The 67,516-nt window shown below is 36.6% G+C and overlaps 1 protein-coding gene and 1 long non-coding RNA gene across 3 annotated transcripts; one reads left to right on the forward strand and one right to left on the reverse strand.

The window, feature by feature from the left end:
* Nucleotides 1-6,049: 6,049 nt before the first annotated feature.
* Nucleotides 6,050-10,107, reverse strand: LOC121430393 (transcription factor Sox-21-B-like). The gene has a single exon (XM_041627679.1). It carries the CDS (start codon nt 9,751-9,753, stop codon nt 8,950-8,952), a length of 804 nt encoding a protein of 267 aa, XP_041483613.1. The 5' UTR covers nt 9,754-10,107; the 3' UTR covers nt 6,050-8,949.
* Nucleotides 10,108-20,865: 10,758 nt separating this feature from the next.
* On the forward strand, nt 20,866-60,265 carry LOC121430341. 2 transcript variants are annotated; one of them, XR_005972020.1, is made up of 5 exons: nt 20,866-20,968; nt 45,673-45,759; nt 56,594-56,862; nt 57,881-58,036; nt 59,558-60,265. It is a non-coding gene; the product is annotated as an uncharacterized LOC121430341 (long non-coding RNA). The 2 variants fall into 2 exon arrangements; XR_005972019.1 differs by lacking the exon at nt 20,866-20,968 and adding an exon at nt 38,570-38,803.
* Nucleotides 60,266-67,516: the final 7,251 nt, after the last annotated feature.

The following is a 67,516-nucleotide window of genomic DNA, read 5'->3' on the forward strand; positions in this document are numbered from 1 at the left end:
TCAAACTCTCGCGCTAATTGACTCGGAGTCGGGCTTAAGAGTTTAAAAAAAACGAGATATTCGCCATTCATGATCACGAAGACATTCTTTTGTTTGTCTCACAAACGTATCATTGAGTCGAAAAAAATGAAAAGAGAATGGGGGAAATTATGGTGTAATAGGATATAAGATAGATTCGCTATACGGCAACATAAAGAGAGAGGGGGAAGTACTCGCAGCGAAGATATTTAGCAGGAAAACAGCGAGTGGCATTCCACAGAGAAATGTACACAACCACAATCAAAACGCGTCTTGCAATATTACAGCGATGACCTTCCTAAAAATATAAAAAAATTTTCATGATACGAAAGTGAATATTTCATAAGTGATGTGTTGTCGATCTTCATGATGGTTTTGACATTGGGTTATTCTGTTTTGAATGGAAACGAAAGACAAAATATGATGATAATTCTTCAATCATTGTCCATTATTGTACGTTTAACAAACAGTAAATTATCATGTGCCGTTGACGAAACACTATTAACATTATTTTCGTTTACATCGCGCGTTGTTAGACACGGTAATTTATTCCACCTAAGAATACCATTATTGGATGCTAATGACTTATCAATACAACGTCCCTGTAAAAAAAAACAAATATTTATATTTTATGAGTTCTTTTCCACGTTATGATCCTTTGTATTTAGCTTTGGGTTTCAACTATGACAACAATGAGCAGTAATAATTGGAATATTAATCAGAGCAATATCGCAGGCAATTACACTTTAGTGTAAAGCATAATGACCTCGCTTATAAAAGATTTAAAACTAAATAAACATGTGCAATATCGGCAAAAATAAAAAATGTTTGAACTCACAGAGGTAGCAGTCAGTGGGCATAATTTCAATATCAATCAAATGGATTATTCGAATAAAGGCATATACAATTTAAGGTTTCTTTGGTGTTTTCTTCTTAAATTTTGATTTAACGTTGCACGACTGAAAACAAACAGGTTGCAATTTGATTGTATCGATATTTTGTTATTCCCGTTGCACTTCCTCATGTTAAATTCATATCTTTTCATTTTAACGTGAGTGTTGCTCCATGCTTACTTTCATTTATGATATTCTGTATTTGTATTGAATTGACTACATTAACCCTATATCTAGACGATGGATAAGTTTGTACAACAAAAGTTTGTCCATAATTGATTTTATATTTCTCCCAATCGATGTTTTAACTTTCATTATTTTATATTTCGTGACTTCATTTTTCAAAATACATTTCATGATTCAGGTAGCCCTCCCTCCTGGCTGCTATTGCTTCAAGCAGTTTTGCGCTTGTGAAAGCTGGCCCCTGTATTTTACTCAACCTACGTACTATACACTCTAAAAAAGTATTGGGTAAAAATGCCTCTTGAGGAGGACTATGTGTCCAACCAACATTGTGCATTTCTTTGGGAAATTTGTATTTATCCATGGTGATGAAAGTTTTGCCCTTTCCAAAGTAATTGCTGCTTATTTTTTTAATCTCACTGGACAATATGCTTCCCGCATTGGGTAAAATACTGTCCAAAATTGATTGGACACATAATTATCCTAGTGTAGGTTAAAATTATACCTAATATTTTTACAGTGCATGTGCATCATAATAGAGTAAATTATCAGTCTTTGTCAGCATTTCTTATCTCTCCGCAAGTCACATGAAACAAGTATTAATTCATGATTATGTTTGTTATTATGTGAACATGTTAACTTATCATCAATTGTCAATAAAATGTAAATTGTAAAAAAAAATCGCAGTCCATGCATGAGTATTATTTTTCTTTGACCAATCTGAATCGATTATATTTTGGAGGGGCACATAATTTAAAATAAAGATTAAACAAAAACACTTGCCAATTTGCCAAATAATGGCATAGTTGTAGTCATTTTGGCTAGAATTTAGTTGACAAAACGATAATCTCTTCCCTCAATGTTAATCTGATTAATCAGACGGATCAACTTCGACTATCCCCTTGACGAGCTAGACGATAACATGAAAAACATTATAAAGGGCCTTTGACACAAAACGGTTTATCTAAGTTGGTTTGACTCTAAAGCTCTTCGCTTAAAACCGTTTTCAACGAGTCCCCTGCATGACATCCTACAACTCGACCCCCGCCCCTGAATATAACAGAGTAAATAGATATATCATATGCCCATTACAGAAATATAGATAAAACCCTTTTTTTGGTATATCGTTACAAGTGTAGTTTTATGTTGGATATGCAAACAAACATTAGGCGAAGCAATCAATTGAACTTTAAATAGACCTAAACATATTTGAAATGAATTTCGAAGGTTTAAAGGAGATGGGTTATAATCATGGACATCAAAAGCATCATCATCATCACCATCATCCAACATCATCAACATCATCATCACTATCATCGTCATCATCATCATCATCGTCATCATCGTCATCATCATCGTCATCATCATCATCATTATCACAACTATCATCGTCAGCGTCATTTTAATCTCCTTTACATCCACCACAGCGCTATCACCATCACTAAGACCATCACATCATCATCATCATCATCATCATCTTCATCATCATCATCTTTGTAATCATCAAACATTAACACACCAGTCATCCCATACATCCTACTGTAGCTTCCCGGTATAACATCGAAAGAAGAATGTGAAGGAAGTGGATAATTTTTTTCATCCAATCCTGGGACATTCGAACATTTTCCAACTATATAATGATTTAGAAATAGGATGAAAATAGATTGTAGATCATCAGTGAACACCATTTTTTAAGGATTATTATTTTTTGGGGGGGTTACTTGGAACGAGGAAGCCAATGAAGTTACAAGCCTTGAACGATTCTTGGATCCAAACCAAACAATATTCTAAAATATGTGCATTTTCGACTCGGGCAGAGCCCTTGTGAACTTTGAGCGGTCATAAGATTATCCCAGATAACGACTTTACAAAATGCAAACAAACTTGTAATTTCGAATTTGGAACGCTTATCTCAATTTTTACAATACCCGTTTTCTGATAGCATTATAATAAAGTAAACAGTTAACAGCAGCGGAAATACCTCTTCGATTATGGCGTGCACTTTACATGTTTTGTGTATGTTGGCATTCATAAAAAATATGTATTCTTTGTGCTTCAATAAATATTACCCCGTCTGGAAATCCATGGGGTTAAAAATCGTTTAGGACGCTACTGTGATGAAGTAAAACGTCACAGGGGCAATTTGGTGAAGACTAGCACGTTACAAAATTCAACCTAATTAACTCCGTTGCAGAAGATACAAACTGAACTGCTTATCTTTTGGATAAAACGCCATATATTGCTTAACACAACTTGAACTTTTAACGAGGTTTTGAGCCCCGTTCCGAATCGGTGTTCAGAAGTGCTCGACAAATTGCGTTTGAATCAACTGTTTATATTTGCAAATTGAATGAAATGTATTTGCTATTAGTGGGCTGAATGGGGGACCGCATGGTAAATTAATTGCATCCCGCGCGATTTAACAAGCCAAATAGAGTATGGAAAGATTTCTGAGTGATGTGTGCACAATGACTTGTTCAAACCCCAAAGAATGAAAAAAAACACCTTTCATTTAAAAAAGAGGCCGTTTAACAAGTTACTTTAAAATATCGTTATAGACCAAGTCTAAAACAAACTCCGCACACTACATATCGTCTACTTAGCATTAAATATTTTTCTTTTGTTAGAATTATTATTCTCTGTATGGTTACAGTTCTCTGCGTCGACGCAAAGTGTGTATATATATCTTTATCTATCTATCTATCTATCTATCTATCCGTCCGTCCGTCCGTCCATCCATCCATCCATCCACCCACCCACCCATCCATATCTATCTATCTATCTATCTGTCTATCTACCTATCTATCCGTCCGTCCGTCCATCCATCCATCCACCCACCCACCCACCCACCCACCCACCAACCCATCCATCCATCTCTATCTATCTATCTATCTATATATCTATCTACATACTATAGGTGTTATAATGAATAATAACAACGGAAATGACAGAAACTCAAAGAATACTAAATATTCGCCCGGAATATTCGCTTTATTAGCAACATATCGGTGTAATAAAACATACTCTGTAATAAATAAGTGAAAACGTTATCGCTTTAAAGATTTAATTGAAGGTCAAATTTAGGGCGAATAGCTTATTTATCTTAATTCATATTTATTATTTTATTTGACTAAAGGGGATAAAAAAATTGTCGTGAATGTGGAATGAATGTCTTCATTCTAAAATATTGTTTTGCTCTTTTCATTCTTAATTCATTTTTATCTGTGCAAAATGTAAAATTGCAATATACTGACAAGCACAGAATACAAGCTAACATAAAATCATGACAAACTAGTATTAGAAAGCTGTTATTTTAAAGTTAGTTTATGTGTTTTATAGTGAAAAAATAAGAAACATAATTGGAGCGGTTTTATGGAATTCCATCTTTATATACAAGCTCTGTAAATCACATGGAAGGCTTATAATCATTTATACCATGTCAACCGAGTAGCCGGCAAACCAAGCAATCAAAGAAACAATCATTCAATCAATCAATCTTTATCAATCAATCCATCCATCAATCCATCAATCAATCAATCAATCAATCAATCAATTAATCAATCAATAAATCAATCAATACCGAAATCGAATCTTTCGATGGATATTCAGATTTCCATCGAATTCCGGTGGCATCAAAATTAATGAATTCAAAGTTTGAATAAAAGCAAGCACTTTGTTTTTATAGCTTTTAAATCTACTCATATTGACTAGTTATGCAAATTTTGACTATGTTAATGTGCCCCGGTAATAGTCATATCCGGTTTTTGATAGACAGGACAGTGGGGATAATTCATTCCAACTAAATAAAATTCATTATATTTTTTAGCAAAAAAAAGATACAAAACTGGATTATATATCTTTCGTTGTTTTTTCCCGTTTTTTGTGTTACAAAATAAAGGTCAGGACGTAGGCTTATATTTTACCGTAACGGCCGGGGGCGTCGAGAAAAAGGTTAAAGCAGTATAAGATCAAGATCCAACAGTCTTTAGTGTAAGATCATAACTTTCAATCGGTTAATAATACTAGTAGTGCATCCACATTCAAGAATTGGCGCCCACAATCACCAAATCAAACACACATCGTACATCCGACCCCCATGCAATTTTGATTTACATTTTTCGATTTAATTATTTTTTCGTACATTCATTCATTTATTTTTATATTTTTTTTATTTATTCATTTTCCAACACATGGGCTGGATAGCCCTCTTCAGCCTAACGGTTGTTCTTCTGAGGGGTCCACAATATTGTGTTCTAAGCACCGGGACAGTTTGATGCTCTCCCTCTATTTCCCTATACTTGATTCAAATATTAATTTCAATTATTACCATTAATATTACGTCTAAAGTACATTGGCTGGAAAGAACAGTTTCACATTATGAGTTCACAGTGTGGACTATTTAAAAATGTGATTCGCACTGTTGAATTGCTGAAATTTAACAGTGTGATCATATCTCCATGGTGTGATAATAATGTCATACTGTGGACACTTTAACAAGGTAGGTGTTCACATTTTGGTATAATGTGTAACAATGTTTAACAATCATTTCACACGGTTCCACATTGTGAACACATTTACTGTGGGAGATGCTTTTTTCCAGCTGGATATCAAAGGCTTAATTAAACGTAGCCTAATATCTAGTCTTCTCCCCTGTTTAACCCATATAGCAAACTTTTCTCTTTAATGAATCAAGTCGTAAATTATGGAGCAATTGTCGGTGTATAAATATGTTGCACCAATGAAAATTTCAATTTGTAAAGCGCCAAACATTGCTACCACAACGATCCTTAATCATGCACATTATTGTAAGACAGTCACGCACAATCACAATCCACGCGTAATCACAGTAATCTGACAAAACGCACACAATAATTATTCATCGATAATAAACAAGCAAAGATAGCAGGAATGACAGTGAAATGTGCAATAAACGAGCGAGAACACCTTGGCATATATCTGTTTTCCGTGTTTTAATCACCATTCAAAAAAATGACAAAAGAACTGCATACAATGTATTTATCGCGACGATCATTGAGACCTCACTACAAATTCCTAACATTTTCGCTTTTCGGATATGACAATGGTTTTTCGCCAATCGCGTAACTTGTTGTATTACCTTTTTTTTAAAGAAACCTCATACGTACTGAATGACCCTTTCTTATTTCTATTCAACTCAGAGAACAATGCCTTGAAAAATAAAAAGAGAGGAATAACAAAACCCAAGATGGATTTCTAAAGATGCTCCACCGATCTGTTTGTTGCAGGCAAAGCCCCCAAAACATAATAGTTACATGACGAAAAATAGATAATGTGCGTAGTAGTTACTTTGCAGTATAAAATAATTACCTTCAAAATGCAAAATTAACCTTATGATTTTCCAACTGATTTTCTTGAAGAAAAACAGGAAATTGAATAATTTCAGCATTAATAAATTAGACTGTAAATTGCAAAGATACATCAATGAAATGATTCGCCCTCTTCCAGACCAGCTATATTAATAGACAGGCCATGGGGATTAGTTACAAAATACTGAGTAAAACTGCGTCAAACATTGACGTGTCAAAATCTAGAAATAATTTTGTTAGGATTAAAAGAATATAATGCTCTTCACCTCATTAAAATGTTCTGAAACATTTTAAGTTAACGTCAAAGTATATTATAGCAAAAACGTCGATCCATATAAACTATTCTTTTTTTTTACAAAGACTTTACAATCTGTACACTTTCCCCGACAACGAGTACCATGAGTAATAAGCTCTCAGGAATTAACTAACCTCGAAGAAGCTGGTTAAGTGATGAACCTTTACCAACTGTTGATTAATCCACGGGTACTATTCACTCTCAGAACTTTGACCTATAAGTTGGTTAAAATATAAACCTACCAAGGAGGCCAATTGGTCAAAACAAAAATGTATGCAAAACAAATGTTGACATTACTTTAAAGCAGTTGGTATGTTCACATTTTAAACAACTTATTTTGATGGATAAACATATACTCTGGAAGTGTATACCGCATCTCTAGATGATATACTTATCTCACAAAAAGTTAGTACACAAACATAGTACTGCACTGGTCATAAAACCAGGATATCAAACAGAAATAATGATTCAATAGAGTTGAGAAAAGATTTTGACATGTTGCCACTCGCAACAAATTGTCAAGGTCGTTTACAATACTTGGAAATTATGAAAAGTTAGATGAATACGACTCGATTGGTCTCTCATTCTCTCTCTGAGGTAAATAATGAGTAAAATGAAATCGGATTAATGTTCCATATCGTATAAATATAAGCAACTAAAGAAATATGATTCCATATTCCAAGTCAAACTCGAATTTGCGTGACGATAATGCAGAAGTTATATACTGCATATATAATTTCAGAAAATGATCTCCTTCAAAAAATGCACTTTTTTTAATGACACAACACCACTCATTCTTAAGAATGCACATACGATTATTTATACTTTAGAATCAAAACGGAATCGTTTATGGTTATGGGGGAAACGCATGTAGACTAAGTTCTGTTGAGAATAATTTCAAAACTCGGTAATCATCATTATCTCGGTTGATTTTGTAATCATTAGAATCTTTACAGAAACCAGCAACTTTTTTTGTTCCTTTATACAACCACAACATTCGTATAACATCATATTCCATATACCAATTATATTATGAGAATACTTAGCAGGTACAGACCCCCTGCAGTCAAAATTTATAACAAAGTATTTCTCGTGTTCAAAATTGTAGAATTTGAAAGAAAATCGTTCATTGCCCGAAATAAGTAAGCTTCCCATTATATACAAAACAGGGCAGATGGATAATAAATGATTTGTTTCAAAGAAAAAGCACCATATAGTCTCGTGTCGACGCTTTTTTTTTACACACTTTAAAACTATACGATTGGCTAAACAGAATACCCGTTTTGAGAATGAAAAGATAATATTTTTAAAGAATATTTGCACAGTCTTTTTGACATACCTTTTTTCCATGTAGTTTTAACGATTCATTGATATTTGAAACTTGTGATATAAAAACTTGTCACTCTGCAAAATAAAAGGAATAATGGCATCGACAAGACATTAACATGGATAAAACAATAATTGCAACCAAAATATCGTAAGTTAGAATTTCTGTAAAGTTTAAACAAAAATAAAATCATCCCCTTGGATGGTATGGAGCACAAAGATGCAGGTTTTTATTTTTATTCGGAATAGGACCATCTAATTTTTATTTTTGATAGGGGAGAGTTGTATTGACCTGTCTGAAATAAAAAGCTTTAGCTTTGAGTGACACCGGAGTGACGTTGGGCATGTTAAGGAATTTTATTTCGTTACGGTAACTATATCAGCTTCAACAATAAAGGACTGGGACATGTTGAAAGAAATATTAAGAAACGCCAGTCCAACAACACAACACTGAATAAAGCTTAAACGCTGATGGCGGGAAAACATAAGGTATTAAAATTCACAACAAAAAGTTACGAGGCAATCATTTAATAATTTCTCTGTTGCTTCTGTTTTTGTATAGAGCTCCATGATTCTTCATTTCGTCAAAATCGAACAAAAATATTAATTTCCGTTAACAGGATAGTGCAAAATATCACCAAAAGATACAAATGGAACAATATGTGTTTTACAAGAGAAAAAGAAAAGGGAAAAGTTTCACCGGATGAGAGAGAAAAAAGTTTCCCACCGGATCGTTTTAAGTTCGGTACATCTGTGCCTTGTTGAAGTATGCCGGTTAAAACACAAGCACCATTTACTCGAAATGTCTCGTTTATAAACATGGTTGTTTTTTTTCTGGCAACACAGTTTATCAGAGCAGCACAGATCCATGAAAGAGTCATAAGTGGCATTAGAGAGCTGTCGCCGCCGTAGGTCTCGTTGGCAGGGGCATCGTCGGCCGGATCGCTGGGTGCGTCGCGCCGTACGGCTCCATGTCGGGTTTTACGAGGATGTAGGCGACCGGTCGCTGAACGCCGTCTTGGCCGGGCCAGGCGGGGTAGGGCATCATGTACGGTTGCGAGTGAAGACCAGCTGCTGCTGCGGCCGCTGCTGCTGAACCACCGGGTAACTTTCCAAACGCACTGCCGGGGACTGCTGCGGCCGAGGTAGGGTACATATGGGGTGGAGGATACAGCGCTGGGTGAGGAGGAAAGTCCCTAATCAGCGATGTCGGGGATTCCAGTTTTTGAGCGTGTTCGAGTACCGAGTACTGGCTGGCTGCTGCCGCTGCTGCGGCGGCGTGATGTTGATGCGATGACAGGTATGTACGTGCTTTTTCCGCGGATGACATATTCATGATGTCGGCCGTCGATGTCGTCACGGGGTATGGCGACGTCGTTGGGATGCACGGGATCGGGAATGCATATTTGTCTCTCTTCATCAACGACTTGGGTTTACGACGTGGCCTGTACTTATAGTCAGGATGCTCCTTCATGTGTAGTGCTCTTAGCCTTTTTGCCTCGTCGATAAACGGCCGCTTATCATCCTCAGAAAGCAACTTCCATTCGGCTCCTAACCTCTTGCTGATCTCAGAGTTGTGCATTTTAGGGTTTTCCTGAGCAAGTTTTCTTCTCTGTCCCCGCGACCAAACCATAAAGGCATTCATAGGCCGCTTCACATGATCTGCACCTTTCCCCATCGCCGAATCCATCATCTTGAAATCGGTTGTTGTTTTTCTTCAAACACCGACGAAAAGGGCAATTAATGATGAAAATCAAGAAAAGTTATCGTAGAAGTCCGGGGAAGATGGGCGAGTAGAAGGCAGAGTCCAAGAAATAGTTGTTCTCCAAATCCTGCATGCAAGCGACAGATTATAAACTGTTATGAATTCCTTATCTATGCCTGGTCCGTTTAAGTAGTACTTATTGGCAGACAATCTGGAGGAGAATGCAAGTGAAGAGAAGGATGTAAGATAGTATTGACGACGAGGTTAAGTTCAAATACTTCTTCACAAGCGGCTACCAAGGAGCATTATACGAGCTAGTTGTAATAACATGAATAATATACACCTAATAGAATAATGAAAGCGATGCTTGTCCAATAAAGAGGCGTCCCCACTCACGCATGAAATGAATAGGCGTTTCGAGCACACTGATTGGAGCAACGTGTGTAAAGCACGGCAGGTGCTGCATAATTCATATGCAAATCACACCACTTCTGTCCTCAGGCTCCGCCTCCGTTTATTCATCGGACCGCCTACCTGTTGACAACAAACAAGATGATTGGTCAAATGCCGAGCTAACAAAATGGCTTCATTGTTTTGCATCTATCGCTGGAAAGGTACGTCAAAGTTTGATTGTCTTCTTTTGTTATAGGATGAGCTATTTGACTTCCGATTTTTCGGATTGCAATTATTGATGTAGCGCTTTCGTTTTGTAGATTTAGAAGAGATGGCATATTTTATTTGACTTGTGAATGATAATCTGTGTCGGGCAATGTGCACATGTTTTACTACAGTCTACACTACAGCCCCACATGCTGAATAATTTGATGTTGAATGAGCAGATTCTACTGTAAATATACAGCCATTACAATTTACAGGAACAGCTCAGCCAGCCCATAGCCACATGCGGCATAGGCCATAGCTGCAGAAGGCAAATGCATGATTTATCATGTTTACTCTAGAAATGAGATATGAAGTAAGAATCAGATGAGGGCTAATTGCCAATCATTTTTTTTTAAATAGGGCCTTTTGCCTTTGCCTTGGCTATTTGGCTAAATCAATCAATGATTTCTGAAATAATTCTAACGTTAGAGTATAGGTTCTTCTGTTATTGTTAAACATGTTTGCCAATTGGCAATTGTCACAAATAATAGATATAAATCTAGTCAACTCAAGTCAAGATAAAAAAATAAACAATGAAAATATAACAAAATGTTAATTCAAAAGTTGTCCTTTTGACCAAGACATTTAAAATGAAAGGAAACTTGATTTATTATTCGCATGAAATATTTTTCGCTGATGAGTAATCAATTTTTGTGTATGTAGAAATCTATATTTCTTATGGAATTTGTGAGTGTGACCAAATACCGTCAGATGATGCAGATGAAGATCACTGATATCAGTAGTTCTAACGGAAGACACTTCCTGTGGGTTGTTAGAGGTAGTCAAGGAAACAAAAACTGAAAGGTAAAACAAGAAGATGAAGAAACAGAAGGTGATGTAGGATAAGTAGAAGTGAGAAGAAGGGTTGAGTCTGAGATGTGATGGAGAAGCAAGCAAGGGAGAAGAAATAATTTTACTGTGCCTTTTTCTTTCAAATAGAGAGTGACATATATTCTGAACTTTTTTGTTCCCAGAAATAAATAGGCCTAAGTGTATTATATCTTCACTCAAACTTGTTTTAGGTTGCCTACATGAAGTCATCCCGTATCATTGATTCCATTAAGACTGCATTTTACATCAGATTCTTCACTACCTGGGCATATTTTGTTAAAGGTTGGATGACTTTGGTCTTTCTGTCATGAATGTAGTAACATGCATCGATGCAGAAAACGGCCGTTTGGGGTTGTTGAGTGGTGTGTTGATAAAGTGATTATATCTCACACCCTTTGAGTAGGATATGAAAGGGGGGATGTGGATGAAGAGCCACTGAGCTTCTTAGCCTCGGCTATCAACATCAATATGACACACTCCTCAAGGTTGGAGTGAAATACACCGCTCAGTATCAGGCATCAATTATTCAATCCCCTATTCTTTTCCAGCTGAAAGAGCTTTGTACGCCCCACTGATAGGCAGATGCTCCAAAACAAAAGCTGCTCAATAGGGTGATGCTAAGATGGTAGAAAGAATAGGGGAACATTCACACCTCCCCCATAATGATAATACCTGTAAATTATGAGAAGTTTCTCAGGCCTCGCAAAGCCCAATAATTGATATCATGCATTTTCTTGCCTTGTATCATAGTTCTTGTAGTTTTACTTCTTAGAAATTGATAAGATGAATAATTGATTATGATATACTAGGTGAAAATGCCTATTGCTCATATCACATCACACTAATATCTGTGCAACCTTCAGGAAGATTCATGCAAAAGTTGTCATAATGTGATGGCCCTCCACTTTAAATGAAAATATATTTATTAAAAATTAAAATTCATTAATATTTCTACTTTTACAGAATGAGTTGCACTGCAGGTTTTCTTTTTAATTGATTTGTGGGAAATTAGTGAAATTAAATGACACTTTATACTCATTTGCAGGTATTTTCTGTTTTGGGTACCTTTCTTTCACATTGGCAAAATACCCACTTATTTTTGATAGGGGTAATATCCCCTTTCTAAAAAAAAATCAGGTATTTTTCTGATTGGGTAGGTGTAAAGTCACTGGTAGGACTCTGCCCCACAATGGACAAATGGCTATCCAGCAAGTCCATGGTCGTTGACAACCATTCATTCAAGGCAGGAGAGTAATACCTGATACATACACACCAGCCAATTGTTCAAGTCTGGGGCTCAAATTGAATTGAATTAGACCATGGACAAGAAACAAGTTGTGTTTGCCCAAAGTCACTTCATATTCCTCATCCTAAACAATCACTTCAGAAAGAGAAAGCAACTAATCCCATTTTCCAGAAGCTTGATGAGATTATAAATGCAGAGGGGAAAAAAAGGAACTGGACAAAAGGAGAAAAGGGGTCTCTTTGGGTTAGGGGAAGGATGAATGGGAAGTGTAAGAGGCGTGTCAATTCGGTAATGAATTGCTATGAGGTCTCTATTTACTCTTCCTTTGTCTGTGTCTCATAACTAGGGTATACTCTGGATTTCCTGACAATTGATGAATTACCTGATGAATTGTGTCCTTGCCATCATAAGCAATTCTCGTTATTTTCCCCTTTGTCATTCAAATCTGTCCCTGTAAAGAGGCCATTGTGCTTCAGGACAGGAACTGGGGAATTAATTGAGGAATTATGATTAGCTATTGATATTGTAGCTCATGATGAGGTAAGATGGTGGCACGATCCCTGCTGTTTTTTTCCATGTTTTTTTTTCCAGTCTTTATTATTTTATCTTTAGAAATTAACGTTTACTCTCGTTTATGCCCTGTAGCCTGTAGGTATTATGCTCTAATAGAAATGACACCTTGTGTTGTAGTATGTCCATACTGTGATACAAAACTTAGTGACTGACCATGAGGCTTGTTTTATGATTGATATACAAAACAATATTCAGTGCAATCAAAGAAATCAGTCCCATGTTCAATCGCGATGCTTTATGGGTAAATTGCCAATTCGTCACTGCCATCTCGTCCACTCAACACATAGATCTACTTTCATGTAGTCTCATGCCATTCTGTCCAACATTTTGTCTAACAACCATTTGGTCCAATAACCATTTTGTCCAATAATCACTTCGTCTAATCACCATTTCATCTATGACCATTTCATCTCAAAACCAATTGGACTTATCTCCATTTCATTTTCGTTCATTTTGCACAATTAACGCATAGTCTAATTAGACCGAATGGTATTTGGACTATTGGACCAACTGGATATTAGACAAAATGGCAAGTGGACGAAATAGCATTTAGACCATGTGGATAGACGATAGTGGACAAACTGATGGGAGACCATATGATGGTTGAAGACGAGTTGGCAATTGGACTAATTGGCATTAGACCAATCGGAAACCGCTTTCGCCACACTTTAAGATATAAAATATAAAATCAATTATAGGTCTGTGCTGGCGACTTTTTTTATGAACTCTGTACCTCTTCATGTGCATTACTATAATAGAAAGAGATGTATTCTGTTTATAAGAACTGTTTTATTTTTTTCATGTTTTGTTATCATTAGAAGTAACATTGAAATTCTTTTCTATTTCAAGAAGTTAATTAGGACTTCAATATCACCATTATTTTCCTCATCTTAGCAAAGATATAAATCTCTGCAATAAATATTCAATGATTTATGAAATCTTCCTAACAGAGGAGACATTATCCTACCATATTGGGTTTGAGAGCCCGTATAATTATTTCCAATCAACAAATTGAATTCACACATACTGCCAGTTTAGAAGAGATTACGCGCATTGACCTAAAATAGACAAGAAGAAGAGAGTTCAAGACCAAGGTTTGGGGATAAAATGAAAGTATCTAAGACCTTGGGATATTGTTTTAGTTTATGAAAACCCAAAGACAATGTAATCCCGTCTTGAATTTGACATTGATCCCCAATTATAACCAGATCATCACCGGATTCCTTATGATAAAAAAATTACAATCCAACAGTTGGAAAGAGGTATTTCATCTTATTCCACAATGTAGGTAGTAGTAAATACCTTACACTGGGATTTGGAATTGAACAAAATATACATCTTGAATATTAAAGTGGGGCTGTATAGAAATTTTTCATAAAAGTGTAAAGAGAGACAAGGCATTAAGGTAAAGCTGGGGAGAGTTGTCATCTTGGAGAAGCTTGTGGGATAAGTTGCGATTTAGTTCTTGTATGAGACGAGATGGATGAGGATGAGATAGAAAGTATCCAAGATAAACGCAAAATTACCCCAGGCAAGGTGGTGAAGCTTGTATGATGATTGTGATGATGTTTTTGACCATAATAGCAGGGGAAATAGCAGTCAAGCTGCGTAGTACGTCAATTATTCCTTTAAAAAGAGAGTACAGTTCTTCACTTTGAGGATGAGGTGTTCACAAAGGAGGAGAATCATTTGCCCTTAAATTGCATTAACATGAATGTTAAAAGTCTTATAATATGCTCATTTTTTCCTTATTTTTTTTAGATGATCAAATGTAATGGATGATTTATGTGTTAAAAGAAGTGAACATTCTATTCATTTGATGATGTGAATTGATTTTGAATGCTATTTTTAAAAATAACATTGTATTTTGATGAGATCAAAATTGAAATGAGATTGTCATTCTGCATATATATAGTGAACTTGTAAGTGATGGAGTTGTGCTGCATTGATGCTATGGATAGAAAATGGGGAGAGTGCATGATATACCAAAGAGAAAGTTGGGTAGATGTTGGGAATTAAAGGAGAATCTGGGAAAAAGAAAAGGAATGGGAATATGGAGGAAAAAGAGGGGGAAAGTAGGAGAGGAAAGAAGGAGGAATGAGAAAGAAGATCTGGGAAGTGTTCTGGAAATTAGAGAGTGAGAGATGGGATGGGGGAGAAGGGGATGGGGGCTCGAGGGAGAGGAAAGTAGGATGGATGAAATGGTAAAACTCAGCAATAATTTTTTTTATGAAATTGCATTTTGGGAAATTGTGATTTTTTTTAACAACCCTATGTTTCAAAGGACTAAAATGGGTTCAAAATTTAATGATTTTTTAAAGGATACTTTAAAAAAAAAGGATGAATCAAATCACGAGTAAAATATGATTTAGATTAAAAAAAATAATAAAAAACCCTAATAGACTCTTATCCCTTTTATTGTCCTTATGAATATATATCATTAAGAAAAATAAAGACATTTAAAACCTTGGCCTTGGGCCATGAAAATGAAATTTCTTTCAGATGTTAGCGTTAAGACAAGTTTTCACAAGATGGGCCATCTCGTTTAATGAGAAGAGTCAGAAACTTAAAACCTGCCTTTCCGAACCTGATGATGTGCAAAGTCAGATAGGTCAATGAGCGAATCCGGACAAATTGCAACCTGGTCGATAACAATAACAGCTTCGAGATTGAAATGAAGAGCACTGTCCCATGGGCCGTCCTCAATCTATACCGTTTTATGTCATTGAATTACTCCATACTATCAAATTTTCCTCATGAAAGTAGATAACCGAAGTAAAAGGTTTAAAAGAAGAGGTTGGAGTAGAAAGGAAGGGGTGGGGGGCTGTGAGGGAGATAGAGAAAATGTGTATTAAGCTGGGCCGTGCTAATGAAATAAACTTATTGGATGAGCCGCTGACAATTTCATTATCATTGATAAAAAGAGCGGATGATCGGGGAAGATGGTGAAAAGAGATTCAGGGGATATGTATTGGTAGAAAGTGAGCATCGTTTTTCTGCTTTTTTCCCCCGGCAGCAACGGGGTTTGTGTTTTTATTATCACTGCGGGGTAATTCAATATGGAATGGGACATGGGCTGGGAGGGGGATCTGGCTTGCAAACCCAATCAACCAAACAACCAGCTTCAAGCGTCATTTTCACTGATTACTTGACAAACTAGTGTTGTGTTCACACCACTGCTTGTATATGTTTTGTTGACAATAAGTGACAATGCTTTCAAAGTATTATGTAAAAAAAAGTGATTATGCCCTGACATTTTCTCCTTTTTGGACCACACAATCTCGATGCTCTTACAACTTTGTTAAACAATTCATTTTACAAACCTCCCCCTGAAATACAACAAGAAAAACACTGTTACCATCACAAAATATAAGAAAAAATTATGAACTAATTAGGATTTTTTTTTCTTCATATATATCTTGATCAAAGTGATATACAAATTTGTCATTTTTGCATTATTTCAATGGATCTTTTCTTTCCACAAAACATAGAGCTTTGTGAGAGATAAACTAGAGTTGGTAGATAAATTTAAGTTTTACCTTTAAGAAGTGAAATTTAAATGTTACAAACCTTAACATATTGCAGATCAAATTTAAGTGATACTTAAAGTGTCACTAAAGTTGGTTAGGGCTTGCTTACATATTTGTATGGAAAAAAATGTTATTTACTTTCATACCTTATCATGAGAAATTAATTGATCTGCTGCTTCTGTATTACCCCCCCTTTTTTGTTATTTTATTGTTGCTTATGAGGCAAGCAGATATGCATGATTCCCTTTCATGCCTTTGTCAAACCAAGTGTGAACATACCTCGAGAAACTTGCCATTGAGCACCCCGTTAGCCACATTTAGCTCTGGGAATCAGCAACATTATCTCTTATGTTATTTGATGCCAGTTTTACCTAATAAATCCAAGCGCCCGATACGACAGCAATTGATTATTAAATCAAGTTATAGCCCCTGCAATGTTTGCTAATTCACCAAGTGTAAACACCGGGGCAGAAAAGTTAACTTTGAGACCATGGTGTGCGAAAAATGTAAAGTGGGGGTCACAAGAAAAGAAGAAAGACTGAAGTAGGATCATGGACGAAGGAAATTCTAAAAAAAATATAGAAGAGATTTGTCAAAGGCCACGTTTGTGACACAAAAATTCAGCTTGTAGAGATGAAGCGCTATTGAGAATTGATTTTTTTATCCTTACGGCATGATGTGCATTTGATTATAACAATATAACTCTTGCTGTGCCATGTTTTTGATTCAGTGGGATGAAGAAATCTAGTTTGTTTAATGCATCCTTGGATTTGGTTTACTCTCGTTCGATGCGAGCTTAATTCCCATTAATGGAATAAATTGAATTGGGTTCTCTTGATTGGGATAAGGGGATATGAGTTGATTTTAGAGACTAATTATTGGTAGATAAGTGGAGGGATATGCAAGGAGAGTGAAAGTAAAAAAAGTTGAATATAATTTTGAGTTTGGCGGGTATCACCTTCATCAACATCATCATGGGTGAAGGATCAGTTTGTGCTCTGATGTTGAGGACCGTGATGAGGATGACAGTGGCGATGACGATGGAGATGATGATAATGGTGCTAATTATGATGAGGATAATGATGATGGAGAATGAATATGGTGAGAGGCAGTACTGATGATGATAGTGGTGATGATAATCACAATAATGATATTTTTTAATTTTGAAATTTACCCTCATTCTTTTTAGCAAAGATAAATCCAGATAATATAGTGTGTCACTGTCTGTATTTTGGAGCACTTGGCAATATGGCAATATTCATTCTTTTCTTTTTTTTAAAACATGAATTTAAAAAAAAATCATCAGAATACAGCAACTTGAAATGGGTATGTCCTGCTTTTATCTAAAATCAGGCCTTTTATTTGTGTGATTTTTGAAGGGTATGTGCCTTGAAGTTTTCAAACAGTGCTATGTAATCCTGAGCTTACAAGAATGCATTTACTTCAAAGATGATGTTGGGAGTTGCACATGCACCTTCAATATTAGTATCGCCATGCAGCTGTGCAGGGGGGCGTGTCATGTGCGCATTTGTGCTCCTGGCTGGTGCCAATAACCCTGAATGGAGGGAATATCATCCTTGTTACATCTGCTCATTGTCAGTCATCTTGTGATTTCTTTCCCTTTTTTTACCCCTCTCTTCCCCCTCTTCATCCACCCTTCTCACCACCCCTCCCCTTCCCCTCCCCTATTCTTTCGCCTTTCTCCTCACCCCCATCTCCCCCCCCCTTCATCCACCCTCTACCTGCCTCTTCTCTCCCCTCCTTTCCCTTTCCCCTCATCATCCACCCCTCCCCTTCATCATCCATCCATTCGCCTTCCCTCTCTTTATCCATCCCTCTCTCGTCCCCTCCCCACATTCATCCACCTTTCTCCTTGCCCTTCCCCCTTCATATACCTTCTTCCGCCCCTACCCTCTTTGTTCACCCTTACCCTCCCCCCCCCCTTGACCCGCCCTCTCCCTGCCCCTTCCTCCTCTTCATCAATCCCTCTCAGTCACCTTCAACCCTCCCCTTCCCCCAAATGTTTCAAATTTGTGTTTGGTTCATAGAGATACCTGTATTTTGCAAAATTTTACTCTTGAATCTAAACTCATGTTTTATCATCTTGTACTCTTCCCTCCCCCTCTTCATCAACCCCACCCCTCCTCCTCCACTCATACCCCTCCCCTTCATCCAAGATTATTTCAAAGATATTATAATTATCTTTATTGAGATTGAAATATGTTATTTCCAACATTTTATATTGACCCCTGATACATGTAGGTGTCATAGAGCTGTTCGACTTAAAGAACGACCGATGAACCTTTCCTGTGGTAAATGGTATATTCATTAGCGATGGTTTAACGTGTGAGATAGGATCACCAGTCGTTCTGAAAGTCGCTCTTAACTTACGAACAGCTTTATGAAAGGGGCCCCTGGATCATCTAGGTGACTTTCATGAATTAAGCTGTGACCCTATCCCACTTAAACTTATTTAACTTTATCTCAATAGAATGCATGGAGTGGGTAATAATGGTCACTTGATCGTACAATTTTTTGTATTGCCTGTATGAAAAAAATCAATTGAACATGAATTAGCAGCAGCAGTAAGAGATTGGTGCTACATTCAAGAAGTAGAAGAATTGGTAGAGAGGAAGATAGATGTTGGTAGATGATGAGTGGAGGAATTAGTAAGAGAGAGAGAGGAGATGGTATTGCCAAACTTGTGATATTTCTTTTCTTTAAGGCTCATGAGGGCAAAAGGGTGAAACAGTGGGAAATCAACATTAGCATCTGAGAAGAGAATGAGAGAGAGATGGAGATATTAAAAGACAGTGAAAGAGAGAGGAGTGCAGAGAGAGATAGGGGAAGCAGAGCAAGACCGGTCCTTGCAGCACGGGCAACATGGAGGGACGGAGGAGGGACTTGACTCTGGGCTAAATTCAGAGCACGCTGCGTTCATTCTATCTGCCGACCTCGTGTGACCCGAGTGGAACATGAAATGCGGTGACAGTCCATCCCTGGCCTGGTGTACCAACCTCGGAGGCAGGCAACTCCAGCAACAGAGGGTGCCCTGATGAGCATATAGGCATCCACGGGCAACCAGCGGGCCGTCTTTATTCTGGAAAACATTTAGGGGCAATGAACGAACGTCCTTGAAGCCATGCAAGCACCCGTGTGTGTGCTGTCGGGTCAGATACAGGTTTACGCATCGGGACAAGTTATTTTAGTTGATGTCAGCTACCCTGTTCGGTTATTTGTTGTTATTTATTCACATGAAGTGCAAGTGCAATAGGGTGCATCCGTATGTGATGTCATTTCAGTACATACTGTAGATGGAAGGCTTTGATGTATAAGGGAAAAGAGCCGGTGAATTGGCATTTGCTGTTTCAAGTATATATAGTTTTTTTATTTACATACATTGATTTGTTTTTATTAATTGATTAGAGTTATTGAATCAAGTATGCATTCCTTCAATTTGAGTAGTTATTCTAACGGATTTTGATAAATTCATATCATCATCTGTTGGATACAGTGTATCATTACTCAACTTGCTTCAAGTACTATAGTGTCAGCATTTGTTAGTTCTTGATTTATTGCTTTGAATTGATTAATTTCTTTCAATTGAATCATTGATTTAATAGTGTAGGAGGTGTCACATTACACCATGTATCTTTCTTGGGCAAGGACCACCCAAACTCGACGTTTCGTCAAGTTTGTTCTTGTCGTCTTCTGGAGAAACTTCAGGAGAATCATTCAAATCATACGAATTGTACTGAAATGTACATAGGATCTTTCTGTAGGAAAATGAATTAATCCTTCGAGAGAGAATGCTGTTAGTTTCAGAACTAAGATTACAGGGCTTTAATTCCCGCTATCGCCAATAGGCAAAAAGTACTTGGATGTCGTTATCAGGCCTCATGAAAGTTCAAAGTCTTGTACATCCTTGTGGCTGGCAATGCCCTTCTAATCGGTTCAGAGATTTTTGTACCCTTTTTCTTTTATTTTTTCCAATTTGCGCTGTAATGTAGAATGTCCTTGAGAAAAGAAGCCTCATCCTAAATTTTTTTTTATGAATGTTGAATTTTAAGGCTTAAGATTGATTTCAATTTTGAGTGAAAGATGAGTGAATACTAAATGGCTAACCTAATTATTTAAAACCTGTCTGCTCTGGACAACAATATTTTATTTTATCCATATATTTAGGAGGTGATCTGAGGCCCCCAAAATCACACCCAGTTATTGGTCAGCTTGTTTTAATTATTCTTTCTTTGTAGATTATTCTTGACTCAAGAGTTTCCAAAGATCAAATTGATGAGGGCAGGCATCTCTGGCAGTGGGTGTGGTCCGTGGGATCTGATGAAAGTTGCTAATCATTTAACATGTAAGTATTCAAGTTAGGGTCCAGGGGCAGGGAATGATCGAGTATAAGCTAGAATTAAGAGCAATTTTCATTGATTTATTATTTTATTAGATGTTTTTTTTTTTTATAGATTTGTTGTTCAAGACAAGATTTTCTTCTATTTTTAGTCTCGCCCTCTCCCTCTGCTTCCATCTTCCTATTCCCTCTCCTCTCTCTTCTTATGGGATGACTGTTGTTTGAGCAGTCAATAGAGGACACGATCTATTAAGGGTAACTAGTGACCAGACAGCTTATAGGTAGAATCCATTTTTGGTTGCAAGATAAATGCGATTGGTTTCATTGAAGCAATAAAATAACTTTGATAATATAAATTTCAAGAGATGGAGAATATATCAAAGAAGTTTACCAACGATGAATTTTAAAAGAAACACCTTGATATTAATTACTAAACATGTAGCACATAAAGTTGCATTTCGGAATAGGAATGCTGATGGCTTGAAAGTTCTAAATCCTCTGATTATTTCTTGTGTTTTAAGTGCCCCAGCAAGAGCTGCTAGGGTACTCAAAATCCTTTTTTTTCAATCAGAAATGTGGTCAAACCTGTATAAAAATTGCATATTGGTGGTCCCTTTTTACAGGTTGAACCAAGTTTGAGTGTAATTTACTTGAATATCCTTAGATTATATTCATTTTCAATCTTTACGTTACTTGAAGTTTCAAGACCGTAGCTCGCTGGTCACTTTTTGTCCTTTTGAGATGGTAATTGCTCTTTAAAGCAGAATGCTAGACGGTTAGTTGCAACCATGCTGGGAGCTGTAATATGGGTCAGTTCATTGTGGAAATGGACCAGGAGAGAATATTGTCAGAGTCCAGCAAGTTAAGGAACTGAATTTGGGTTGTATCCAGTTGTTCAATTATAAAATCATCTAACTTATACCCCTTTCATAGTGAGAGCCGAAGTGGAGTTAGTCCGGAGTCCAGGAGGAGTTACTCCACTTTGGAGGGCAATATGAAAATTCTGAGATTAGTTCGATCCGGATTCAAAGCGGAGTACTCAACCCACTTCGAGAAGAGGGTTACAAACGGAGTTACTCCGCACCGGAAATGCGGTATGTGCTTATCGCTGTGATCTCGCCACACGTATGGCGCGAACTCGCTTGGAAACCATGGCAACGACTGCGGATACACCGCTGCGGTGCTTGCCAATATGAAAGGGGGTTTAAAGTCGGTCCGCAGTACAAGCGTATAAACTCAATCCGGAGTTATTCCGGAGTAACTCCACTTCGCCTTCAGTATGAAAACGGTATAACGGATCCATGACATTTACTCTGATGGAAAATCTGCATGTTGAGCGAAACATCAAAGCTAACCACTAACCCTAATCCTTACATTGTTCTGAACCAAAAACTCTTTTACAATCCTAACTCTAACCCTATGCCCTTTGAGATATAAAGACAAGAGCAAATGTCTTTGAAGCAAATATCATGTCACCCATCTAACAACATCACGTGTGTAGCTGCGATTAGGGTACTAAGAATTCTTCCTGCAGGTATGGTCTTTATTACCGGGTTTACACAGTGACACGGCTCGGGGGTTGAACACGCGAGCCGTGCTCAACACGGCAATTTTATGCTGTGTAAACGCGATCAGTGTGATCCGCGAGCCGTGTCGAACACGGCTTTTTTGATCCGCCAAAATCGTAGGTTTCAACCCGCAAGCCGAGTCAGACTCGGCAATTTTTTCGTGTGTAAACAGAAAGCCGTGTCGAACTCTCTTGACCAGGTCACTGCGCGCGCTTTCACTTTTGGCATTGTTGTTGTTCGCACGGACAAGATTCGATTCCGGCGGTGAATTTCCCGCGTTTAATTTGCGACGTCATAATTCTTCCGTTCGAGATCCGCGAGCCGTGTTGAACTCGCCTTTTTATATGTACGTATAAACGCGATCTCTGATCCCTTCTTCGCAGTGTTCAACCCGGCTCGCGGATTCAACACCCGAGCCGAGTCAATGTGTAAACACGGTATATGTGTCACATGGGTACTGGGTCACCTTAAAACTTGTTTGTGATTGATTGAGAATCGAGTTGCATTTGATTTTTGAGTTGTGTTTGATTGCAATAGTTTCTGCAACCGGGCACTTAGGGGGGAAAATGTAGTTTAATTGATCCAATGCAAAACATGAGTTGTTCGTTCAATTTAATTCTGCCCCCCCCCCCCTCATGAATAGAGGCTTTCAGAGAGAGTAAGTATAACGAAATTGAAATAAAACAAAAAAATATTGCCGTGGAAATGTAGAGAAAGAAAAGCCAGGGGTTTAGTGATTTATGAATTTTATATACCCAACTTGTTTTCAGCATATGACATTTTATATCTCATTATACTTTATATTTCAGAGTCAAAATATGTGTTTTTGAGGAAAGATCTCACATTAAATTGAAAATTTAAATCCCTTCAATCTTTTTAATCTACAGTTCTTGCATTATCTGTTGCAAGGTTTTGAAAAATTATGCATGACTTCTTTACTGTACTTGCCAAGATTTGCTGACCTCTTGATTGATTTATTTAAAAAAAAAAATAGTTTAATCAGTCAGTTTTCCTTATCCTCCCTCCACCAAATGGAACATTTTAATTACATGCAAATGGCTCTTTCTGGTGGAAAATGGTTAAATTTCATGATTTTCATGTTAATTTACGAATAAGTAGATATTTTCCAAAGCCCTGGGATTCGTGAAGAGATAAATTATCAGGTTTAGGGAATATTTTGTAAGTGAAAACTGTTATTAGGACGCAGAATTACATTTACTTGGAATTATAATTTCCATATATCAAGAACTTCATGGTATAAAGTTGTGTTGTTTCAGATTTTATTACACCAAAAGGTTGAATTTGGCTTTGAACAGTTGAAGTTCGGTGTTATGCCGATTTTAAAATAATCCCAACTTCTTTAACAATAGGTCAACACCAAACTTCGGTGTAATGCTGATTTAAAAATCAGTCAAACACCCTATTAAACCAAAAGGTCAGTACTAAACTTGAAACTTGCCTCAATTGAAATTTCAACTTTGTATTACATGTGTGTTTATTTTAAAAATTAGCCCAACACCAACACCCAAAGGCAAACACTAAACTTGATTAAGGAAAATACTCCAGACAGGTAAAATGAGGTAAAAAACTCAGTTAAACAAAATTGATCATGAAATATGCATAAATGATGGTATTTGATCAGAGATTCAAAACCACCAGTCTGAATTTGGCCAATGTGTACATGCAGATTTGTTAAATCATGACTTTGTTTTAAAAAGAAACAAAACTTGATCATAACATGATATGAACTCCATTTCTTTAACCCATATCTTGTTTTCAAATTTATAAAAAGAAATAAAAAAGGAGAATGCCTCTAGATATCATGGGATGCCATTCCTGTCATATAACCGTTTCCATGGAAACCAGGTGTACTACTCCCTCTTCATCCAGTAAACAAGACCATTCTTCTCTCCTTCCCTGTTTTTGTTTCGTGGTTTGTTTCCAGGGGTGGTGTATACATAACATTAGGAAAGAAATATCTTAAAGCAACAAGACTTTTCCAAAATATATACTTTTCCTCTTTGTATTTTGTGTTTGTCTTTAGAAGAGAAGGCTGGCTTCCCCAAGGCCTATTACTACTCAACTTGGCCTCTTGTACATTTGGGCAGAAATGTCTATATAAACTGATCTTTCTATATTCATTGTTAAAGAGAGCAAACCTGGCCAGCCTATAGGCATTTTCTAGATTTTTAAATTGGATTCATAAACCATAAAGCACAGGTCTTTTACCAGAATGGTGCTGTTTTGTCTTAAAGGAAGGCGTGCTGGCCTATCGGCATTTTAATTTGTGGTCTAAATTGGACGTTTGTAAGTTCATGAACTTACGAGGTGCGGTCATTGTAATTCTTGACCTTTCGACTAAATTAAAGACCCAGACCGGACCCAAAAATGAAATTGACAAATTATATACCAATCGAAAGCTTATAAGCTACTAAATACAGCATTGTGAGCTTTATTCATTTTCACCCTTCCCAGCTGAGTATTTTGCTTAAGAATATTCCAATTATCGGGCTTCGAACCCGGCTTAGAAAATAGGCTTTATTGTGCTTTTCAAATGCCTCGAGACCGTGACGTCACGTTGTGTAAGAAGCGTCGCGATTCCATAGGTTTGTACACAGAAAAACTGGGTTATTTATTATCACATATATTTTTTCCAACATGCTTAAATTATGAAATCTACAGTTTTGAACTAGTTTTTGCCATATTTTATTTCCTGCTTATTTGGCGTAGATTTCAAATCTATCTGCATTCAGATTATGTATCACAACTTTTCCTGACATAGCAATTTAGGCCCAATAAGAGCCAAACAAAGAAGTCACAAAAAAGGCAGTGAATAGTTGTAGGTTTCCATCAATTTCAACAGTGAATAATTGTGAGTGCCATTTTCATCTGAAAACGAAAAAAAAAATTGGATTCATAATATAGAAATGGAAGAAAATACCCAATGCTTTTGTACACAAACCTATGGAATTGCAACCCTCCAGACACAACATGACGTCATCCTTTCCATGCAACGTGGGGTGCTCAATCGAAGCGTACTTTGGAGGAGCAGTTTCTTTGATTTTTATCTAATATTTCTAAAAAATGGAAGGAGATGTATAGAATATTTTTGGTATATTTGTATTGTATGAATCATTGCCTTTCTTTTAATATATGATTGTTTTTACACCGGTCAGGGTCTTTAAGTAATTTCCTTTTTTCCCTTCAATTGCAGTACCCTTTAAGTTTATTTTTGTTCTATGTTCATCTTTTCAAACTTTGAAATGGTAAACAAAAAACAAAAATAGATTATAAGAAACATTTTTGAAGACTATTATTGTTTTTATTGTATTTGTTTGGACCTCAAATAACTTAAACAAAATTTGGATAGGCTTTACTTGAATGTTGGGTGTACAAAAACAAACAGAGTAGTGGATTTTGTCTTTTGCCTCCAAAGAGTTTTATTTTTAACCATTATTGATTGAAGAATACCGGAAAGAATGATAAGGAGATTGTCTAATTCTGAGATTTTTTCATTACAATCTTGTCATTTTGAAATTTTGCATGTGTGTATGTACCCTCAGTGTTAGCAGCAAACCTTGAAAAATATTTTTGCATTTTTTTATGAATGCATTTCAACCCTTCTTTTTTGTGGACAACATGGGATGAGATATATATTCCAATAAGTGCACCAAAATATTTTCATTGTTTTGGCTCAGTGGATAGGTCTCTGGACTTTCAGCCAGAAGCTTCAGGGTTCAAATCTGACCACAGCACTCATGCCCTTTCACTAGGCATTTATCTACATTTGCCACTCTCTACCTAGGTGTAGTACCTGGTAGGAAGGAATTCCTTGAATGCTTCAGCTCATGATGAGGGTAGCCGTGTGAAAGCCAAGGTAATTACTTGTCTTGGTAAATTGCCAATTTGTCCACTGCTTGTCTACTCACCACATGGTCTACCTGCATTTAGTCTAATGCCATTCCGTCCATCAATATTTCGTTTTACAACCAATTGGTCCAATAAACATTTGATCCAATCATCACTTTGTCTAATCACCAGTTCGTCAAATGACCATTTCGTCTCATAACCAGTTGGTTTGATATTTCATTTTCATTAAGTTTGCACAATTAACACTTAGGCTAATTAGACTAAATGGTGTATGGACTAAATGGCTATTGGACCAAATGTTTATCAGACGAAATGGTGATTGGACGAAATAGCAATTAGACCTTGTGGATATTGGACCAACTGATCATGGAGCTAACAGAGAGCTCTATGAACTGATGGTAGATCAAATGATGATGGCAATTGGACGAATTAGAATCGGACCAAATGAAAATAAACCCTTGTATTTTCATCTTACAAACATTTCATCAATCACTATATGACTGTTTTATATTGTTTTTATTGTCTGATCAAGTAACATTTCTCTCTATTCAGTCCATTGTTGTCAGACCCTTATCATTCATGTATATATCCATAAACCATTGTTTTCCATATCAAGTCGAATGCTTACACCATGTTTCTGTATTCAGGTGTTATCTTTAAGTGTTTAATTAAGGAACAACATGGAGTCGTGACAGATTATCGAAGACATGAAGATTTATCTCTCAAACTATTATCTCATGGTTGTTTCTGAACCCCGAACTATCATAACCCAATGTACAAAATTATGGGAATCTTTCTAAGGGACTGTCATAATCTGTAGGGGGAGCGTGTACATGGGAAAGCGTTACCAAGTGGAAACTTGTTGGACTGCTGTGCCGGCCTAACCTAGATCTTGCTCATGTACTGAATAAAGATTGATCAGTTCCTGGAAGTCCAGAACCGACTTTATCCGCCTCATGCATGCTCACAGATGAAATGTGATGTACGTCTCTCTTGGTTTCCCCGAGCATTTCGTGCATACATATCCCAAACTCTGAAGAAACTAGTCATGGTTTGCTAAGGACAATGTGAAACTAGATAGCTCTTCATCCTCAAACAAAATCAAAGTGTCCACCCTATTGTCTACACACTTATCAATTACAAACTAGGTTTACAGTTATGTAATTGGATGTAAAGTGACAAAGGAATAATTTGACCAATTAGGTTTAGGATGTGAGGCAGTATTTGAGGTACAGATTAAGTAGCTGCACAATAGAAGGGTGGATTCAATATTAAGTAATTAGCCAAGATCGAATTGAAGTTTTGTTTGTGTGTTTTTAAAGATTAATAGATAAAATGGTTGAAGATATCATTGAAGTTCTTGATATTTTGATGAATGCTTAATGTATGCTTCACCCATTTCTTCCTCAATGACCTCATCATATCTTGATACATTGTAATATTTGAGCCATTTTGTTCTTATGCAGACAATGGTCATGTACCAACTTTATTCCTCCTGTAGTCCTGTTCCTCCGGGGGGGGGGGGGGGGGGGGGGGGGGGAGGGTACTCGAATTATGAAATTATACCTACATGTATGTGCCGCACCAAAAAACTAAAAGTCGGGGTCTCTTGAAATAAACTATGGTCTTAAAATGGGGTCTTCGGAACTACTCTAGTAGTTTAACTTGCCACTTTACTTCCTCAGATTCTTCTTTTTTCTTAATATATTACTTCACTCCTACCCCGAACCGCTTTTCCTGTTCCTTTTCATTTCCTCTTCCATTTTCCTTCTCAAACTCTTCCATTGTGATTTATTTGCCTTTTATTGTACATTTGCAAGTCTCTGTATTCTATCTTCCTTATCTCTTACCTGTAGAATTTTTTTTATTTCCCAATTTCTCATTCATATAAATTTAAACTTGTCCAGGTTCAAATGCCATTTTTTTTCTTAGAGAATTCACACCCCTTTGGCTGTGTTTGGTCCATTTAAGTATGTATTGATGTATGTATGTAACATTTTGCAGCTTCACCAATTGCTCATGGCTGAAAGAATTTCAGTTGAAAAACAAAAGGTGGATTAATATTGGGATTCCACTTTATATTCTGTTTACCCATTTTGATGTGCGTCGGCTTTTAAATTGTTTTGTCCATATTTTGAGAAAATTTTCCATGCCCTCGGGTTGTGCATTCTTTTCCAACTCCATGTAAACACCTCACCAATAGCAACAGGCACTTCCTTATACAAAGCCGAGAGAACATGATAAAACTTAACCTAAATCATATTTGCACGTCAGAATTGCGTGGTATTTCGCATCCTTTATGTCGGGACGGTCAATAAGGCTTGTTATGGGGACTAAGTCCCAGCTATTTTATTTGTCTCCTTTTTTTTAATAGTTAAACAAATCTATTTTTTTATTATCCAGCTTTCATTTTTTACGAGAATCCTTTGTCTCTCAATCAAGAGCTATGCTCACTCCTTTTGTGCCGTTTTTCTATAGCCAAACAAAGCCGTATTTGTTGGAGGCCTCGTCATAAAAGAATGGTAAACAGTGAACTTATGGTCTTTAATACCATGAAGTAGAACTTTTATTCTCGGTGTTTGTACAGTGCTAACAAAACTTGAAAAGGGATATAATAGAAACATTTCTCTGCCGCTGTTGTTTCCTCTTTGCTTTATGAGATTTTATGGAAAATGATTTATAACCCAATAAGCAGATAGTCATGAGCATGACATTGAGTTAATAAAAATCCAGCATTGGGGTTGTTATCTAATTTTATTGAAATGTGTATTTTTACGATAATTTTAAGGGTGAAGATATGTTACTAGGCGAGAAATGAGAAAAGGAAATGTAAGAAAGATTGATGAATTTCAAGATAGATTGGAGAAAATAGATAATGAGAGAGGGATAGGTGAGATGGGACAGGGAGAGAATAGTAAAGGAGTGGGAGAGAGAGATAAAGATTGAAAGAAAAAAAAGAAGGAAGGAAGGAAGGGAGGGAGGGAGGGAGGGAAAGAAAGAAATGGGTTAAAAGACACAGGAGAGAGAGAGATAAAAGCAAAGGGAAGCGAGAGATAGATGAACGAGTAAAGAGTTTATCTTTTTTTTCAAATCTTTAGAGCCTCATTGAATGCAAATGAATAAAAAAAGGTGGAAAAATACCAAAGTCCCATTGCATAACAGTTACTATAAGAGTCATTAGGTGGTTTCAGACCGCCTCGAAGTTCGCCAGTTCCAGGTATTCTCTGATCGGGAAATTTACACCGATCAGAAAATACCAGGTATTTTGGTAATGTGAAAGCAAACTACGCGTAATTTCCTCGAAAGAAAATACCTGCTAAATAGTAGGTACTTGGCGAAATTACGAGAACTTTCGTGGGGATTTTTCCAAGGTCGCAGGTATTTTGGCAATGTGAAAGCAAATTACGGGAACTTTTATCCCAGCTTGTCGTTGGGCGCGGCGGCGTGGGTGGCTGCTGGGCTAGTGATTTTGAATCTCCCGCCTTGCCTGCTTATCAGACCACACTGCGCATGCTCGTAACTTCAGGAACTTATCCTGAAGGATGTGTTTCAGGGGGGTGTGAATGCAGGAATAATTAACAGGTATTTTTAGCCTTAAAAAGTTCTCGTAATTTAACGGGGATTCTTGTGATCGAGGCGGTTTGAAACCACCTATTTTACCATCCAATGATAACTAAAATGGATTACTTCATTTTGATTGGTGTTGAGCAATTGGGCCCATAGTATTTACTAAATCCCAAACCCTCATTAGAGCAAACTGCTCAAAATATTTTTCATTTTCTAAAGCACTTGAACTCTGTAGATAAATAATTATTTGTTGAAAAGTATTAGTAATTGTTGTCTCAGTCTTTTTATTTCAACAAGTTTTACCCCTGATTTGGTGGTTTGTAATGTTGAATCTGAAGCACACAAAGCGTAAGTTCCCAAATACTGTTTGCTTTCAGTTTAGCTGACGAAACTTCTATTATCTATTTATCGGCTTGATATCCAAATTATTTTATTGATTTCTTTTTATGATATAAGTTTTATTATCTGAATCTGAAGGACAGTCTGGATTGTTGATAACATATTGTTTTCTTTCTTTATTAGTTTTTTATTATTCAGTTTATTCGCATCAGTTCACTTTTGGTTAACTTCCCTAGAGTGGCCATATATTCTAAAATAATTGAGTGGTTTGTCACAATATTTTAAACAAATAATACCTTAAAAACAGATGAGCATAGAGGTAAATATATATCATTCTGAAGTTTCTTGGAAATAGACAATTTTGTGGATGCGGTTCATTTGTCACAAACAGATGGTAAATAGAATGGTAAATTGGTAGTGATTTTTTACCTGATGGCTAAGAAAGCATAACGCTTGGAAGCAAGAAAGCAACAAGAGGACCAACGGCTTGAAGTCCTCTCCATTTCATATTTGGAGCAGCCTTCCATCTCCATTCGGAATTTCAGATTGTGTTTTTGTAGTTTTCCTGACATAGCATTCCTAGCCGGATAAGAGCATATAACAAATCAATCACACCAGCATGGTCAAGAGATGTAAATCTTTGTCCATTTATAGCACTTGTAATTTTTGTCTCACCTGCATAGCAGGGTGAGACTATTGGCGCCGCATCTCTGACGGCGGCGGCATCAACATCAAATCTTGACAAAGGTTAAGTTTTTGAAATGACAGCATAACTTAAAAAGTGTATGGACCCAGTTCATGAAACTTGGTCATAAGGTTAATCAAGTATTACTGAACATCCTGCATGAGTTTCATGTCACATGACCATGGTCAAAGGTCATCTAGGGTCAACGAACTTAGACCATGTTGGGGGAATCAACATTAAAATCTTAACCTAAAGTTAAGTTTTTGAAATGTCATCATAACTTAGAAAGTATATGAATCAAGTTCATGAAACTTGGCCATAAGTGTAATCAAATATTACTGGACATCCTGCCCGAGTTCTAAGTCACATGACCAAGATCAAAGGTCATTTATTTTAGGGTCAATGAACTTTGGCCAAGTTGGGGGTATTTGTTGAATTATCATCATAACTTTGAAAGTTTATGGATCTGATTCATATAGACATAAGAGTAATGAAGTATCACTGAACATCCTGTTTGAGTTTAAGGTCACTTTTCAAGAATGCTTTCTTTGTTTTTTATTGTTTGAATTATACAATATTTCATTTTTTTTAATAGATTTGACAATAAGAACCAACTTAGTATTAAAAAATGCTTATTCCACATGTTCAGGAAGGAATTAATTGTTGTATCACTTGACAATGAGGAGAAAATTAGAAAAATCTTATTCATATAATAAAATACAAAAGAAATAGTGAGTGGATGACGTCATAGTCTCCTCATTTTCATACCAGTCAGGATGTGCATATAACTGTTTTGTTAAATTAAGCGAAATGTCACAACTCTCTTATTTTACATCCGATTTTGATGAAATTTTCAGTGTAAAGCTTGTTGGGTTTTTCTCTTTTTATTGAAATCAACTTTTTGTTGGGGTGGACTTGTCCTTTAATGAACAGTGTTGCACAAGCAATCTGATATATGTATATAATGTTCATATCAAATGGAAAAAAATACTTGAATAATTCAAGAAACATGTAGTTATAATAACCTATTATTCACAAAATAATCTATTATGAACAAAATAATGTTGGAGGATTTTAACCTGTTTAATTGGGCCATAAATAAAAGATTGTTAATGGAAATACTTTGAATGAGTTCTAGTTCAATAGATATGATAATTGAATGAAATGGATTTCTTTTATTATTGTATTGAATACTCACTTTTCAAGAATGCTAGCAATTTGGAAATTAACTCAGAACTACCAAGGCCAACCCTGTGGAACAACAAGAGGTTGATGTGCTTTTTGTTTTGTTTATTTTCAGAAGTTTCTTATTCAGAGAAGAATAGGCGCATTTCTTTTGCGGCGAGGTATTTGATTTAGGGCGGTAAACACCTGCTGAATAGGAAACTGAACAAGATTAGGGGGAAGAAAAATGAGGCTCCAAGTATCGGGGCTTTGTACCAGGACCTTTGAGTTGGACCAACGGTCCGGAACCAACCATTAACTATGGATGGGATTCCATTGAACAATGCAGCCGTCATTTCTTTCATATCACTTCTCACCATTGTGGAAGCCTTTCTTTTCAATCTCGTCATCCATTCAGGCAGAAATGTGTAATTGTGCCAAGAGAAGAATCGCGTGGTAACGTCGCACAAAAGCCCCCAAACAGGAGCTATTGTAATGCTTTGATAAACCTCTTTAGAGGGCGGCTTTGGAGTGGGTTTCGGCTCATTGTGTCCCCTCGACTATCGGCCTGCGGACAAATATTTTGATGTGAAGATAATAACGATGACAGGCCAGGGTGAGTGCCAGTGCACTGTGCATGCTCTCAGTTTCTACCAACACAATGGAACGGAATTGAGAGGAAATATGATGAAAGAGTTATTTTTGTCATTTGTGAGATAATTCCATAGAAGTGCTTCTCTTTAGCCCCCATAATGGTTCAATCTAACTGACTCAATAGCATCTTTGGTACTACTGGAAGTTTTAGTTTCTAAGGGCTATAAACATAATTCACTAATAGACAATAGATGTCCCATTGGACATTTGATGTGTTTGGTTTAATCAAATAAATCCATGGAACAGCAATGAAAAAAAGAAACATTTATCAACTAAGGACCATTATGTTCATGTATTAGTGTCATCTCAGACGGGTAACAGTACTTCTAGTCTCTTAATTAGTTAAATAATTTAAGATAATTGCCCTTGAAGTTGCCAATCAAATAAGCATTTAAAGTAGCCTTGAAAATCATCTTTCTAAAAGGAAAAACTTTAAAACACTATGCTGTTAAATATTGTACTCGTAATCATTGTAGAGCCTCAATGCTTTTATTTTTTGTGTTAAAGAGTATGATTATTAATTGATCTTTACCTTAATAGATGTTGGTTTCTTATTTTAATAAGCCATCAGTGGCAAAGAATATATTTTCCTTGAATATGAGTCTTTTTACAATTCACCACAAAGCCAACTTTAAATGATATTGATATTCTATGAGCAAATATGTAAGTGCTATCAAACTTATATCAGTTAAGTGCAACTTATCAGCTTCATAATTTTTAGTTATTATATTGAGCAATTGGTTATTAAATGAGAATCAAACTTGAATTCACTTGGTGTATTAAATCACATATGTTCAACTTTTTATCAGCACCCAACATTTTATGAACCAAAACAAATCTTTTTGCATGATTGAATTTAGATTTCTTAACATTTTTTTAAAAGTGGTACTCCTAAGTGATATATTTTTTATTATGACTGATTTTATATTTATAAATTTACCCATAGAATTTTATTACACTGTAGGTCCAGATTAATCATAGTCAAGTGGTTATGACCCTTGTCTTCCAGTCTGAGGGATGTGGGTTCAATTCCAAGCCATTTTGTGTTTTCCTTCAGCAAGAAATTCACTCACACAGTGCTGCACTCAACCCAGGTGAGGTGATAGGTACCAGGTAGAAAGAAATGATATGAATGCTTGAGCTGCTAGGTAGCCCAGATTAAGCTGGGGCAAATAATAATAGCATCGCCCCCTGGGAGAACAATTTTCAGAACTGAAGTGGCTACCCTGGGTAGATATGCCATTTTTATTATTTATTATCATATTGGTAACCATGTTTCTCCTCCACTCCCTTTCATTCTTTGAGTCATAATAACGAATACGGATATGCAAATCAGTCAAAACATGATAATTGCAAAATTTGATGTAAAGTTGCCAATTTGCATTGCAAACAATGATTTCCTTGTTTTAATTGTGTTGGCAATTTAGAGTGTATAACGACTGGCTTAAGATAAAATGGCTGTTATTTAGGAAAGGGCACCACTTACTCTATTGGCAATGGGGTTACCCTGTTCAGTATATTTTGATTTGTCTATTTTCTAATTATATTAAGAGAAACTACAAAGTGTATCTCTTGTAGAAGACATCACACCTCTGGGCTTTTAATATATCTCGGTACACTCAAGTATTGGAATCAAAAGGAGATAACTCCTATGGTCCAACAGCACCCTTCTCACTCTAACACATGAACTTGAAAAAGCAAACTCATTAAAGTACAAACAGTTGTAATCTTGTTTACAGAAAAACTATTGAAAAAAATCAATAATTCCATGCATATTATCTTTCCACCAATCTGGTTGCCATTATGTATTGTGGTTACCTTTTTAAAAACGATTGTTTATCTATTCAAAGGAATCTGAACACACACATTGAACTGGGAACAGCAGTGCTTTGATATAAATTTTAATATTTTCATGTTTGATTTTAGTACAATGACACGTTGATAATATCATTGATGTTTTAAAGTGTCGCCACAACAAGAACAATTCGAAGAGACAGCAGTTGAGAATGAAGCTCAAAATGAAATCAAACTTTAGCAATGAGATTAAATCAAATATGTTATGACAGACAAGTTTTTACAACTACTGCATTAGTTTCAATTATCAAACTCGTGGGGGTATAAATGCAGACCCTTCAGTTATGAATTAATTGTTCGGGGGGGGGGGGGGTCTGTTGTGTGACCACACACCGTCCCTTGAATAAGAGCTTTAGCATGATATTATGTATCTACACCTGCGATTGCATGATAGTATTGACCAGGGGTGGTATCCTGAGGTCATTTTATCTTTAAAATATTTTATTTTATCTCTTTATGAAAGAGATTATTCGTAGTAGAATTAATGCCTGTCATGTCTGTTTATGATACGTAAACATGAATAAGGAATAAGTATCTGCATAGTAAACAGTTTCCCATTCAATGTTATTTTTCGCCATTCTATCTAAATGAAATGATAAAACGATTGTCTCAACTGAGAAATGGTCCTTCAACTTATAAATAAGGGGTGAACAAATGTAGTACCCAAGTTCAAAACAATTAATTACAATCTTCACGTCCATTAAGAATAATTCAACGTCCGTGGAAGGCTGTGTGATGCACAGCTGCACGCAAGTATTTAAAGAACCACTAAATGATCCCTCATTTGACATCACTAACTTTGGCCATTAAACTTATACAAGTGTAAACAACTTTCGGCATATTTTCTGAATTTTAATCGGTCTTTTACAGTTTGCTTTCAGTTTTATTAATAATGGTGAATTTATATGATGAGCTGATGGAAAATATGTAAATTTTGATGGCCCTACAGTCTTGGTCTCAGCGGCCTAAAATTTGAACAAGTGGAATACATATCGGAAGTGTGGTCTGGGTCCAACTTTAGTGTTACTCAAGGATAGACTAGAGAGAAATTCAGTTTTAAGTCCTGGCCCTACAAAAAGCTCTTTTCACACCCTCAACTTGTGCAGTAGGCCTGTTTCATAGAGATGTATAACTGTTGTGTAACTTCCATGGAATTCTTGATTGTGATTAGCTGTTGAGCCCTGTTACCATGGTAGTTGCTATTGCTACAAAGTTACCATAGTTTTATCTCTTTATGATATGGGGCCAGGTCTGTTGTATAAAAGTTACTTCTCTGGTAACTTTGCCATCCGATGGTAACTTCCATGGCAACGATGCTCATCAGCCAATCAAATTCAAGGATCTATGAAGATACATTTGATGGCAAAGTTACAATAATAATAAATTGTGTGCAAACGACTGAGTCTGGTTCATTTGAATTTAGGAATAAATGGGTGATCTTTAATTGAATCGGGTATGCACTTGTGTACTAATTACCCAACTGACTCTTTACTCAATCCGATAAGGCCTATCTTTCAACTGATTTCAACCGTACTTACCCATTATCGTTGTGTTTGTAATCTATTTGTCTCATTCTTGTTCAATAGCCCAACCTCTCTATGGTGTCTTTGAAGCAACCAGATAAGATTATGACAAAAGCATTTTGTCTTTGTGGCAGCTACCAGCTTTGCTAAACTATGCCGGGGAATTAGGGATAAGCAGATCTTGATTATCGCGATAGCTTTTAGGGTATCAGTTCTCAAGGGCCCTCAGCGCTATCTCGGTACATCATTAAGATATGATTTGCCACATCTTTATTTTGTAATTGAAGGCCGGGATATGACGAGCAAATGGATGTTCAAAGTCTTTAATAAAAGCTTCTTCGACTTTGTTTGCCCGTTTGTAGAGTTGTAAATTATGTTGACATTGATATGACAAGCTGACAACTTCAGTACACAAATAGAAAATGAAATGAAGGCAATGTCTCGGTTTGCTGTTGTCATTGATGTAATTGAATGTTGATATTTTTTTAAGGGAACTAGGAGGGCGGTGTGTTGTGATGTTTTTTGTTTTTGATTTGATTCAAACATAGGCACATAAAGTCTGTTGTAAGCTGTTGTGGTGTAGTGGCTTTTTATTTTGACAAATTATGTAACGGTTAGGGACCTGGCACTAATGTTGTTTGGCAAGGCATTTGTTTATATTTGGCACTGTCCACCCAGGTGGATGATGGTTACCCGATAAGATCCAAATTTTAATGCAATTAGTTTGACGTATGTGTGATTGTGAAATTTTATTTGACAAAGAGCAAAATGATAAGGAGGCGCGGTGACAGGACAGTTATACCAATTCAAGAATTATTTAGACCAAATATCGATTGGACCAACTGGTTATGGGTGGGTTTAGGACTGATGGCATTAAACTATCTGAGAATACATCTATCTGCTAATAGACCAAGTGGATAAAAGAACAAAAACCTCATCTTGGAAGCTTTTCCCCAATACTTAAATCAAATAAAATGTTATCTTCTCCATCAGTTTCAATGTACACTTAATAGTTAACAAGGTTTTATGAATATAAAAATTTCCTTGAGATATTTATCATTCAAATGATGAAAAGGTGATTTGAATAATTGCAGAGTTGTTTAAGCTCTCAAGTTGGTCTCCAAAGTGAAAAATGGACATGAACTTTTAAATACTGCATTTGTTTAAGTTTCCAAGTTGCTTTCCAAAAAAAAAATAATGACAAGGAGGTTTTGCATATTGCAGTCGTTTAAGTTCCCAAGTTGCTTTCCAAATTGAAAAAATGGTTAAGGGGTTGCTGCACTTGTGCGTGTTCAGCATTGGCCTTGAATAGTGATGAATTACTGGTAAACGATAAAAAAAGAGTAGAAAAATTGCCTCTTTATATGGATTTGTGGTTTAGAATAGAGTGAGGAAATTGACAAAATAGGGGGATAATGGAACATCGTTGTATCCCTATCATAAAGTTAGCACAATGGCGGACAGTGGATGCCTTTTTTAAAAGTTGTTTTTGCCAGTCAGAGGAAAGATCCCAGTAATAGTGAACTTTGATAATGCCTTTTAGTCCCACCTGTGTTCGTCTTTTGTTGGTTAGTGACAAGGCAGATAAATAGGAATTTTGCAAATCACATCAGATTCATGCACAAAGGAGACAAAAGGAGGCTGTTTTTAATATCCATTGAATTCATCTTTTGCTTGGTGTGGGGCGAGGCAGCAAAACAATTCCTCCTTTTTTGCTATTCACCCAAAAGTTGCAAACTGTCTCCTATTCTGCATTTTAGTGTTATATAGAACAGTAGGGGAAGAATAGGAGAATAGAGTCTGTTGATTGCCAAAATATTTTTAATTCTTTTCATCCCATTGTGTTGCAGCTCCTCACTTCTATGCTTGCTATTTCTTGGTTATTGAAAGGGGGCGGACAATGGCGGAGGTACAGTGGGGGCACCCAAGCGGGCACGACCAATGGATGTCTTTGAAGTGCTTTATAATAGAATGAAAAGTACAGAGAACAGTGCGACAAAGCAGGTGACATGCTAGTCTGGCTCGGAACATAATGATCCCGCAGATTCAAAGCCTTCCTATTCATGCTGCTCCCTTTCATGATAATAACCAACCTTCCTCTTTTCTATTTCCCCCTGATTCCTTTTCAACTCCCGACCGATTGAATAGCCCAAATAAGTCACCAACCATTATTAGTCAATGACGTTTTCAATGGCTTGTTTGGTTGTGTTCTCCCCCCAATTTTCTTTTGCCTTTTGTTCGGCTCACAGCACAGGGTGCCTGCACACACACAATTGAATGAATCGAGTTGGGGGTCTGAAAAGAAATGGGGAAGAATGGGAGGACATAATGGAAAAAGAATGATTGTGTGAGGAAAAAAGGGTCCGGTATTGTGTTCTGTGTTTGTGTGTGTTAACTACCTTCTAAAGAATACTCTTATCTGGTTGAAGAACAATTGAGGCAAACACACAAAGCTGGCAGCTAGTTCTCTTAGGGTTGTGGGGGCTAGGACTGATTGTTGAGTGGATGTTGAACGGGCCAGCCGGGAGGCGGCCGCGTGGCCTGAGTGGTTGTCAACCAAAGGGCTCACTTACTTTGATTGTTACACCTGGTGTGTACGAAGAGAATAGCGTTTGGTGTAAGTTGGTTTTGCCCATGTAATGATGACAGATATATAGCCTAAATGAGATTCATAACCCTACCATTTGGTTCTTAAATTGATGTCCGTGGGGGGAGGCATTTGAATATCTTTACGTTTGGTTGCTTTTAGCAAATTAGTTGCAAGATAATGATAGGAGAAAGAATGAAACATTCTTATCGCTTCGAAGAAATGGCAAATTTACAACCTTAATATTTTTTAGCATTACTTTATGTAGAATTCACACAAAAATTATCTCTTTTTTTGGTAAAATTATTTTCATATTTGCCTGTGCGTCTTCATAAAATTAAATTGAATGGGATGTTATATCTGTGATCAGTAAGGGGGGCAGAACTGATAAAATTGACCATGTTGTTTTCTACCTCAGTATATTTGTTGCCTAAGAAAGATATTGAAAGTATTTTGGGTGGTTTCAAAGAGCCTTATTCACAAGAATCCCTCTTAAAACTTTTTTATTCATGAGACTACTGTTTTGAATTAATGAGCCCACTCTTCAAACTATGGACTCATGAATAAAGTAGTGTACTTAACCATGGCAACAGACATCAATTTAGCGCACTGTGACAAAAGAGCGCATCAGCATTGGACATTTTTTAATATACGTGGTAAATAAGCATATTACAGGAATTTTGCATAAACGAATGGGTTTAAAGATAAATGAAAGTAGTTGCAGTAATCTCTGATTTCACGAGAAAGTCGGTAAAACCAGGCTTATTTGTCACTATATCATCGAGGATCTAGATCTGGTACAGTTATAAACTGAACTTTGTGAAATCTTATTTTTCTATGCTGAAAAATTTTCACACTGAAGATCAAGAACACAGATAAGCGCACGTGGAACAGTGTATTATTATTGCTTGGAATGTCGGCCCTACGCTTGACCCGAATCCTGTGCTTATTTGCTAATTTCTCAGCAATTACACAATTTCTTCTAGAATTCTTTGGCACATATTTTTTATTTATACAAACAGACACTTTGGTGGTCATTTTATTGGATTCTGTACGAACTCATTTTTAAATCGTTGCCACAACTGGCATTTATCTTTAACCGATGGTTCTAAAAACCACCTTTGTGAATTCAGGCCAATGTGACTTTTTCATTTTGATAGAATTCCTTTTCAAACAAAATTTATATGACTTTGATGCAAATCATCCAGTGAGAAAAGCCATAGGAGTGCATACAAAGGATAAATTTATTGTTGTTGTTCTTAAAGCTTGTGTATAGTTTTGGTAAATCCACCAAAATGCACCTATCACTATTCCAATTCATTGCTAGCTAATATGAATGGATATGCCCTATAACAGTTATGATGTGGAGGATATGAAATGAAAATGTGTTTTACAGGATAAATTTTGCGATTTTACATGGAAATTTAACTTGACCGGGTCACCCGATCAAATTAAAATATCTGTGTGTTTTTGTCTTTCAATTAAATCCTATTCCAAATCATGGAATGGGCTGAAACTTTCAAGATATGTTCTTGGTCTGTAACTTTTGGATATCTAATCACTAAATTTATAAGATAAGTGCTTGAATGCCCATTTTTTAATTTAAAACAAGCATCGCCGAGAGAGGGCGCTATATATCCAAGATTTGAATATTTGAAATTTTCTGAGAGAAGTGCAGTTGGAAAAATATCTAACGGTCTCTACGCTTCAGTAAGACTGTCATATTAGATGATATTCGATTATCAATCACATTATTGACCCTTTACCAAAGCTATACACAGGCTTTAAGCTCATCCGGCCCGAAGGGCCAAATGAGCTTATGCCGTAGCATGGCGTCCATCGTCCGTCGTCTGTCGTCCGTCCACAATTTCATAATGCTACTTCTTCTCCATTTCAATTCCAATTTCAATTCTGTTTGCTTTATATGATAGCATTAGGTGGGGGATTCAAAACTTGTACACAGAATTTTGAAATTCATTAAATATGCTAATTTATGCACATTTTTCAAAATTCTCAAAAAATGCTTCTTCTTTATTTGTTGACCGATTTTGATTTTTTTGCTTCCATCTGGTAAAGCTTCATGAGGTTCACTAAATTTCTACACAGAATTTTGAAATTTTGACTGGAATAATTTATGCTAATTTATGTAATTCATAAATTAAAAAAAATGTTTTTTCTTCTTCATTTGTTGATCAATTTCAATTTTGTTTGCTTTATATGAAAACTCGAGGTGGTGATACAAAATTTAAACACAGAATTTAGAAATTCATTAAATATGCTAATTCATTCATATATTTTGAAAACTCACAAAAATTACCTATTTATTTGTTGATTGATTTTGATTATTTTTGTTCCATCTGAGAGCTACATGAGGTTCACCAAGATTCTACACATAGTTAAGAAATTTTGACTAGAGAGTTATGTATGCTTAAAGCCTGTGTATAGCTTTGGTAAAGGGTCAATGATGTGATTGATAATCGAATATCATCTAATATGACAGTCTTACTGAAGCGTAGAGACCGTTAGATATTTTTCCAACTGCACTTCTCTCAGAAAATTTCAAATATTCAAATCTTGGATATATAGCGCCCTCTCTCGGCGATGCTTGTTTTAAATTTAAAAAATGGGCATTCAAGCACTTATCTTATAAATTTAGTGATTAGATATCCAAAAGTTACAGACAAAGAACATATCTTGAAAGTTTCAGCCCATTCCATGATTTGGAATAGGATTTAATTGAAAGACAAAAACACACAGATATTTTAATTTGATCGGGTGACCCGATCAAGTTAAATTTCCATGTAAAATCGCAAAATTTATCCTGTAAAACACATTTTCATTTCATATCCTCCACATCATAACTGTTATAGGGCATATCCATTCATATTAGCTAGCAATGAATTGGAATAGTGATAGGTGCATTTTGGTGGATTTACCAAAACTATACACAAGCTTTAATTCATATGAAATTTATTAATAGATCACAAAAAATGCTTCCATGTCATTTCTTCATCAATTTCAATTCTAATTCCTCAATTTATGTCACCAATATAATTCACTACATTGTCAACTGGGCCGAAATTAAAATTGTGTTAAATTTCCTTGCGAGATGCCGGATGAGCTCCACATCATTGATGTGCTAGTTTAAGATAGGACGAGACTTGAACCATTTTAACCATTGGCATTTATCAATATTTAAATCTTGAACAGAAGCAAATATCACGTAGACATACAGAGAAAAAACAATTCAGATGTAAATGGAAATGCAGGAAGACGTAGAGCATTAATAATAGATTCTTGTTGAATAAGAAAGATATTACCTTTGTTTAAGAAAAGCTGCGTAGCATCCGATATTTTTAAATAATTAATAGTGGGATGATCTTTACAGAAAGGAAATCTTCTGCTCAACTGCATAATATGGGAAAACCATACACTATATTCCTTCTATTCAATAAAACCATGCTTTTACTTCAGTTTTTTTTCCTTATTAAGTTATGTATGAGCCAAGAATCCCAGAAGACATAATTCATTCTTATTAATTCTTAAAAGGTTGATATGAGAATGGTTATTGTGTATTCTGTATTTTTCCTTTTGAACTTGCAAGAAGACATACAATTAGGCAAAGAAACAGGAAGCAATTTGACATTTTGTGAACTACTTGAAATTTGTATTATTGATCTGGATATTGGTAGCCGTGTAGGCCTAGGTTATTTTACACCGACCCAATCACAAAAATACCTGCCTATGAGTACCTTTGAAGTATTAATCTTCATTCTTTCATACGTTTTGCCTCACCTTTACTAATCATTTTTCTATTGATTTTCTGCTTGATTTAGGGGAAGTTCAGAGAGAATACCGGTAAAGGTTTGATAATCCATCAAGGAATGAGAAAGTTCTGGATTTTTAAAATTGTTTATTTGTGACATCACATGGGAGCTGCTCCCCAAATTTTAGCATGTACCTTATATTCCATCTGATGAATACAATTTTTTTCTATTAGAAGAGTGTATGAAATGATGCATCCAATGATATATCCGCTGCACATTGCACAACCAAGATCACTTTCAAATTTCTGAGAAAATGGCATTTTGTGGAATTTATATTAACATACTGTAGCCTATGGAGGAACTGCTTGGCTGTGACATCACTATAAAGTCAAAATTGAAAAAAAAAATACAATACTCTGATGTAAAAAAATTCCTTGAAGGATTTTCATCAAATTCACCAATATTTTTGTCTCAACTTTTCTCAAAACAAACTATTCGTCAGGGTGATCTTTCCATTTAATGTTAGGCTAAACTTTACCTTTCTCTACAAGGCCTGTTCAAGTTGATTCAATCCTTTGGTAATGTATGTGTACGGACAATTGCTTGTGGTTTTGTTTTTAATTCAATTTTGTTTACATTTTTGCTCTCCTTTTTTCCCCTTCACTCCTTTATTTATATTTTCTAATCTGTTAATTCTGTTACAGTTTAGAAATTGTATTGTTTTCAAATAACAGTTCTGCTGGATTTACAACCCACATTGAGATTGTTGAATGGATAGAAACCTATAAATACTGTTGTGAACTTAATCCCCTCTTATTAAAGCAGATAACCTTTTAATACCATTAAGTATGTCACTAATCTTAGTCTGATATATAAAGAGCACTCCCCAAGTGATAGATATTGTCGTTAATTTCGACTTTTGTGCATTTCAGTGATTTTGCATATATGTATCTTCCACTCCCAAGAATGTAGAATTTATAAGTTTAAAAGTAAAACAAATTCCTTCAAAGTACAGTCTATCTAAGATGGGCAGGTGGGGGGGGGGCGGGGGTGGTAGCGGGCCTATGTAATAACCAACGAACGTAGAGGGCAGCAACACACAAGCGTGTTGCTCTAAGGAAGGTCAACTCCGCTCGAATTTTGTGACCACTCTAAAAAATAAGGGGGACTTTTTGGAAATTTGTCGAGTTGATTTTTTTTCATTTGTTATATTTTTAATGAATAATTATTAGGTCAGTTAATATTAAAAATATTACTTTTATTTTAAAAGAAATTATTTAGCTTAAATAATCATGATTTTGACATTTTTTCTCATTTTGGAATATTAAGTCTATGACGAGGATACCTCTTATCTCTTTTGTTTTCCTCTGCTGAATTTCGCTGCACCACTAATAAATGCATAGACATGAATTTGATTTATTAAACTTCCAAATTTTTAAAGCATCATTCAGTTTTTGGTAAATTCCCCGAATGGTGTCTGTTGATACTCCAACTCATGGCTACATTATATGAACATTTACAATTTTACATCCTAAACTGTGACAGTGGATGATGAGATCACAAGTGCTTGATGGATGTATTTTGCTGTTTTACCTTAAAAACATTGTTTAATTTTTCAGCAAGAAGTATTTTTTCACATTAAAGGAAAATCAAAGATGTTCAGCTTGATACCTTGAAAATAACCAACTGTCCTTGAATGTAATCTAAGTACATTGTGCCTCTGTTTCAAGAACACTAAGAAGTTTAGCAAAGTGTTTTTATCAACATTGGACATTGTTTCCTTAATCGGCTTGCCATTGACTTGCAACTTTTATCTAGTTGAGGTAAATACATGTAGTGGGGTTTTCAGGAGGGAAGCAAATACAGTAGAAGGGGTGAGGAGGAGGAGGGGATGGGGATGTGGACAGACCGAACAGAAAGGGAGGAGGGGTGACAAGCTGATGGGTAGGTGATAGTAATATGTGGAGGAAAGGGGAGGGGAGCAAAATGAGGAACAGGAGGGGAGCAAATGGGGGAGCAGGAGAGGGGCAAATGGAGGAAGGAGGGGGGCAAATGGAGGAAGGAGGAGGGGGCAAATGGAGGAATAGGAGGGGGCTGGGAAGAGAAGAGCAGGAGGAGGAAAAGGGGAGGGGGCAAGACAATGAATAGCAGGAGGGGAATAGATGAAGAGGTAAGAGGGGAGAGAGATGGAGAAGAGAGGAGCAGGGCGGTATGGGAGTGGTGGGTGGAGGAAAGGGAGGAGCTGGCAATGAAAGGGGAGTGGTGCAAGAGGAGGAGGTAACAAGAGGGGTGTGGGAGGAGCGTGAGCAGGATGGTATGGGGGGGGGGAGTTGCAGGAAGGGGAAATGGGAGGGTAGCATGAGGATTGAAGGGGGAGGGGATTAAGATGAAGAGTAGCAAGGAGGAGCATGAGCAGAAGATGAGTGGGAAAAGAGAAACAGGATGGTAGGGGGTGGGGGATCAGGAGATGGAGGGCAGAAGGAGAAGGAAAGAGGAAAAAATAAGATGGAGGGGGACAAGAATGTGAAGTAGAGGAAGAAAGACAGAAGGGGGCTGGGTACAGCAAAAGATTTTGAACATTATTGAGTTATTTTCAATTCATTGTGAATCAACTTTCATTATTCCAACACGACCCTGCCCCAAATATGAACTGGACTTATATTGACTTTTTGTCCCCTCAGCCATAGTCTCTAATCTTAAGGTGTATGATGTCAGTAAGACAATAGTTGACTATCTCGGTTATGAAGACAAAACAGGCTGAGTGAATGAATGCCATTCAGAAATTTAGGTTGATAAAAAAACACACAAATATAATCCTTAAAGGCAGGATTACCATCTGCACTTTTTGAATCAGTGAAAGTGAAATCATGTTTCTTTTGTATGTAGTCCTACTATGGTATTAAAACGTATGCTTTCAATATTTAAGAGGTGGGGGGGGGGTAGGCTTAGTATGAAGTTGAATAAGCTAATAATAGTAATCATAATATATTGTATTCTTTCCCACCTCTCAAATATTGAAAGCATATGTTTTGATACCATATGTATTAATGATATTAAACCTTATTGGGTTATTCAAAAAGTGAATATTTGTGCGTTAATCTTTTGTCATCATTTTATTCTTTATTGATTCAGCAAAGGGTGTTTGGGGAAAGCAACAGTTGATCTCTCGTCGGCCTTATAGAAACCGAGAGGGAATAGTCTTACCATCTACTTTTCCAAGTAAGTAAAGCATCTACTCCTGTTATATCACTGAACAACTTTAAACTGACAAAAAGGTCAGAGCTAAGAATTTATCCCAAGACCACAAGCCAAGGCTATGGATGCACCGTTGATTTGCCCATGTGCTCCTCTTATTGGCCTTGCAGATTTTTTGTGCCTTTTTTTTATTATTTTAATTTTTTGTGTTGTAACATAGAAAGATGATCTGTGGAAAAGAGGCCTTTGCCCTAAAAATATTGAAATCTCAGGCTCTTGTTGTTCTATCCAAACCCTGGCTTGTCAAATGAAAGTAATGATTTTGTAAGTATTTTACTTAACATTTTACTCGGCTAAGCAAAATGCTTAAACTTGTAATCAGATCACAATTAAGTATTTTACTTAAGCCAAATTTAAGCAAGGTACTTAATAATAACCAATGTGACGTCATAAAGTTTGAGCCAAATCATGTGAAATAATGTACCGGTATTCATCTGTGCACAGAATGTATGACTGGGCGTATCACATTTGTAAACTGCATGCAAGCCAGACTTAAGCCAGGTAGGCAGCGGACTTAGATTTAAGTAAAATACTTAGCTAATTGAATACAAAATATTGAATACAAAAGATGGTTAAGTCTTTTACTTATGCAAAATACTGAGTTAAATACTTAAAATTTTGGCTTGCATATCGAAGTGAATACCGGCACGGGCCCGTTTCATAAAGAGTTATAACAGGGGACGGTCTTACAAAAAATTGTGATTTATCCGATCAATCGCATTTATTTTTTTTATTTATTTTTTTTTTTTCAATTTGTTTCCCCTCCACAGGGATAGCAAAGTCAACATAAGAAATGGATGTTTGTTCAAAAAAAATTCTAGATATGAATGTATATCCCCTAAGTCATTGATTTCTTGACAATTTGGTGTATTTTCCTTGGTTTTCATAGGACATTTTGCAAATTTCCTGTAGAAAAAATTCTGACACTGATGGATTTCCATAGAGTTACTATTGATTGGATCAATCGTAACTCTTTATAAGACGGGCCCTGTCTTAACTTTGCCATTAATTAATGGCAATGGGGCTGAGCAGCCAAGGTTTCCATGGTAGTTGCCATAATGGCAAAGTGACAGCAGTTGTAACTCTTTTTGAAATGGGGGCCCCAGATCTCTTTATGGTGTCCTTGTGCTATTGGGTCGGAGATTAAAGGGGAATCCAGCCTTGGCCATAAAATGTTGTGTGGGGAAGGAGAAAAATAAATTAAACAGAATGGTGAAAATTTGAAAGAAATCGGATAAGCATTAAGAAAGTTATAGCTGCTTAAAAATTGGGATCACTAATAGTATGTAGATTCCAAATTGGCAACTGGGTAAGTAAATTATGACAAGGGGCAAGGACAACTTTCCCATAGGCCATGTACTTTATTATCAGGGATTTGTGGTTTTCTCCTAAGTACCTACTCCCCTGGGGCAGTAATCCAAATACAAGCCAGGTAGTATATTGTTTAATGTCCTCATGAAAGAAATATATAATTTGAAATAAAACTTTTGGGAAAAATGACATTTAAGCCATTATATGTAGTGGAGTACATGAAAGAGTAGTCCTTGCCTTACATCACAATTACATCCCATATGCGGCCAATTTGAAGTCTCCATGAGTATAGTGATTACCAATATTTACAACTTTCAAAAATTCATAACTTTCTTGTTGTTTGTCCAATATTGTTCAAACTTTCACCTATCAACTTGTCTGATTTTTCTTTTTCTTATAAAAACAAGTTTTTATTTGGGTTGGATTCCCCTTTAATAAATCAAATCCCCCATTTTTCAGTTCGTCCAGTTAATAATTTTTCACTGCTTGAATTGGACTTCCCCTTTGAAGTATTTGTTTTATTATTGTGTGACCATTGATAGGAGAAAGAAGACATTGTTGGTTTTGTTTGAGTTATAGAATGTCTCCGGTATCAGAATGACACACTTCTGTCTTATGGGGTCAAAACGAGGAGGTAAATGGGTTTGTAATGTTCTAGTATTAATGCAGTGAAAAAAAATGATACTTAATTTGATGCTTGATCGTTTTGTTTTGTCAATCTTGTGGTTGACCATTTTGTGACTTCTTGAAAGAATGTTGGGCCATTGAGGCCCTCTTACCTCTAGTTTTACCCCCTTATTATCACTGTCAAGTTTGGGTACCATGACATTTGTTCTGCCCCCCCCCCTCCCTCCTCCACCAAAAATCCTATCATGACCATAACCATGACTCCTTGGAAAGAAGTTCTTGTCACAGCACTTGTTGGGAACTTCTTTATTAAACTATAAGAGTAATACAGTTTGTGTTCAGATTCACGAAAAATCCTCACTCTTCCCCTGATTAAAACCATGTTATTTACATAACATTTCTTTTCTTCGGGGAAAAGGCATTAATTTCATCTATTGATCTGTGATTATGTTCCTTTGGTCAGCTCTGCTTGTCCAGTGGCCTGATACTATGAAGGATGCTTTGAGAAGCTTTTAAGAAGCTATCACTAGTCACACTTGACGAAAGAGCTACATGTATCAGTCACCAGTGGCAATCAGTAATGAGCTATTCTGATGTAATTACTAGTTGCGATAGATTGACTCAGGCGATCGGTAACATGTCATTCAAAGGCTATCGCCACTTGCGATAGGTGACATGTTTTACACTTTTCTTCGGCAACATTATTTGACATATGATGCATCACAATGTTATTGTGACTGACTCATTATCCAAAGCTCAAACGCAGTCGTAAGTGGTCACTGATAGCGATTGGCGATCAATCTCCACTCAAGAAAACAGAGCTTTCAGACATATGATCTATCACCACTGATTAGTATACAAAATGCACGTAAGCGAATGCATGTAGGGCCAAATAATGACAATGTGCGAGAAGAGCCAATGGATATATCGCACCGAGGTCTGCAGGACCGAGTGCGGTATATCCATTTGGCGAGTCGAGCACAGAGTTCATTATTTAGGTCCTTTATGCACAAGAATGCGTGTATTGTTTGTTTTATACACCCCCCCCTCTTCCCCCATGTTACTGAGTTGCCCTAAATGCTGTATTTGATCTAAATTCTAGATAATTCCAGACCTCGCACTATGCTGCACTCTGACGTCAGAGTGCAGGATAGTACTTTTGGTATGACGTCAGAGTGCAGGATAGTGCGTTTTGGATGCAATAGTGCAATTCGCTGAATATCATGTGATCCAATTTGGACCAATCAGATTACAGTACATTCTTGGGAGTTGTATAAATAACACTATCCATCATAACATGATTGATTATAGCATCTGGGGCCTGTGCAGAACGAGTTACAAACATTTCTCCGGAAATCAATTGCAACTTAATTTTCAACCAATGACACATGTGTATTAGGGACTTAAGCATGATTTTTTTCCAAGTGCAACCCTTTCTGCAAAGGCCCCCTGAATGGAGGGAAAGACTGAGGAAAAGAGGAGGAATAAATTGTTGCAATGAGATAGTAAGATAATATTTTCAAACTCCTGATAAATGTTAGGAAATATTAAGAAAGAAATGAATGTCTTTGAGAAGTTGAAAACAAGATTCAAACTATAGGACAAACCAAAAAGAGAGCATCGAAGTTTGTTGGCAAGGTCATAGATTCCTCGTCAGCAAACCGAAGGGAAGCGACATTTTATCATCGACAATGAAATGTGACACACGCAGACCTCTCCGCTGATCGCCGCTGGAGGTTTCATGCACCGAAGACGTACGTGATACGACAAACATGGTCTTGCATGTTTTCTTCAGTGAAAGGGAACACTTGATGGAGAACCATGCGAAAGAAAAGCGTGCGTGATGCCTTAACCCACACCCGATGCAACCGACGTCCGTTCCGAACCATAGCCCGAAGACCTTTACCATGTTGAATTACTAAACTGTGTGCAGGGAGGCATAATTCATTCTCTTTTAAGACCCCGTTTTCTTTGAAAAGGAAAATGCCCCCATCTTTAACAGAATCATCATTTTCCGTAACCCTGTAGTTAGTGGGGTTTGTTATCGTTTGCCTTTCGGGGAGGGAAAGGGACTTCATTCACTGCACCACGTCCCCCATTCAAATTACAGTTGAATGTCCTAACTGCTTGTCTAAATTCAGAGATCTTCTTTTAAAGAGCCTACATGACTTTTGATCAGTCCTATCCTGGGGTTTGAAGAGCACCAATATCTAGTTGCCTTAATCAAAGATGTTGATAATACTGTATTAACCACCAAAAATGCCTATCCGGGATTCTAAATGGGGGTGGGAAGGAAAATAGATAGTTGCATAAGAAAACATGAGCATGTTATGTAAGAATTCCTATTTTCTGTGAAAAGCTGTGGCTTAATGTGACTTTTTTAGACTAACAATGTGTTTTTGACTCGGAAGGATTGGAACTTCAACCTGTTGACTGCCGAGTTCTGTAAAACGCATAAGCTTTGTACAGAGAACGTCCAGTTGTGGTAGACGAAGGGTTAGTTCTGTTACCGCCTTTCAATCTCTATGTTCAGCTATGTTCAACAAAAAGTCAGTATAGGGATGAAAGTTTTGCTCCTCAGTTGATAAAAGGCATGACTTTATTCATGGTATGGGGGAAGGTGCCATAGCTTTGAACGTACGTGAATAACATTTTCCATTTTTTTCCCCTTCCCTTCGTTCCTCCTCCAATTTCCCCTCGGGAATTAATGTGAAAATGTTTCACCTTTTGACTTCTGGGAGGAAAGAGAGAGGAAGGAAAGTTCACAGAACAATGATTTTCTCACGAGGCGTTCATATGTCTTCGTGGGGCTCTGATATAAGAAGCTGTTTCTCTGCACACACCCGTGACATGTGCATGTTCACTGTCGGCACTGCCCGCAAGCAAGGCATCTACGAAGGCTTGCATGGTATGTTCTTCTTCGCAGAACTGTGGGACGCCCCATCGTTCATGTTCTCGGCCCGGGGTTTCATAATTTTTATTCCAGGGCACAGATCATAGCCAGCCGAATACGTTTGTACGTTTGCCAATGCAGATAGAACAGCCGTAGAAAGAATGCAAATCAAGTCCGTGCTCGTATTGTACTGTTCAGTAGTACGTGTATGTGGAATAATGCGGAAACGGAATAGAGTGAGACACAGTATATTATTACTAATGTTTATCCCATCGAGCCTGGTGTCCGAGATAATTCAGACAAGTGTCTATAGATAGTGTTTTTCAATTAAAAGTACCCGTACATATGGGTCAGTAATGTTTGACAGCCATAGTGGCTAGGTACCTCTCAGAACATACATGCACTCTGATTAACCTCTCCCAAAACCAGGACTGCCGACACCTTTGAAATCAATTTATTATTTGTTTATTGGTTGTTAAAAAAGGCATTGTTTAGTGAATTTAATTGATATATAATATTTGATCCATCTCTGTTCTTTAAATACATTGAAAAGAAAAATTATTTTTATTCATTCAAATCATATTTAGTGCTCCATAAACCAGCGGATCAATATCCAATGTCTTTATTAAAGACTTCAAGATATTCAGGTCCAGTTGGGATATCACAGGTTTTTGCTGGATTCTGTTTGAATTCAGCCATCGGTTTTAAAAAGTTTTAGCATTGATAAAACATAAATCAGCTGTTGTGTATGTACATGTAGAAGAGGGAGACACTTATTAAAACCTTAAAAAACTTAACTCTTATTATTTATTTATTCAGTTTCATAAAAAAAAATACAGCTGCCCGGGCCTGCTTTATAAGAGAGTATTGTGCATAGGCCAACATATAAAATGATAAAACGACAAAAAATACAAATGTAGCAAATACATGCAAACAAATATTGCAGCATATTGAGAAAAATCATATCAAATTAATATAAATTTATGAATTAATTAAAGCTAAAAAATATTACACACAGTGAATATTATTGATGCAAAGTAAAGCGGCAAAAGACACAGATATACAGGGCATATGAAAATATAGAAATTGGCAAAAATCAAACATGTAAAAGGGGGAAAGGAAAAAAAATGAAAAAAAGACTGGAATATTGACATGAATGTTATATCACACTACAAACAAACAGACTTGTAAATAATGTTTTAAGATATCTGTATTTTCACATTTTCTCTGATTGTTCATCTAAAGTTCTTTCAGAACAACTTAAGGTTGTATCTTCAACATGTAGGTAATTGTAAACTTTTAGTACTTACTACAATATGGGTATGATAATCTTCCCTCCCTTAATTAAAGGACAAGTCCACCTCAACAAAAACTTGATTTGAATAAAAAGAGAAAAATCAACAAGCACAACACTGAAAATTTCATCAAAATCAGATGTAAAATAAGAAAGTTATGGCATTTTAAAGTTTCGCTTATTTTCAACAAAATAGTTATATGAACGAGCCAGTTACTTCCAAATGAGAGAGTCGATGACGTCACTCACTCACTATTTCTTTTGTTTTTTATTGTTTGAATTATACAATATTTCAATTTTTACGAATTTGACAATTAGGACCTCCTTGCCTGAAGCACAAAATGTTAAAATAATGGAATTCCATGTGTTTAGGGAGGAATGAAAATTCATATTACATGACAATGATGGGAAAATAAAAATATTTCATATAATAAAATACGAAAGAAATAGTGAGTGAGTGATGTCATCAACTCTCTCACTGGATGTAACTGGCTCGTTCATATAACTATTTTGTTGAAAATAAGCGAAACTTTGAAATGTCATAACTTTCTTATTTTACATCCGATTTTGATAACATTTTCAGCATTGTGCTTGTCTGATTTTTCTCTATTGATTCAAATCAACATTTTTCTGGGTGGACTTGACCTTTAAATTATCACCATTTATCGCTATCATTATCACCACCCCCTTCATCACCACCATCATCATCATCAGCATCATCACCAGCAGCAGCATCATCAGCAGCAGCAGTAGTATCAGCATCATCATCATTATCCTGATCATCTCTGTTTGTCTTCATTGCACAAGTTATAAAATCATATTTTTCATTTAAGAAATATACAAATTTTGCTTCATAAATATATTAAATTAATTTAATGAGTTTGCATCCGGGGTTGTCATATATTTCAAGCAATCTACTTAAAATGAAGTCTTCTGCAAATAGTGAATCAGCAGCAGTATCAGCATCAACATCATCATCATCATCAGCAGCAGCAGCATGATCAGCATCATCATCAGCAGTATCAGCATCATCATCATCATTATCCTGATCACCTCTGTTCGTCTTCATTGCACAAATTATGAAATTATGTTTTTCATTTAAGACATACACCCAGTCTGCTTCATAAATATATCAAATTAATTCAAGCAATCTACTTAAAATTAAAGACACATTGTGAATCATCAGCAGCAGCATCATCATCATTACCATCATCATCATCATCCTAATCATTCCTGTTTGTCTTCATTGCACAAATTATGAAATTATGTTTTTCATGTAAGAAACATACCCATTCTGCTTCATGGATATATTAAATTAATTTAATGAGTTTGCATCCGAGGTTGTCTTATATTTCAAGAAATCTACTTAAAATGAAATTCTTCTGCAAATTGTGAATGTTATAATAATTTTGAAGAAGACCATTATTGTTTGGAATCATGCTTTTTAGTATACTTAACCTATGATTCATGCCCCCCCCAAAAAAAAAGTTATCACCAAATCATGCATGATGTGCAGGAGAAAAACAATGAAATAAAATAATATATCACCAAAATGTCTAAATAGCACCCCCCCCCCCCAGCAATGCTGTTAGTTTTTCATTGGTTAGTCCGAAGAGACTGAAACAGAGATAGAATGAGAGAGAGAGAAGGGGGGGGGGGGTAAGAGAGAGTGAAATAGGTAAGTACTTTCACTTTAGCACTGCTCATTCAATTGAAACCAAGGAGACATCTCTTTGCTGAAATCAAATGCCCAAATTGACCACACATAGATCACCAAGATTTTCACCTCTCTCAAAATATTTGGATAAATATCTTCTGACAGTTTTTCCTCCTCATCTTGCACTTGCAAAGCCTTCCCACTGGTTCACTGGGCGGCATGCCAAGGAGTAGTAATTGCATATTCATGACCTCATGTTTTTATGCACGCTTACCGATGCATATTCATGAGAAAGCAGCTTGATTGGCAGGTGAGCGGCAGAAGCTGGTTTGGAAGGCAACTAGTCTTATTTTTCAGACCCACAAATCATGTATGCTGATTATGATGCATGTAATTTTGCATGAATCCTTCTTCATTAAGAAAATAATGATTTTTATATAGTGAGAAAGTAATTGAAATGTATGAGCTTAACAGTGAACGTTTGCAGAAATACAGATGTTGGCAGGGGTTTTCTTAAAGTAAAGACAGGTACCACTTAAGAGTCTGAACAAGACATCTAATTGTTCACCGAAGTTTTGCTGGGGAGGACACACAGAGAAATGACTCTGCCATATGTCTCAATACAATGGGTACAATTGATACCAATAGGACTCTTTTTAGAAAACTAAATTGAGTTGCTACTTTTCCAATCAAAAGGGAATTGGGCCTGTTCCCTTTTTGTATACCAAGTTTATTCACCTATCTACCCTTCTCATTCCCGACCCCCCCCCCCCCACTTCCCCTCTCAAATCACTTATCTTCAACATGATAAGTCATGGTCGTGCATGGGATTGGATTTTGGAGGGAAATGTGAAAGTGATTGAGCATCTAGCTAGCTTAGATCTTATATTTGAAAAGGGTAATATTATTAAAATATGTACAAAATGTCAAAAGTGTATGGTCTTGATGTGGTTACAATTAACATTTTTATACAAAATCTGGCAAAAATTTGTTATTTATATATGAGTGAGAGACATCATCTACTCTCATTTGAATATTACTGAGTTGTGCAGATAACTATTTATGAAATTAAGGGAAAGTTTGAAATGTCATGACTTTCTTATTTCACACCCAATTTTTCACTGTAATGCTTGTTTAATTCTCCTCTTTTTATTCAAATGAACTTTTTCTTGGCGTGAACTTGTCTTTTAACCCTTCAGGGTTTGGGTTATTAACGTAGATTGATAATAATATTCTTTCATTTTGAAACTAATCCAATAAATATTAATATAGCTAGTGTTTTTTCCACATGGTTGGACATGATTATTTTGTTTTATTCTGACCATGATCTTAAAAATCCATGAGAATTCATGCAGATTTGAAATTGGAGTTAATATCACAAAGCTATTGAAATAAGCAAAATGTAGAGACAAAATTTCATGAGGAGATTGAAGGAAAATTATATAGACTTGAATTGGAAATGTCTATGGACCTTCTGGTACAAAATGCAGGGGTGCAAATAATTATATGAAATGAACAAGAAGAAAACAGTATTATGAATATATAATGTAAATGCCATATGCTCTTTAGTGAATTAGAGTATTTTTGAATAAGGGAATCTTCTGTTGTCCATTTTGATGGCCCAAGTTCACGGTAGGGGCAGGGGGCAGGATTAGGATCCAGCTGAGCTATTAGGTCATTATATTTGACCAGTAATGACCACACAGTAGTAATGACACTGGTATGGACAAAGATCATTTGAGCAAAGAAATGGTTTCTCTGTAGATATTTAGGTCAAGATTTATATTTTTTCATCTTTATGGAGAGTTACGAGAGTTAAGACCCACATAATATAATATACCTTTATACCATTTTTTTTTTACCCCTCTCTATACTTTGTATCACTATTCTTTCGTTGGATAATACTTTGTTGCATGACTGTGAGGCTGTCCAAAGTTCTTCTCATTTATGTACAGTTTTTTTTCCAAATACAGGTTCTTAATATTATTAGTAGGATAAAGCATGACATGCTAGCTTGCCTAGCATAAAATACTACATAAAGACAAAAGAATGACTCTTTTATACTTTTTTTACCTCGCCACTTTCTATTTTCATTTTCTCTCTTCTATTCTAGTTTCTGTCTTCTCTTTTCCATTCGTTTTTCTTGCCTTTTTCTCTGCTCACCCTATTCTCTCTTTCATGCCGTTTTTTTATTTCCCCTTTTTCTGTTTTCCTCCCCCATAACTAATTTTCCCCTTCTTTTTCCTGTGTCATTTGTCTCATTGTTCTTCTCTCTCTTCCTTTCCTTTCTCTTTCTGTTTAGATGTGCCTGTATTCTTCCTTTTTCCTTTCTTTCTCCACTCCCCCCTCCTTCGTTTCCCACATTCTCTCCTTGTTTCTCTCCCCCTTACTCTTTATTTTTTTTTATTCATCCAATCTCTCAGTGTTATTCTCAACTTTTCCTTTATCCAACTCTTATTTATTTGTTTTCTTCCATTTCTATAATTTTCTCTCTTTTTTTCATTCTCATTTCATTCTTTTAATTGAATGTCCTACCCTGCTTCATTTTAAAGCATCTTTCTCCACATTTAGCTCTGATCACTACCCATATTTAGACTCTCCTTTATGGGCCTTTTCACACGTGAATCTTGAATCATCATTGTAATGATAATTGCTTTTGTAATTGTGAATGTGATTAGTGTTCCTGATTCTAATCATGTTCTACATGTAGTTTGGTTTCACACATGCTAAATATTCGTCATTAGCCTTATTTTTCATTGGAATCGTCATTCAAATTATCATTTTTTTTCCCGTGTGAAAGGGCGGGTAATTGCTTTCCAGCAGATCACCAAATTATTCAGGCCTGTTATCTCAAAATTCATTTTTCAATAACATTTTCTTTTTTATAACATTTACAGACCTTCTTGTAAACTAATTCCACCCTTGTTCATGCTCATCCCCTACACTGTCTGACCCATGTTTTAACAAACACTTTACCAACTTTTGATTACCTCTGTCTATTTTTTCAACTACACAGGCCCAAACTCATGTCTGTCAACTGGTCTAATTACCTATCTTGATTCTCCGCCACCGATGATGGCATCATCAAGACTGTTGCATGCTGGGAGTGACCCGATGCGCAGGTCATCCAAAGTACAGAGGGAAAGTTCAGGTGCTGCAGAGGAGATGTCAAGAGTTTTTTGTCCTGAATCAACCTCCTCGAGATTGCTGAAATTGTGATGAGAGAAACAGAGATTCTGGAGGGGGTTTAAAACCGTAGGAAAGAAAAAGATCGACAAGAAAGGGGTAAGAAGAATGAATAAAGAGGCAGCATGAAGATGTGATGCATGTACCAGCCTCTGTTATGCTTGTCAATTGAGGGAACTGTTTTGTGGGGGTTATTTACGACAAAAGCGCAATTCTTGTTTTGCGGTCAATTCCAGCCCTGTTCGCGCCCGCATGCTGTCCCATCATTAAGAGTGGCTGGTGGATGAAAGCCAGCGAGGTGGAGGTGAGAGGGGCTTTTAATGGAGGTGAAAGTTCTGCTGAGACTTTTGATATGGAGGCCCAACATGTGGCGATGCAATCAGATGCATCACTTTGAATAACTCCATTTTTCACAGGTCAAAATGCCTTTGAACGGGTAACAAGGATCTATTGTGTAATTGAGGCCTACTTTTTGGTTGTTGATAGAGCGGAGATTCTCGGGTCTTTATCACTTCGAAAGAATTTCAAACCGCTACCGCCTGATGCCTCCATCAAAGGGGGGGGGTCACGGACGCATCAGAATGTGTTTGTCGATGACTTTGTCTCGGGATGCTTAAAGTGCGCTTGACTTGTAGCCAGATTGGTAACAATGATGTATTGATTTATAATTACATGCCACGATGAAATGTCAGTGACTTATTATTTTGGAGGGGGGCTCCATCGGGGAGCGAAATGCCGCACGGCACTTTCATGGGCAAGGTTTCCCTGGCGCGAGAGATGACTCTATACTGCTTGCCATCCCACGTGTTAATTTAGAGATGCTCTAATGAGGATGAGAAGAAAAAGAGATTGATGCTAGCGTAGCGGATTGTCGTGAATATGTGTTAATAGATCTCGCAGATGCCGGTGGGCCGTTCTCCATTTTCCAGCGCGTCGCCGAAGGTTTTTTTTTATTAAATGCGTGGTGGAATGTAGTAAACAAGGGTCAGGAAAATTGAGTGGAAAGAAGATTACTTTATTATTAGCATGCTGTTGTAATTATTTTTAATAACTTCCGCCGCTTTTTGTATTTTTTTTCTCTCTGCCTCCTCCTTCTCTTCTCCCATCCCTTTGCAAGGTCTTTATTCAGAGAGATGAGGGGTGTAGGTGTCTGGAGGGTGCTTTGATGACAGAGTTTGGGGACATTGACACAGGGAAGTAACTTCAAGCGGTTATCCCCAAGAGCCAGGCTTGCCCTCTTTTTCTCCAATGATGAATTTCAAAGCAGCATGAGGTGGGTTTTTATAGATATTTCTGCCCAAATATCCGATAGGACAGAGCATGTTGAAATACTTAACCATGGACATCAGTTAACACAATTTTGATTAAAAGACGGTTTTGATGAGCCCTAAATACGGGTTAGACCGATTGCTTTGCGCCACACAATCAGAAAATCTGCCGTCATCTGGGACAAGAATGCCGAATTGGTCGTCATCGATCCCCGCTGAAATGACATCCTTTGTGTCTTTTGATGTCGGGATGACTGTTTTCCCTTTCGATCTGGCCCCCGCGCAATGGGGTTCCTGGACCCTATGATGAGTTTAGCAGAGCGGTAGGACTTTGAAGAAGTTTCGCAGCCGCATGAGGTCACAGAAGGTGAAGCCCAACCCTTGGTAATGAAAGATACTCAAGGGCGATCAAATAAGATGGCAAATGAGAAGAAAGAGAAACCATAATAACCTGTCATCTCTCTCTGCCAGAGAAAGATTTCGTGACTCGCGCTGGGAGGGTTATGCCGGCCAAAGGTTGCCGTTCCGACGATCCTAAATGGCTCCAGTTTCTTTAACAACCGTCTCCAACTGGATTTAGGGCATTATTCGGCACCTTAGACAACACGATGTTGTCATCAGGGTATATTGAAATAGACAGCATTTCAAAAAATGCATTAAGACCACTTTCGGTTGCGTATCGCCTGAGGATTCTCAAGAATGCGAAATGGAGGGAAAATAGGTTCAATGTGTGCGTATTTGGGCGAGCCGAGAATGGATAACTTGGCCTAGTGACCGAAGTTTCAATTGTAAATGTCATCCCACTGAACCCTCTTTGTAAGCCGAGCCCAAGTAGATCGCTCGGGGGTTTGTTTTGGCGACAGTAGACTTCATCCTTCTAAGCCTCATTCTTTTTGTTTTGTTACCATCATCTGCGATTGGCCTGGTAGATTTGTTCGTAATCGCGGCATCAAAATAATTCTTTCAAAAAGTTGAAAAGGATAAATGAGGATGACAATAAAAGGGCACGGGCAAGCCCAAAGAATTTCAATTTTTTTTCGAGCAAACAATAAAAGATCATCATGAGCTCTCCCGCTGTCGCAGACATACTTTTGTCGTAAAGTGTAATTATTATGTCGCGACAGTCACGAAAACATCCCTATGAGAAGGATTCATAATGTCAAGATCGTCTTGGCCGTATGAAAATGATAACCGGCTCAGTCGTGTTTTTCATCTTGCGCTTCTCATCAAATCTTGTTTTTCTTTCACATTCACGATAAATCCCCAAAGAAAACAGGTTCACAAAATGAAAGGATAGAATGATATAGGACACATCTGGGTAACTGCGTGTCTACAAATTAAGGCATTCACAAAGATTTATCTTGACATTAAACTTCAGGTAACTCATTTGAATCAGTTCAATAATGTATTAAGTGACAATTCAGACAACATCCACCATAACAATGACCACAAACACATCATTACATTATCTAAAGGCAATCATGTCACCCTCAAATAAACATTCATTTCATCCTTATTTATTTCAGATTAACAGTTCTTGTGTACTCTGTACAGAGGGCAGCAACTCACAGACCCCCTGTACTTTGATGCAGAGACAGGCTCCTCAATTTGATGTAGTTCAAGTACATGTGTACAGGTATTTATTGAATGGTAAGAAGAATTCCTCATTTGTTAACAATAACTCTCGTTAGAGGTTGATTTGACGTTATTTTGACTTTCGAAAATATCTCAGCTGCAATGTCCTATTTGTATCGTGTGTCTGTAACATATTTTTAACAAACCCTGAAGCCCTGGAAAAATGATTGTACCCTAAAACCATTGTTTAGCACTTCAAAAAGGTGAAAAGTTAAGTGACCAGAAACATCATCCCAATATATTTCCATACACTTTATGTGTTATAATTTCACTCCCATGAAGATCGATTGAATAATGATTTTCTGTCACAGATATCTTGAAATTGTCCGCAAGAATTTGATTTTTTTTTCAGCCTGGATGTTTTGATTAAAAACAGACCTGTCAACCAATGTCTCTTAACTTCTCTGATGTTTGAGTCACTGCAGTTGAAGTTGCCTGGTTCCGTGAAAAGTTAGTGGCCTGGTGTTAAAGCATCCATTGGCACTTCTTTGATGTCGGGTCTTGGTTGGGTTTAGAATATGATCTTGGGACTAGATCATGGGTATTGTTAGATTTAGAATTAGACTTAGGTATAGCCTGTCAGTCAGATCCATGACATTTGCTCCAGTGACGATTGCTCAGCTCTGAATTCCACACACTCATCAAATGACCAACTACTACCCTAAACCTAACATAAAACACTATACACTACCCAAAACCTAACATAAAAACCCTATTGCAACCCTAACCCTACATCTTAGACGAAATTAAGCCTGGAGCAATTGTCGCAGGAGCAAATGTTGTGTCACATGTCGGGGGGAGTAACGTAAAAAAAAAATCATCTAAATCGGAGTTAAGTGTACAATGTAGTAACTTTGCAAGGATAGGTCGTGATTACAATATTTTCAGGGCAAGGCCACTAAAAAGGGCACATTTCTATATTTCAGCACAAATTGGAAATTTGAAATAGGCGATGGGGGGGCATTAAGACCTAGTCAACAGGGCATCCGTTGTCATGACATTGGATGAATTTTAACCCTGCAAGCACACAGCAAAAACTGTGGTGTTAACCGGTGTACATAGACGACCACACCAGTTATTTTACACTGGTGTTAAATTGGTGGTGTTAGTTTTACACCTATAGATGTTATTGCAACACCTTTTGTTGTTACATTTACACTCTTTGGTGTTACGTTGAATCTCTAGGGTGTAACTTTAACACCTCAGGGTGTGGTCCTCTATTAACACCAGTTGGTGTCAGTTTTAACACTGCAGTTTTTACAGTGCATATTCATTCATTTGTTTGTTTGTTTACTTCATTGTTTGTTCATTTCTTTCTTTCATTGATTTTTTCATTCATTCATGTATCCAAACAGTTTTTTCGTCCGTTTTCAAAATTTTCCTTTTTGGTCATGAATTCATACTAAAGCTGCTTCTTATCAAAGAATATATTATTATGTACAAGGTTTGTTGAAAGGAGAAGGGGTACATGTAGGCCCCTAAAAGCAATACAGCTTGTGGTGGGATATAATATAAATATATCGTCGGCCTTATGCCAAAAGGGCCTTAACTGCTTTTGGCCATTCCGAGATAATGGCGTTTATAAAGGTTTTGGCCTCTCTAATAATCAAAAGTTTGTGGTCGTTTTTTTGCTTTTGAAGCCAATTTCGATAAACGTGTTAAGTTATTAAGTTTTACATGAAATGTGTTAAATTTATTATAAAATATTCAGAACCCCTAAAATCGGGTTAAGGCCCTTTTGGCATATGGCCGAAGATATGATACAGATATACATGTACAATACAATATAATACAGAGAAATATCATTATTTTGCTTCCGCAGAGGAGGATTATACAGCTGTTGTACAGCAAAGAAGAAGGGAAGTGGAAAGAGGAGAAGGGGAGATTGCAGCTTCTAGTGTTGATGATGAGAAGAAGAAATTGAAGAGAAAGGGGGAGAAGAAAGAAGAGGAGAATCAAAAGAAAAAGAGGAGAAAAAAGAAATAAAAGAGAAGGAGAAAGAAAAGAAAAAAAAGAAAAGAAAAAAGGAGGAGAGGAGTAGCAAAAAGATGAATGAGAAGAGTAGCAAAAAGATGACGAGCCACTGCGGGGGCAACGGAATAGAAGAATTGGAGGAGATTGAAAAATGGGTTGAAGAAAAAGGAAAGGAATGGGAAAAGAAATTTTAGTCATGAAGAAATATAATGAATTTGAAGAAAGAAGTAGGGGTACAAGGCTATCATAAAAGTGCAGTCGGGTGTTGCTCCTCGGACACAGAATGACCTAACCAGCGTTAATCCGAATGAAAAGCTTCACAAATAGCACTTGATGTACACATCTGGCAATCCATGGCTGCAATCAAAAACCTTTTATTCAAATAGCAATATTTGATTTCATAAGCAGGGAGCAAAAATTCTTTCCGCCGCTTTAAATAACACCCCGACACCAGATGCGGAAGTCATCAAGGGTCGGAACAAGTTCTGGGTAAATGGCATCATCAGCATTCTTTATGAAATTATGGTTAAAACTATTGAGATGTTTGTCAAAAGATCATTGAGTTCACGAGCCATCATGGGGTTTACAGTGTTAAAGTAATCCACCCACAATATGCTTATTCTGTAAGGAATGTATTTTTGTGATATTGATATTTTGATATTCCATTCTGAATGAGACCCAACATTCCAATTTGTAATGTTTGAGACAAATGTAATACAAGATATTGCTAGAATTGGTTTCTGTTTTAGGAAATGTTCAAGTTTCAAAATGTCAATATGCTGAGTAGAACATGCTCAAAACTCAAATATAAACTTTTGGGACTAGGCTTTGTATCAGAAGACTTTGATGATGTTAAGTGATAACAAGAACATATTTTTTCGGCCTTTCCATTAAACTTCAAATTCGTAATATTTAGTAAATAATGAAAATAATAAAGATGATGGTAATGATGATAAGGAAGGTCTTATAATTTTTATGATAACATTGACCATTTTCTTCTTTTTTACTAATTTTCTGCCATCAATTACCATTTACCATTCCCATGTTACCATGAGAATAAGTTATTTATCATAAAATAATGTTTCCTTTGAATGGTAATCATGACATGGTCTGCAGGATCATTAGGACAGCGTTGTTTTGTGCTTTGGTGAACCGAGAAAATGAGGACCCATCTGGTCGCGTTATCTGTTGCTGAGTGTGACATCAGATCACAGATTACTTGATTGATCTGTGATGACTTCAGTGATTGTTGAATGCATTTCTCCCTCTCTTCCCTTGTCTCTCTTGCTCGCTATCTTTTTGTCCATGTCTCTCTTCCCCTCTCTTTCTCTGCATCTATTTTATCTTTCTTTCCATCACTCATTATACATAGTGCATTATTTCCCTCTGTTCCTCTCTTGCCCTCTCTCCCTTTTTCTCTTGCTCTGTCCCTTTCTATCTCTTTAGGTCTCTGTTTCCCTCTTTTTTCTATCTCACTCTCTCCCTTTCTCTCTCGCTCTCTATTTTTCTATCCCCTCCCCCCTCTATCTCTCTTCCCCTTCTCTTTCTGTCTCAGCATCTATCTAATCCCTCTTGATATCCATCTCTCATAGTGTTTTTTTTTCTTCTTTTCTATATCTCTCTTTTCTGTATGTCTTCCCTCTCTATCCCCTCCTTTCTCTCTCCCAATCATTCTCTAATACCCCCTCCTCTCTTTCTTTTTCTTTCATTCCCCTCTTATATATTACTCTGTCATTTTCATTTCTATTTCTCTAAGTTATCCCCACATCCCTCTCCCTTTCTCCATCTCCCTTTTACCCACATACAAATCCCCCTTATCTCTTTATCCCCTTTCCCAATATCACTCTCTCATCATAACCCCCCCCCCCCGTCCCATCTCTACTTCTCTAACTGAATCATATTAAATCCATATACATTTATATTTGCATCAAAGTGATATGCATGAACTAAGAATTGAATATGAACACTGATTAGAAAATCTATGTGACTGGCACAGATGATTAGAAATTAATCTTTACAAACCTAAGGGCAGGAAAGGGGTGAACGTACCCTGTCCACTCTCAGTTTGTAAACTTTTCAGTATTACCCTCGGTCCCTTGACCTCACTTGACCTTTATGAACCATTCATTGTCCGAAATGAAGCATCAAATTAGCTCGGGTACATTGATTACTTCTAAAGACATGACTATTTTCCCCTCATTTTCAAGACGACTTATTATTGGCACAGCAGTTGGAAGAGCCCATTTGCCTACACCTATTATGCGATATTATCCCAGTTAAGTCGAAGATTGCTAGATGGGCCGATGGAATGCGATCTAGGTTTTATATTCTTGCCCCCCCCTCCCCGTTTTCTCCTTCCTGAACTATTTTTTACTCCATCTCTCTCTCTCACCTCATTCATTTAATTCATTTCGACAAAATTAAAATATATACAAAGCAATGTGTAAATAAGTACATGTTAAAATATAGTGGTGGACCAAGAAAAAGCTCACTGTGCTTGTTTGGATAAGAAATCTCATTTGCTTCAGTTTGCCTTTCTAAATCCACCTTTATCTTTTCACAACTTTCTCTTCCTCTCAAACACGCTCTTTCCTTCTTCCACCCCCCTTTTCTTTCTCCCCTTCCTCTTGGTGCATCGAATAAAAATTTTCACACTCATTATTTTTTCTGGCATTCTTTTCCCTATTTTTCACCTTTTTATCACTTCCACACTACATCAGTCCCCCCTTTTCCCTCTCCTTTCCCTCCAACTCCAACCCCCTCCCCCTTTCTTCAGAGATATGTTACACCTTTTTGTATGTCTCACACTTTCTGTTGCTCTGTTTTCTTCCCAGTTTTTCCTTAACTCACATTTTCCCCTTCTCTCACCCCCCCCACTTTATCAATCCCTCCTTTTTTCCCCTTCCAAGAAATTGTAGACCTTTACTTAGACGCCGTTCTCACTACCGTCCTAAAACTAGTTTACTGAAAGTAGTATAGTGGAAACTAGTTTAACATGTAATGAGAACGGTCGAAGCGGTCTTGGAAGTGATCTTTCAAACCGGTTAAGAAAACCACTTCGCGATGCAGTTTTGAAGATCACTTTGCCTCGTTAAACTGGTTTTAGCGTAAGTGAGGACACAACCGTTCTTCGGGAAGCGATCGTCGCACATTTTGAGCGTGCTACTCCACACAGTGTGTGTAGAATGCCTACGCTGTGGTTTTAAATTTTGCGCGAAAAATGTCACCCCACTGAGAGCGCTCCTGTAGCAACAAGACCGCTTTACGTGAAGTGATTTTGGAAACCACTTTCGGGTGATCAAATTGGAACGCTAGCAAAGCAATCTTCCAAACTGGTTTCCTGAACCGGTTTCCTGTAAACTAGTTTTAGAAAGTGTAATGAGAACAGGGCTTACTTTCTTTAAAGCCTTCCCATTAATGAAGATCTGCTAAATATGGTTTGATCTTTCCATTTTCAGTCTACTAAAAACATCTTAAAATGAGTGTTAACTTGCCCTTTTATTAGCAGAGACAGATTATTAAAATGATTTATTCATACATGTGCACATTTGTGATTACTGATGGCTTAAAGATCTTTAAAGCAAATTGCCTTGAACATGAAGCACTTATCGTCAATCTGTAGTGATATTTTACCTGAAAAAAAAATGTTTGAGAAATATATTATGTAGTTGATTTAAACATGTATATATGTATGTTTAGGGGGAATAAAAAGAAGTTTTTAAATTGACAAATGACTGTACAGGAAAAAAAATCTGTCACAACAAATATTATGCCAATATGTGCATGTAAACTGTATAATTAATACATGTTTTAATCATACTTGTAAACATATATATATATGTAAATGAATATATAAATAATTATAAACAACATGTGATTCTTTTTCATATAACCTTGACCTAAATTGTGGTAAAATATATGCATTCATGAAAAAAAAATTAGCTGAATTAACTGAAAATGATAGAGAAATCAATTAACTTGCATGTCATGTTCTAGTCATTCATAAATTTGTATTATTAAAAAAATATCAAAGAGATATATCACGCAAGCCATTACGGTGTTGCATTAATAATATTGGTATAAATCACAAATACATATTGCTTTTGTGTAGTAAATGTCTCTCTTATCACTTCCATCTATTTGCAAAGTCCTATTTTATTTTCCTGTATTTGATTATTGGTACACAATTTTTTTTTTCAAAGTGATTTATTTTTTCCCAAGATGACACAGTTCTTTTCTATTGATAACAGCTGCCAGTGTCATGTCAATGCAATGAAAATGTTTAAAGGACAAGTCCACCCTGACACAAAGTTGATTTTGATAAAAAGAGAAAAATCAAACAAGCATAGCACTGAAAATTTCATCAAGATCGGATGCAAACTAAGAAAGTTATAACATTTTAAAGTTTTGCTTAATTTCACAAAATAGTTATATGCACATCCTGGTTAGTATGCAAATTGGAAACTGATGACGTCATCCACTCGCTATTTCTTTTGTATTTTATCATATGAAATATTCTAATTTTCTCCTCATTGTCAAGTAAAACAATAATTAATTCCTCCCTGAACATGTGGAATTAGCATCGTTTAATACTACATGGTTCAGTCAAGTTGACCCTTTTTCTCAAATTTGTAAAAAAAGGAAATAATGTATAATTCAAATAATAACAAACAAAATATTTTTTGGAGTGAGGGACATCATTGACTGTCTCATTTGCATGTCCCTGAGTTGTGCATTTCACTGTTTTGTGAAAAATAAGCGAAATCATGAAATGTCAAAACTTTCTTATTTTGCATCCGACTTGCTAGTTTGATTTTTCTCTATTTATTAAAATCCCCATTTTTCTGGGGTGGACTTGACCTTCAAAGTGTGAGGAGGGAGGAATTATTTCCTCATTGAAGAGTGAAGTAGAGAGAAAAAAAAAGGATTAAAGAGAGAGAGGGAGGAGGAGGAGGCGAGGGGGATCAGGATATAGAGGGGAGATGGAATGGGAGATCAAGAAGAGAGATTGAGAAAGATAAGGGTTATAGAGATGGGTCTAGAATAGAGGAGAAAGGATGAGGGAGGGGAAGAGAGAGAGAGGGAGAGAAAGGGGAAGAAGAAAGTCACAAGGGAGGAGGGGGGGTGAGGTATAGAATGAAGGAGGGAGAGAGAAGGGGAAGAGGGGGAAAGAAAGACGGATAGATGAGAGAGAGAGAGGGGGGAGAAGGGAGATAGAGAAATTGAGGAGAGGGGGAGAGAGAGGAGGAGGGTAAGGGGGAGAGGAAGGACATGCAGTTGGAGGGAGGGTAGAACCATGGTACTTGTAGGTGGAGATAAGTACCCCTGTCCCCCTCCCCACCCCTTTGATAGCAGGGTTTTACTATGCCACCGTCAACATGCATATGAGTATTGAACTGTACGCCATCCAATCAATTTCCACCATTTCATAATGATGGCATCTCAAAAACTGTTCTAAAGGTTTGATTGTCCACAAAATGAACATAGGGAGAGAAGGAACATTTGTGAATAGACGCGCCTCGATGGGCTAAATTGATTGAAAAGAAATCATCATTGTTGCTTTTCCATAATTGAGTTACCTTTCGTTTCAATTATAGGCGAATTAAATTAGGAGCATCAGACATTTATTTCTGTGCAAATTGCTGAAGCAACTCAAAGTGGTTGTTAAGGGGAACTCATGTATATATTTTGTGGTCCATAGAAAACATTTTTAGACAAATTTGTTTGGAATTTGAAAAGACGCAAGAGACATCATTTATTTAAGTGCTTTTCTTATTCTTTTCAAATGTTATTCTGAGGGCGTTGGTAATTGAAAGCCCATTTTGAATGATCAAAGAAGTTTTAATGTTCACATTTTATTAGAATGGACTTGTTCA

Source organism: Lytechinus variegatus, chromosome 16, assembly GCF_018143015.1.
Source record: "Lytechinus variegatus isolate NC3 chromosome 16, Lvar_3.0, whole genome shotgun sequence".
Taxonomy (NCBI): domain Eukaryota; kingdom Metazoa; phylum Echinodermata; class Echinoidea; order Temnopleuroida; family Toxopneustidae; genus Lytechinus; species Lytechinus variegatus.

Excerpts from the sequence above, each read along its gene's own strand:
- LOC121430393 (XM_041627679.1), bottom strand. The coding sequence starts at position 9,753 with ATGATGGATTCGGCGATGGGGAAAGGTGCAGATCATGTGAAGCGGCCT.